General features: G+C 56.7%; 4 protein-coding genes across 8 annotated transcripts; 3 read left to right on the top strand and 1 right to left on the bottom strand.

Annotated features, from left to right (window-relative positions):
* Window positions 1-620: 620 nt before the first annotated feature.
* CKS1B (CDC28 protein kinase regulatory subunit 1B) lies at window positions 621-4690 on the bottom strand. Its single transcript, XM_079761010.1, has 3 exons — window positions 4562-4690; window positions 2178-2305; window positions 621-1126 (listed from the first exon to the last, which is right to left on the bottom strand). The coding sequence occupies exons 1-3, from the start codon at window positions 4618-4620 to the stop codon at window positions 1077-1079; spliced, it is 237 nt and encodes a 78-aa protein (XP_079617136.1). The 5' UTR covers window positions 4621-4690; the 3' UTR covers window positions 621-1076.
* Window positions 4691-4957: 267 nt separating this feature from the next.
* On the top strand, window positions 4958-15593 carry SHC1 (SHC adaptor protein 1). Of its 4 annotated transcripts, none has more exons than XM_079760969.1 (13): window positions 4958-5116; window positions 8768-8935; window positions 9485-9555; window positions 10084-10147; window positions 10307-10426; window positions 10699-10752; window positions 10942-10993; window positions 11148-11274; window positions 12238-12436; window positions 12524-12593; window positions 12665-12799; window positions 12945-13183; window positions 13975-15593. In XM_079760969.1, exons 2-13 carry the CDS (start codon window positions 8771-8773, stop codon window positions 14101-14103), a joined length of 1425 nt encoding a protein of 474 aa, XP_079617095.1. In that variant the 5' UTR covers window positions 4958-5116; window positions 8768-8770; the 3' UTR covers window positions 14104-15593. The 4 variants fall into 4 exon arrangements, with proteins under 4 accessions (XP_079617095.1, XP_079617094.1, XP_079617093.1 ...); XM_079760968.1 differs by lacking the exon at window positions 4958-5116 and adding an exon at window positions 5131-5671; XM_079760967.1 differs by lacking the exon at window positions 4958-5116 and having other exon boundaries at window positions 8060-8935.
* A 229-nt stretch (window positions 15594-15822) lies between these two features.
* Window positions 15823-32226, top strand: PBXIP1 (PBX homeobox interacting protein 1). Of its 2 annotated transcripts, XM_079760946.1 has the most exons (13): window positions 15823-16317; window positions 16726-16775; window positions 17389-17493; window positions 23638-23715; window positions 25463-25589; window positions 25844-25908; window positions 25985-26150; window positions 27373-27609; window positions 27726-27749; window positions 28012-28094; window positions 28179-28310; window positions 28853-30078; window positions 30550-32226. In XM_079760946.1, exons 1-13 carry the CDS (start codon window positions 16215-16217, stop codon window positions 30629-30631), a joined length of 2478 nt encoding a protein of 825 aa, XP_079617072.1. In that variant the 5' UTR covers window positions 15823-16214; the 3' UTR covers window positions 30632-32226. The 2 variants fall into 2 exon arrangements, with proteins under 2 accessions (XP_079617072.1, XP_079617071.1); XM_079760945.1 differs by lacking the exons at window positions 15823-16317; window positions 16726-16775; window positions 17389-17493 and adding an exon at window positions 20959-21031.
* A 10337-nt stretch (window positions 32227-42563) lies between these two features.
* Window positions 42564-49660, top strand: PMVK (phosphomevalonate kinase). The gene is made up of 5 exons (XM_079761006.1): window positions 42564-42913; window positions 44758-44821; window positions 45962-46114; window positions 48057-48186; window positions 49135-49660. Exons 1-5 carry the CDS (start codon window positions 42819-42821, stop codon window positions 49269-49271), a joined length of 579 nt encoding a protein of 192 aa, XP_079617132.1. The 5' UTR covers window positions 42564-42818; the 3' UTR covers window positions 49272-49660.
* The last annotated feature ends 1174 nt before the right edge of the window (window positions 49661-50834 follow it).

Here is a 50834-nt window from a genome sequence, read left to right as displayed (position 1 = left end):
TTAGCACTGTTATTTTTAAAAGTATGATTTAGTGAAATGTTTTCTTGAACAGCTAGTTTCCTGTTTTCTCAAAAGTTAGTGCTGTAACTACCTGCATAGGAATGCTGGAAATTCCCACATCCAGGCCACACTCCAGGCCAATTAAGTCAACACCTTTAGGAATGATTTACAAATCAGTACTTTTAAAGCTACCCAGGGGATTCCAATGCTCAGCCCAAGTGAGAACTACTGAAAACTCCCAACCAATGTGCACTACCAGCCTCTGGCTGATGGTCTCCCCGCTTACCCTTGTGTGCCCTTCAAATACTGGGACTATATTAAAGGCAGCATCCCTGACTGTGGGAAACCGTTCACTTGTTTTGATGAGATGATGTTATCCCTATACAACCTCTACCTTTGGCCAGTAGTTAGATCAAAATATATTTCAGTCCATGTCTGACAGCATGTCTGCTTTTAAGATTAGATTAAAAAAGTTACCTGACTGTTGAAATAAACCTCATTATCAGCAAAGCTGAGCTTCATTATCTAACTGAAGGGCGTATAATTAGAACCATATATTGAATGTGATGCTCACCCTGAGAGGGAGAAAAACCTTGACAAGCAGAGAATTAGATTATAAAAAAAATTCCTCTTTAATCAAGGCTTTTAACATGAAATAGAGTTCTTGAATAAAATGGAAAGTTTCCAATACATTGAAATATAAATCCCCATACATACACCTGGCAGGAAAACAAAACAAAACAGCAAATGTACACAATCCCTGTTACAGCCATGGTCTCATTCTGATGCTTCCTCCATCGGCCACGTGTGTTCTGCTGGGTACAGAACTCATCATGGTTTCAGGGGTCACACGCAGCTGGGGCTGCAGCCCTCAGAGACTCCTCTGGCTGGCCGTGCTGCTGCCGGCTCTGCTTAAGTACCAAAGCAGTCACCAGCACATTTCAAACAGTGTATTTTAAACATCCTTTAAATAGCAAAGTGAGAAACAAGAAGGCAACATAATGTTATCAGAAAGCTGTTAGCAAGTGAGGACAGCTGAGTAGAGCTAGAGGCTGAAAAGTGGCTCGCCAGCTTCATTACTTTGGCTTCTTGGGCAGCGGTCTCCGGAACAGCAAGATGTGAGGTTCTGGAAGAGTGAGTGAAATCTAAGAGACAAACTAACACCAGTCTATGCACCCTCTATAGGGTACCCCACTCCCACTTCCCAGCGATCACCCACTCGGACCCTGATAACTAAATTAAGATTTAAGCATATGGCTTTAGAAGCAGACCCATAAGCCTGGCCTGTCTGCCAAGTATACAATTGTCAATATCAGTTATTCTATGTTTGTGAAGCCCCAGGGTGTCCTTTATTAGTTTTGCTTGACAGCTTGGTGTCTGGTGTCTTATCAGGAAATATATTTTCCGTGGCTTATTTGGAACACATCCAAGAATTCTTTCTGATGGACAATGAAGTAGGGACCATAATCTCTCCCAGAGTATATGTGGCCTTAAAAAGAGAGTACCCGCCGAAACCGGTTTGGCTCAGTGGATAGAGTGTCGGCCTGCGGACTGAAAGGTCCCAGGTTCGATTCCGGTCAAGGGCATGTACCTTGGTTGCGGGCACATCCCCAGTAGGGGGTGTGCAGGAGGCAGCTGATCGATGTTTCTCTCTCATCGATGTTTCTAACTCTCTATCCCTCTCCCTTCCTCTCTGTAAAAAATCAATAAAATATATTAAAAAAAAAAAAAAAAGAGCCGAAACCGGTTTGGCTCAATGGATAGAGCGTCGGTCTGCGGACTGAAAGGTCCCAGGTTCGATTCCGGTCAAGGGCATGTACATTGGCTGCGGGCACATCCCTGGTAGGGGGTGTGCAGGAGGCAGCTCGTCGATGATTCTCTCTCATCGATGTTTCTAGCTCTCTATCCCTCTCCCTTCCTCTCTGTAAAAAATCAATAAAAAAAAAAAAGAGAGTACCCTCTGAGTGAATTAGATACTAAAGGTTTTTCAGGAACAGCTTGTCTCTGAACTTCCTATATATGTCACTCTATTTTTGGTCACTCCAATTTTTCTAGATGACGGGTGGGGTAAGAAACCGGTGAACCACCCCCACCTTCCCCTTATTTCTTTGGGTTATGTGACCTATCATTTCCTCAGTGGAACAGCCCTACATGGTTCTTTCAGCCATTGCACTGACCTGGTTCATGGATCATATAATGGACCCACCCCTGACTCTGCTGAACACCAAGATTCCTCCATTCAGATTCAGACATCAAATGGGTTTTAGGGACCAGCTTGGCTATGTCCTTGGGCAACATGACATGCCTGTAACAGAAACATGGGAAGGTAGGGAATTTGTCAGTACTGGGTACAGTCTGTTAGGCAAGTGCCTGCATACAAAGCCAAGAGACAAAAGAAAAGAGAAACCAGTTTCTGATGGCAGGGAGTTAATCTTATTGTGGGATACAGGCAGCTAGAAATAAAGGCCAACTTATGTAAATCCTCACGAAGGTATATTTAAAAGTACAAATTAATAACTCAAGTGAACAAGCACCTAAATTTCAGGCACTGTTGATACATTGCCTCTGCCTTCCTGGAGCTTAGTCTCCTAGTTGATGATCCTAAAACAATACACAGTACACATGGGATTAATAATAATTAAAAGTGGTTTTGAACAGGATTGGTATGGAAGAGAAGTGATTTTTGTGAAGAAGAAAGGCCTAGTATGTAGTGCTACGTGCAAGAGCCAGCACAAAGGATGAAATAATGTCAATGCCTTAGCCTTTAAAATCTATTCTTCATTTCATTTTCCTAACTCTGAAGGGATGTGCCATGAGACTTCTTTTGGGAAACTTCCTGCTTTCTTAACCAAGGATAAGTCTCTTCACGGCCAAGAAATTATTACTCTTACTCTAATTTGAATTGGGCTAACCCAGATAGACTTTATCATGATAAATGAAAATGTAGCCAAAATTGGTTTGGCTCAGTGGATAGAGTGTCAGCCTGCGGACTGAAAGGTCCCAGGTTCGATTCCGGTCAAGGGCATGTACCTTGGTTGCGGGCACATCCCCAGTAGGGGATGTGCAGGAGGCAGCTGATCGATGTTTCTCTCTCATCGATATTTCTAACTCTCTATCCCTCTCCCTTCCTCTCTGTAAAAAAATCAATAAAATATATTTTAAAAAAAGAAAAAGAAAATGTACTAGCAAGATTTTTTTTTCTAAAGAATCTGTTCTTGTCTAAATGTCTGAAAATAGCTAATAGTCTAACAAGCCCCTGGCACAAAGACTAGCTTCAATAACTAATTAGACAAAAAACAAAACCCCAAACCAAAACCCCCACCAAAACACAAAAGCTTTTCTTAAACCTAAATACCACTGCCAAGATTACATCTTCAAGGGTGAAACTAGTGCCTTCTCCTCCCTGGCCCTGCCAAATGCTACAAGCACATCGTTTTGGTTCGCTCAGTTCAGATGTGGAAGAAAACAGCTGAGGAAAAGGAAGTTAATTGGGTCCAAGCATGGCCTGGGGTCTTTTCCCACGGACCTGGCATAAAGACGATTAACAAATTTGTAAGTACAGGCGGAGCTCTCCAGCCAGAGGGTCCAGAGGCCTGTGCTAGACTGGAGAAGAAACACAAGCAAGTTTTCATGGTCTTCGATTGAGAAGACAAGCTACAAACCAGGAAGTTGTTTTAAGTATCACACTTAATACAGTTAGTGGAAGGCCGACATTTGTAGAAACCCCTTCCGATTTTTTACTCTAGCACTGTGAGTTTAGGATGTATCAAATGCAGACTCTGTAGAAATTCCTTTCTTCACCATCCTTGGCAAGTCGTATGTGCTCCCATTACAAACTGTTCGTATCTATATCATACCAATGATCACCTTCTTTCTGAAGTCTGTCAGTATCTCCACGGATTATTTTAGGTTTGTTGAAAGCCGACACCATGCTTACCCTTGTACTTCAGTAGAATCTATAAACACTCCATTATTGTTTCCTAAGCGAACCCCCTTCAAATATTTGAAGGGTAGCGACTGGGTCCATGTTAAGTCTTTTCTCAATGTTCCTGGCCAGTTTTATTCCATTCCAGTCCCTCGAAGCCCCCCTCCTAATACAAGCCGGACAACCACGCCCCTTTTTTAGGAATTAATGAGGGACACTCGCTGGGTATGGAAGACCCGAGGAAAATTCGAGCCCCGCCTTCACCACTTTTTCCCAGTAGGTTCCGGGTTTTACGGTGTTGCCGTGATACCAGCTGTCTTAAGAAGGCAAGTTCAACGTGCTCAATGAAGTTTAGAATGACCCGGGAACCCCAAGGGGTGAAGGTGGTCTGCGGGCTAACACTCTAACCACGCCCACCTGCACCTCCCCCAAGGGGGCTCACATTCCGTCCTGTTACTTTCACACGCGTCGCCTACCTTCGCGCATGCGCTTTACGCTCTCAACTACCCCCCCACCCCGTCCCGTTAATCTGCTGCGCACGCGCCCATTCTATCTTTTCAGTCCTAGTTACTAACTCCTCGTGCCCTCACTTATCAAAGCTCACCCCCTCGTTATGGCCCCCACGCCGGCACTAACCGGTACTCGAACTCCTCATCGTCGTATTTGTCCGAATAGTAAATTTGTTTGTGCGACATGATCGCTCTGCCTGAGATCGTCAGCCCCGCGCCGCCAACCTCCAAACAACTCCCAGCAGCACGCGCTCCCACCCACTTTGGCCTCACTTTCAAACACGCCGCCTGCACTTTCTATTGGTCCCTTCGATCTAAGGCGGGACAACTCCGTCTCCAAGCCTCCTATTGGCTTATATTTGCTTCTCGTCGAGCCCTTATTGGAGCGCACTTGTTACGTTTCTCAAGGACGAGCTTAAGTAAAAAATAGGCGTCTTATTGGCTAGAACTGCTTCTGTGCGCGTTCCCGCACTGCTATTGGCTGATTCAGGAAAGTGGGACGGGTGAAGGAGGGACGGTGGGGTAGAGGGTCAGGGGTTAGCGAGGCCGGAAGTGAGTGCAATAAAGTTTCTCCAGGGAGGCCTTCCCGGGGAGAAAGTTGGAGCAGCGACCTAAGGAGGCACTGGCGTGATCCAGAACCAAATCATCCCGCGGTGCGGTGCGGAGACTCCATGAGGCCCTGGTGAGTTGGGACTTTTTTTTTCTCCTTAGGTGACCCACTCGTCCACCCCGGAACCCCTCTCCCGGGACCCTACTTCCGGTCTTCATTCATAAGCCCCGCCCCCTAGGACCCCCTCCCCGGAAGTCCCACCTCCCAGCCTCGGGGGGCTTTGTATCCCTGAACCCTGTAACTTGTTTTCTACTTATTGTCCCTGACCCCACCCTGTCGCCCAGCTTCCCTGGAAGTCCCACCCCTAGACATGCTTTCAAGCCCTGCTACACGAAACGGCACGTTAGTGCTTCCAATTCCCCGAAACTCCGTCTCGGCGCGACGATTCTCGGCTAGCTGGCTGCTGCCTACCAAAAAGTCCTATCTCCCGAAAGGGCAGAACCCTGCCCCAAGAGCTACAGTGTTCGAAGTCGCGAAACCACGCCTTTCTAGAGGCTCGGCCCTTCTAGATGTCCCGCCCCTTCCTTAATCCACGTCGGATTGCCCAGAAGCCTGGCCTCCTAGAAGTCTCCAAAACACGGTCGTAGGACTGCCCTCCCTCGGGAGATTTATCCTTGTGGAACCCAGGTCTTCGCCTCAGAAGCTTTGTCTTCAACCCCAGAAACTCCCATCTGCTCATGTCTCCCTGTTCTTGTTCTCTTTGGGGCTTTGGGCTCAGTTTTCCTGCATGCTCCACCAGGTGGGAAGTCACAGTTTCCACCTCTGGGTCTGAGGAGTAAGATTAGAGACAGCCCTTTTCCTTTCCTTCACCCCCTTCCGAGGGTGGCTCCCCGAAGGGGGCTGGACTTGGGGTTTGGCACGAGGGTGGGAGAGAGACTGGCTCATAGATTTCTGGCCCCACTCCCTGAGTTTCCCTCCCCAGGACCCACCCATCCCAGAACCAGCGGTTACGTCTCATACCTGGACCAGGGGCGTTGGGTAGGGCATTTATTTGACTGTGGCAGGAGCGAAAGTTTCCTACCACCAGAAAACGGTGTCTTGGGTGGGGGTAGGGGGCAGTGACCTTTTTGCTGTTTGATTTTTTTTTTTAAGGGTTCTGCTCAGCCTCCACCACTTCTCTGGCTCTTACCCTCCCCCTAACCGGAGTTCTTGTCTGGGCATTCCTTCTGGTCCCGCTTGCTCAGCCTTCCTTTCTGGAAACATTCCTGAGGCTTTCCACATTTCCTGCTACTTCCCGCTCTTGCCTCCTCCTCCCTGCTGGTCTGAGAAGGCGCGTGCAGCTTCTCCCCGCACCCCATCACCAGTAGACAATCTCCTTTCTTTCTGTGCGGAACGAGCCCTACCTCCTTCCTCTCACTTTTTCCCCAAATGCTCACACCTGTCGGTCGTTCGCTGCCTATGGACGCTGCAGGCCCCTACCGAACGCCCATCTCTAGAGATGGAGACATCCTGGCGTGTGTTTGCCTGTGTGAGGTTATGGCAGAACCCTTTCCTCACGCTCTCTGTGCCTGAGCGCTGAGCCTCAGGGAGCAGACGGAGAGAATTCCTTCTCAGGAGTGGTGGATGACATGACAGCTCTCCTCTGCTGAGGACCGAGGGCGGTGAACGAGCTTAGCACCTCATGTGGTTATTTGCATATTTTTACCTTCTGAAGTAATTTAAGGATAGGTAATTCCGAGGTGAGCTTAGGGGGTATGTGTATTTTACTACTTCCTTTTTGGTCACTTTCCAACTTCCTCTATGGCCCCCTCAAGCAGAGCTGAGGCAGGAAGCTGTGGGTGGAGAGAGTGGGTTTGGGATCGTTTCCCTGTGTCCAGCCTCGTCTCTGGGCCCTCCTTTCTCCTGCACCTAGCACAGATTTCACGCTCCCACCTCCTCCAGCCAGACCTTGCCCTTGGACTGAGAGGAACTATGTCCCCTGGTGGACACACGGGCCCTTACCAGTCATCGCTGCAAAAGGCGGGGGAGCTGACCTTGGAGTCAGTGCCCTGCCCCCCCCTTCTACCCTTGACAGCTGGCTTTGCTAACTAGGCCTGTGGGAAAGGGGGCCGAACAGTGCTTGTCTGTGGGCTACTGTTCCTTGGCATAGTAGATGCCACCGGCCTGCCCTCGGCTCCAGCTCCTCTCCCCTTACCTCACCAGCTGTGCCCTTCCTCGTGGCCCTTCTCTTCATCCACTGGGACCACTTTCTAACGTTCCCCATTTCTTTTTTCCTTTTTTGAAGATTTATTGATTTAGAGAGAGAAAGGGAGGGAAGGAGGGGGGAGGAAAGAGAGAGAGAAAAACATCGTGTGTTGTTGTTTTTTTGTCCACTCTTTATGCATTCATTGGTTGCTTCTCGTATGTGCCCTGACCAAAACCTTGGTGTATTGGGACGATGCTCTAACCAACTGAGCTACCCAGCCGGGCTCCTTTCCCCATTTCATCACATTTTTATTGATTTTAGAGAAGAAGGGAGGGAGGGAGAGAAACAGTGATCGGTTGTCTCCTGTATGTGCCTGGCCTGGGTATGCGCCCTGACTGGAAATCAAACCTGCAACCCTTTGGTGTCCTGGACGATGCTCCAACCAGCATAGCTGGGGCTCCTTTCCCCATTTCTTCAGCTCCTGTTCACAGCTGTCTTAGCAGAGGGCGCTCATGGCCCAGGCTCCCTGGGGCTACCACCCCGCTGTGTGATGGGGGTGGGGGTGGGGGTGGGGGTTTGTGTTCAATCTAACAGGAAGGGAAATGCTGAGCTCTGGGATCTCCTCCCTTTTCCACCCCAGCTGCCTCTGTTTCCTCCCTCATTCCCCCCCTACCCTCCCTCAGCTTCCTGCTCCCTCTGGCCTGCCCTTGTCCGGTTTGGATTGAGCCACACCTCCTCTTCTTCCCCTCCTTTCCTGCTCACCCTTCCCTCCCACCCCCACTTTAACTCTTCCCTCCCACCCCCACTTTACTCTTCCCTCCCACCCCCACTTTACGTTCCCCAGATACTAGTTGTTTGTATGGGGGTGGGGTGGGCTGGGGTAGCCTGCCTCTGCACTGTTCTGGATTGGGGCAGTGGTGGGGGCTCAGCCCCTCGGAGCCTGTGAGTCAGCACTGTCTTCGGGATTGGTCTCTCCCCTCCGCTCCCCGCCCTTGGGGAGGAGCCAGGCAGCTCTAGGTCCAGCCTGCTCTGCTCTCAGCCAGAGAAGAGGCTCCACGCTGGGCGGGGATGGGGCTGGAAACTGTTTGTGTCTGACCTGGGGGAGCCAGAGGAATTGGAGCCACTGTCCCGCTTCCTTCCCAGGACCCTTGAGATCCCTGGGCCATAAAGGGCCAATCAGGCTAAGGGCCTGGGGATGCCCCCTGCCTGGCCCCCTTGCCCTGACTGGCAGGGGGGCCAGGCTGGGCTGCAGCCTCCTTCTCACTCCAGCCATGGATCTCCTGCCCCCCAAGCCCAAGTACAACCCACTACGGAATGAGTCTCTGTCATCGCTGGAGGAGGGGGCCTCAGGGTCCAGCCCACCGGAGGAGCTGCCTTCCCCATCAGCCTCTTCCCTGGGGCCCATCCTGCCACCTCTGTCCGGGGAGGATAGTCCCACTACCCTGTGCTCCTTCTTCCCCCGGATGAGCAACCTGAAGCTGGCCAACCCGGCCGGGGGACGCCCGGGGCCAAAGGGGGAGCCAGGCAGGGTGGCTGAGGATGGGGAGGGGGTCGTGGGGGCAGCCGTGCCAGACTCAGGCCCCCTGCCCCTCCTCCAGGACATGAACAAGCTGAGTGGAGGCGGCGGGCGCAGGACTCGGGTGGAAGGGGGCCAGCTGGGGGGCGAGGAGTGGACCCGCCACGGGAGCTTTGTCAATAAGCCCACGCGGGGCTGGCTGCATCCTAACGACAAAGTCATGGGACCCGGGGTTTCCTACTTGGTTCGGGTGAGTGAACGTCCTCCCTCCCCGGCCTCTCCGGTCCTCTGCCCACTCGAGCTTTGCTGGAATCTCTTTTCCTGCTCTTCCCCAGCAACTCCCTTGGTCTCAGTGTCCTTTTTCCTAAACCTGTCTTGCTCCTTCTCTGATTCTGCAGCCCCTTCCAGCTCGGCCTGGGTCCCCCTTCCTTCTTGTGACTCCCCCACCCCACCCCCACCCTGCCATGCCTAGCACAATGCCCAGCCCATGGGAGGCCCGGAGTAAGTGTTGGGATGAGTGACTCTTGATTGTTCCCTCCAGTCTCCTCCCCCTTTCTAGAGATGTCACTTCATCCCACCCAGTGCCTGTCACTCCCAGTTCTCTTCCCAGCTGTACGAGGTCCTCCCAGCTTGCCCTTTCCTTCTCTGCTCGCTCCCTGTTGTCTTGCATGGTGTGGGCTGTGGCAGAACTTGTTCATCTTTACTTCCCTTAGGGACCATGTAGAGAAAAATCCTAGAACCCTCTGGGAAGGGGATGGGGGCGGGGGCTGACGGCTAATCCTCCCGTTCCTCTCCCCAGTACATGGGCTGTGTGGAGGTCCTGCAGTCCATGCGTGCCCTGGACTTCAACACCCGGACTCAGGTCACCAGGTTAGTGGGGAGGGGGGCAGAATGTGGGACTCCTGGGGCTAGTGAGGGGAGGTGGGGAGCGGGTCCCTTGCTGATGGGGTTGGTGATGGTTTATCTTTGGGTGGTAAAGGGGATGGAGAGGAAGTTAGGGGAATGAGTCTTAAGTCTGAATGAAAAGAGGCAACGCTGGCCTGGATCCTTCTTACTCATCCAGCCTTGGGAGCTGTGGGAGGAGGTGGCAGAGGCAGCTGGCAGCTGGGGCTGGAGTAGGAAATGGGGGTAGATGAAAGGTTGCTGCTGCCTTTGGGGAGGGAATGGGACATTTGGTAGCTGGAAGGGGGTGGGGCCCGTCTGTGGAGGCCCTAACCCAATCAGCCAGGAAGCGGCCTCTCAGTGTCATCAAATATTAAAGGCCCTTAATTCAATCCACCACGACAAAGAGCCTGGAGTGCCCCTGGAGCCTGGCCTGGCCTTCCCCTCCCCCCTCCCCAGCCCCATGGCAGCCCCAGCCGAGGGAGAGGCTGGCTCTGAGTACCCCTCTTTCCCCAGGGAGGCCATCAGTCTGGTGTGTGAGGCTGTGCCAGGTGCGAAGGGGGCTTCAAGAAGGAGAAAGGTACCTGGGGTCGATGGGGTTAGGGATGCCTCTGGGAGTTGTGGAGGGCAGGGCAAAGGCAAGTATGGGACCTGTGGGGAGAAAGCCGAAAGGCAGGAGTGTGGGGGTTTCTGGGGATTGGGAACCCCTATCTTCTGAGACCCTTGGGTACTTCCTTAGCCCTGTAGCCGCCCACTCAGTTCCATTCTGGGGAGGAGTAACCTGAAATTTGCTGGAATGCCAATCACTCTCACCGTCTCCACCAGCAGCCTCAACCTCATGGCGGCAGACTGCAAAGAGGTTGGTGGGGCTGGGCAGAGGGACCAGAAACACTGATGGGAGGGCTGAGTGGGGACCTGGCTGTGAGGGTGAGAAAAGTGGAGAGAAGGCTTGGGAGCAGCAGGACAGTAGGGAAGGAGGTGATGAGGAGGACACAGGGTAAGAAGGTAAAAGGATGAGAATGAGTCTCCGAGGTTCTGGGCCAGGGGTGGGGGTGGGGGGCGCTCAGGTGAGCCCCGAGGCTGCCTGACACCTCATTCCCTTCCTTCTCCATCCCCTGCCCTAACCCTCAGATCATCGCCAACCATCACATGCAATCTATCTCATTTGCGTCCGGCGGGGACCCGGTGAGTTGGGGAGCAGAGCAAAAGTGGTGGGAGAAGAGGAAGGGACAGGGATTGGGAAGATACTGGCCAGAGAAATGGGCATGCTAGATGGAGGCGATACCTGAAAAGGACGGGTATTTAGGGGTCAGGAGTGAGGTGGGGCTATCAGATTTGGCTAACTGGCCTCTCCTGACACTCTGTCCACTCCAGGACACAGCTGAGTATGTCGCCTATGTTGCCAAAGACCCGGTGAATCAGAGAGGTGAGGCGTGGTGGGGAGCGCTGGGTGGGGCCGGCTCTCCTGAGGCAGGTGAGCAGGACCAGGGGCTCTTGCTGAGGAGGAGAGGGGCTCTTGTCTGCACCTCCTCCCAGCCACCCCGCCTCAGCGCTCACTGACAGTCTCTGCTGTGCCCCAGCCTGCCACATCCTGGAGTGTCCCGAAGGGCTTGCTCAGGACGTCATCAGCACCATTGGCCAGGCCTTCGAGTTACGATTCAAACAATACCTCAGGAACCCGCCTAAGCTGGTCACCCCCCATGACAGGTGAGCGGGTGAGGAGGGTGTGGGGCGGGCAGCTTTTGGGCCTCAGACCAGAATTGGGAAAGTAGGTCTGCTATTCCCACACTTGAGCTCAGAATGGTTCAGGGAAGGAAGTAACCTGTGTGCCCCCGCTCCCCCTTCCTGCTATTCTTCAGCTTCCTGTGCCTATCAGCAGTCTATCAGCTCTTCCCTCGTTTCCCCGTGTGCAGCTGTGGCCCAGGCCCTCGTGTTGTAGCCCGTCCTGGCTGGAGGGGCTTTTCATCGCCAGCGGCCTCGTGTCTGGCCTGTCCCTCTTTCTTTCCCCATCCTTACTTCTTTGTTTTCCTTCCTCTCGAAGCCTCTGAAAGTTGGAGGGAGGGAGGATGGCTCTTTCCTGAGTTCCTCGCCTTTCCTCCTGCCAGTAGGTATTGGGCAGAGGAGATTAAAATACTCTGGAGCGCCTCCCTGCCTTGCTGCTCAGTGTTTCTCCTCCCTCTTAGGAGACAGTGTAATGACCAAGGGCATGAACTTGAAAGTCAAATCTGAATTTACGTCTCAGGTGAACCACCTTTCATTGGGAGACCTTGAGCAAATCTTTTCACCTCTGACCCTCATTTTCCTCATCTATAAATGAGGCGTGGCTCAGTGGTTGAGCGTCAAACCTATGAACCAAGAGATCACATGCTAGGTTGTGGGCTCTATCCCTGGTGTGGGGCGTGCAGGAGGCAGCCAGTCAATGATTCTCTCTCATCATTGATGTTTCTCTCTCTCTCTCCCTCTCTGAAGTCAATAAAAGAATATGTTTTTTTTAAAAAAACTGGGCAAGGAAATTCTACCTTATAGAGGTACGGTGAGGATGAAATGATCAGGTAAAACTCTCAGCCTAGGGCTAACCCCAAAGGAAGTCCTAACACATGGCCATTGTTTCTTTCCCCTCCTTGCACCCTCCCACCCACATTCCTCCCTCCCTCCTGTTCTTCCTCTCAGGATGGCTGGCTTTGATGGCTCAGCTTGGGATGAGGAGGAGGAAGAGCCACCTGATCATCAATACTATAATGACTTCCCGGGGAAGGAACCCCCTCTTGGGGGGGTGGTGGACATGAGGCTTCGGGAAGGAGCCCCCCAGGGGCCTGCTAGACCCACTCTGCCCAGTGCCCAGAACCCCAGCCACCTGGGAGCTACGCTGGTAAGTTGCTTTGATAGAGGTGGACTGGGCCTGGGATAGGAGTGGCTGCTTAGGGCCTCTGGTTTCACCTTATGTTTGTTCCTTCAGCCTGTGGGGCAACCTGCCGGGGGAGACCCAGAAGTCCACAAGCAGATGCCACCGCTGCCACCCTGCCCAGGTATGGAAGGGGCTGAGAGCCAGGGGTGCAGGAGGCAGGGCTGAGGTCACTGAAAACCTCCCTTTCCTCAGCAGGCAGAGAGCTCTTTGATGACCCCTCCTATGTCAACATCCAGAACCTGGACAAGGCCCGGCACGCAGGGGGCGGGGCTGGGCCCCCCAATCTTGCTGTCAATGGCAGCGCGCCCCGAGACCTCTTTGACATGAGTGAGTGCTTCTCCATTCCGTATCCCCGTCTTTCTACTTGGTTCCTCTTCTGCTCTTTCCTTCCTGGCCTCCCCTCCCCGAAGGTTCTGGTCCTGGACATGTGTTGTGCCAGCTGCCTCTCCTAGTCCTCTCTCTGCACCCCCAGAGCCTTTTGAAGATGCCCTTCGGGTGCCTCCACCTCCCCAGTCAGTGGCCATGGCTGAGCAGCTCCGAGGGGAGCCCTGGTTCCATGGAAAGCTGAACCGCCGGGAGGCTGAGGCCCTGCTGCAGCTCAACGGGGACTTCCTGGTGCGGGAGAGCACGACCACACCTGGCCAGTACGTGCTCACTGGCCTGCAGAGTGGGCAGCCCAAGCACCTGCTGCTGGTGGACCCTGAGGGTGTGGTGAGTGTGGCAGGGGGTGGGTGGTGGTGCCCTCCTGTGCAGCCCTATTCCTTCGCTTATTATTTCTTAGATTTTCCCAGCTGGGCACCTCTCCCTGGTCCTCCCCCGCTCTCACAATGCCTGGCATCCCCCATCCAGTGGCTTAGGGTTCTTTCCCTTCTCACATTCCTGAGCATGAGCTGTGTTCCCTTCAGTCGTGGCCAGTCCTCAGATCTACAAACTATGCCCAGGAGAGTTACAAGGTGCTTATCTCACTTGAGCCCCCCTTTTTTGACAAATGAGGTGACCATCCTGGAGAGGTGGTGCTCAGTGTCAGATGGTTACAGGCTAGACACTCCAAGTCTCTTCTTACCAGTGGAGCCAGGGGTTCCTTCCCTCCTCGACTTGGGGCTCAGACCAGTGTCCTGTCTGTTTTCTGTGCTTCCCCTGTCCCTCATAACGTTGGTCTCTCTTCTGCAGCATTCTCGGCTTCCTTTCCACATCCTTCTTGTCCTGTGTATTCTCCCCCGAGACTTGCTGCCTTCTTCCAGGTCAAGGGAGCAGTAGATATCCCTCCCAATTTCTGATGTCCTCTCGGCTTTTCCCCGTTCACGACCTTCCCATTCATGACCGTCTCTAGCTCTTTTTCTAGAAAAGCCTCAACGATCAGGAGGGACAGCGCTTCTGGAGGGACACCCCTGCCATCTTTTTCTCCTCAACCTTCTTGAATATGGCAGCTTCCTCAGGCTTGGGCGCTGAGGTCTTCATTTGACTTTTCACCTGAACGGACTCTCTTCCTTCCCACTTCCCAGGTCCGGACAAAGGATCACCGCTTTGAGAGTGTCAGTCACCTCATCAGCTACCACATGGACAATCACTTGCCCATCATCTCTGCGGGCAGCGAACTGTGTCTACAGCAACCGGTGGAACGGAAATTGTGATCCGTCCCAGGTGCTTTCCAGAAAACTCCCTTCAACCGGTCCGCTATTCCCTGACTTCGGGACCTCACTTTGGAGTGTTCTGGGAGCTTGGCCTTGTGTAGGAGCTGGGGGCAGCGTGGACACTGGGTTTAGCAGCCAGCTCAGGGAGAGGGTTTGAGTCAGGAGCCTGGGGTAGAATCCTGCTTCTCCCCAAACCTCACCAAAGTATGAACCTAGAGCGGCCCTTCCCAGGCCTTTCCTGTGCCAACCTGATGCCCCCTTCCTCCGGAGGCGGGTGCTCCAGGCCCGGGCAGTGTGCCTCGTAATGGGAAACGTCCTGTGACGACAGGCAGTCACCCTTCCAGGAAACGAGGAACAAATCCCATCTACGGTCTACCCCTGGGCTCAGGGTACTCCAGCCCCTCTCAGCAGCGCTCCCTTCCCAGTGTTTCAACTTTGTGCCTTTGACTATCTCCTAGTTCTGAAGATGCTTTATGCAAAGAGTTCTTGGGCCCCTGAGGCCAAGGAGCGGGGTGCTGATACCCTGGCTTCTGGGACCCTGTCCTCTCCTTGCTCAGCATCCCCCCAGTTTAGGTTGGGGGAACAGAAGCAGGAGCGGCAGCTGTTTCCTCTCCCTGGGCATTTGCCACCTTTACAGATTGCCTCAGAGCTCCCCTCCCGGCCAGCGGGGAGATGGACCCCTTCTTTGCTCAGTGCCTCCTGGCCGGGGCCTTTGTCCCCAGGGGTTTGTATATACATATTGTTCACCCCACCCCTTCCATGTTGCATGCATGTTATATTCTACAGCCAAAGTGTCACCCTTCCGTCCCTCCACGCTGCCTCCCTGTGCTAGGGTGGTGGGGTGATGACTGAATTTGGGCTCCCGAACTGTTAGCTCTCCGAGGTAGATCTTGTGGAGGCAGGAACGGGCATGGAGACTCAAAAGCAGTAGACAATCCCCAAATACCATCTGTAGATTTGGATCTGCATTTATTTTTTATGCACATATTTTAGGCTGTAGATTTACTTTCCTACTTTGTTTTCTATGGCTTATTCTTGAGCACAAAAGGATGGTAATCGATTACATTTATACATCACCTCTTGGACTTCTCAAAGCCCTTTTCCAGCTGTTGGCATTTTCCTCACCCCAGCCTGTGAGGCATTTGGGGTCGGCAGCATTGTCTTTTCTAGGAGACCCAAGTCGGAAGTCAGTTGTGATCTAGGATGAGAAACACTTGGGCCTCTTACCGTGCGGCTGCCGGGGAAGTGTGGCGGAATGAGCCTGTTTCTCGGGGTCGCTGGGGTGGGGGGGCTTAAAACCTGCCGTTATTGAAGACCTTCTTGGGCGACTCTCAGTGAGTCTGGGGAGGCCACGACGCCTCAGAAGCCTCCCAGCCCCGTCCCTAAGGGAGTTGACTGAACCCTCGCCTCCTTTTTGTTGTTTAGATGTTTTCACCGGTCTCACTTATACCAAAGGGAAAGAATCTTCATTAAAGTCCATATTTCTTCTACCTTGGTCTCAGTCACTGTCGCTACCTGTAGTTCGCCGTGGGCTCTCCGTGGCGGAGAGTTGGGGCGGCGAGACCCGCCTGGCCTCGCTCGGCCTGGCGATCGCCCGCGAGCACTGGGGTGCGCCGGGAGGGTGCGCCGGGCGGCACCTTTGGGACCACCGACCGGGGCCGACGTTCGAGTTTGCAGGGGAACCGCGGTCCCTGGCGTGCGCCCTTCGGCGGCGGTCGTGGGAGGGGGGCGGCGGCCCTCTCCCGCCTGCCCCGGGAGCCGGCCCGTGCGGCTGCCTCGCGGTCCACGACCCCCGCCGGGTGGAGCAGTGGTACGGCGCACTCCCCTCCCCGCGGGGCGCTGGGAGGACCTAGCCCAGGCCCCGCCTCCCCAGCCGGCTCATAGGAGGCGGCCGAGCCGACTTCCGGTTCCGGTGGCTGCGGCCGCGGGCGGGCGGGCAGGGAGGCAGGGAAGAACGCGCAGTGGGCGCTCCGGCTCGGCGCCTGCCCCTCGCTGCCCTCGGGGTGGCCGCAGCGCGGGGGCCGGGGCTGCCCCCGACACCCTTTCCGGGCGATGGTGCGACCCGAGGGCGCGTCCGTCTCCCGCCGCCGCTGACCCGGGTCCCCCACTCCATGGCCGCCTCGGCGCCGCCCCCACCGGACAAGCTGGAGGGAGGCGGTGGTCCCGCACCGCCCCCCGCGCCGCCCAGCACCGGGAGGAAGCAGGGCAAGGCCGGTGAGAGCGCGGAAGAGGGCTGGGGGCTGGAGCCGCCGAGGACGTGGGGACCTCGGAGAAAGGCTGGGCGGGTGGGGAGACGGGGGTCCTTAGGCCGAGGGGCCTGAAGAAGATGGGGGTGGGGTGGGGGCGGGGGTCATAGGTTGAGGATCCCAGGGCTTGGGATTCAGGAGCCGCTTGGAAACCTGGGGCTGTCCAGAGATGGGATGTCTCTCACGTAAGGGAAGCAGCAGCCGAGAGGGGTCATGCAGTTTACGTTTCCTATTAGCCTCTGCCAGTATTTACTTGTTAAGTAAATAAGCAAGCGTACGTTGAAGTTGGGAGAGTTCCTCCGAGCGCGGCTGGGAGAGAGGAGGTCGGGGGGCCTCAGGGAAACGTGTTTGTGTTTGCCTTTGGCCGCTCTTCCAGGTTTGCAAATGAAGAGCCCGGAAAAGAAGCGAAGGAAGTCAAACACTCAGGTGAGTGGCGGCCGGTGGGCGGGAGCGTTCCCAGCAGCCCCTCCCTGCACTCTGTGGCTCCAGTGTCTGTGTCTGGGTCAGGTCCAGGGGGAAGAGAAAGTTCTCTCTCTCTCTCGCTCTGTTTCTGGTCCTTTCCTTCCACCAAATAACAGATTTGGCCGGGGAGGAGGATGGGATGATTTGCCCAAAGACCCTGTCAGTCAGGGTTAGAATCTTCTCCCCTTCTTGCTGTCCAGGTTCCCTCATGATCGCGCCTACCACTTACTTTTCCTAAGCGCCAGGGATTGTGCTATAGTGCTCGAACAGTGTTGGGAGGTGGGAAGTTGTCTGTTTTACAGATGGGGAATGTGAGGCTTAAAAAAGTTAGATCGTTGCTCCAGGGTCTTGAGGTTATTCCGTGTCAGAGCTGGGATTCCAGCCTAGTTCTGCCTGTTTTCAAAATAGAGTTAATACCGTGTGCTGCGCCTTCTGCTTTGTTGTATCCAAAGGTCCATCTTGACTTTAGGTCTGAGCTGGTTGGAACCAGCCTCCAAAACGTGTCGCGTGTTTCTGGCGTTCTGGTTTAGCTCTGCGCTTCCTGCCATGACCCTCTTTCCCTCGTCTGCTCCACCAGGGCCCTGCGTACTCACATCTGACGGAGTTTGCACCACCCCCGACTCCTATGGTGGACCACCTGGTTGCATCCAACCCTTTTGAGGATGACTTCGGAGCCCCTAAGGTGGGGGGCACAGCGCCTCCATTCCTTGGCAGTCCTGTCCCCTTTGGAGGCTTCCGTGTGCAAGGGGGCATGGCAGGCCAAGTACCCACAGGCTATGGCACCGGAGGTGGAGGGGGTCCCCAGCCTCTTCGTCGACAGCACCCCCCTTTCCCTCCCAACCCTATGGGCCCTGCTTTCAACATGCCCCCCCAGGGCCCTGGCTACCCACCCCCAGGCAACATGAACTTTTCCAGCCAACCCTTCAGCCAGCCTCTGGGTCAAAACTTTAGCCCTCCTGGTGGGCAGATGATGCCAGGCCCGGTGGGGGGGTTTGGCCCCATGATCTCACCCACCATGGGACAGCCTTCCAGAGGGGAGCTGGGCCCGCCTCTCCCCCAACGCTTTGCCCAGCCAGGGGCGCCATTTGGCCCCTCTCCTCTTCAGAGACCTGGTCAGGGGCTCCCCAGCCTGCCCCCCAACACAAGTCCCTTCCCTGGTCCGGACCCCGGCTTTCCTGGCCCTGGTGTTGAGGATGGGGGCAAGCCCCTGAATCCACCTGCTCCCACTGCTTTCCCCCAGGAGCCCCACTCAGGCTCCCCAGCTGCTGCTGTGAATGGGAGTCAGCCCAGCTTCCCCCCAAACAGCAGTGGGCGGGGCGGGGGCACTCCAGATGCCAACAGCCTGGCACCCGCTGGCAAGGCAGGGGGGGGCTCAGGGCCCCAGCCTCCTCCAGGCCTGGTGTATCCGTGCGGTGCGTGTCGGAGTGAGGTGAATGACGACCAGGATGCCATTCTGTGTGAGGCCTCCTGCCAGAAGTGGTTCCACCGCGAGTGCACGGGCATGACTGAGAGCGCCTACGGGCTGCTGACCACCGAGGCCTCTGCCGTCTGGGCCTGCGATCTCTGCCTCAAGACCAAGGAGATCCAGTCTGTCTACATCCGCGAGGGCCTGGGACAGCTGGTGGCTGCCAACGATGGGTGAGGCTGACGCGGCGACCCAGGGAAGCGCATCTGTTCCTCCCTGCTCTTCCAGGGTGGTGGTTTCCGTGTCTGGCTCTCAGTCCTTGTTTCCACTGGCTTCCTATCCCTCGGAGAAGAAATGCAGTGTCTCCTGAGGGCAGAAGAGGAACTGAGGTGGACAGGCAGGAGCCTGGATCGCTCACTGTTCTGGAAACTTTCCCGCTGAGATCTACAGAGATCCAGGAAACCAAAGCCCTGCCGAGCAGAGCCATTGTTTGGTGGATGTTTCTGGAGGCCGAGGGGTATGGCTGCAAGAGAAAAGGCTGGAGGAAGATCTGGAAGGCAGGGGTATCCCTTCTGTAGATGGTGGGTGCCCCCAACACCTGTGCCTAACGCTCCTATCCAGCCCCGCAGCTGCAGCCTTAGTTTTTGGAGTCAGGTGTTAAAGGTTTCTCGCCAGAGGAGTTTGGGTCTCTTCCCATCCCTGCAGTCGCCCTACCATGGGCTCTGGGAGAGAGCTGTAGGGGATAAAAAGGGATTTTCCTCTTTTCCTACTCTCCCCTGCCTCCTCTAAAACCTGCTTAACTCTTCCCCCTTCAAAGAACCAAATAGCTTGGAGAAACGGGAGAGTCCTTGGCCATGGCAGTTTCTTGGTGATTTGGGGTTTCAAGACAGTAGATGAGAGATGCTGTCGGGACAGTTCTCCCTGGTACCAAAGTTACTGGTCCTTTCCCAGCTTCTCTTGTGCTTTCCTCCTAATGACCATGTTTTTTGCCAAAAATTGGGAGATGTGGTCTGACCAGAATATTGGAAGTTTGGACAGTGCTGGACGCCTGGACTCGGTGTTGCACCCCCTTCCTCCGCCCTGCCCATCTGTTGCACCTTGTTAGCGTTGGTCCTCAACTTCCGGTGCCCTTATTCCCCCGCCTCCCTGGCTTGATTGAAGGAAAGCTTGAAAGGGCACCGAGCCCTTATACCTCATTTCTTCTGATAAAAGGATCCCTGTCCCAGCCTGTGGTTGGGGGAGGCAGCAGGACCCGCATTGCCGAGGTACTGAGATGCAGTTCAGGGCCTGGGTGTTGCTTCTCTTTCCCCTGCTATTCGTGTATCTTCTGGGGCCTGGTGTTCTAGCAGTTGTCATTCCTCTCAGCCACAGTTTTGTACTGGGCTTTATTTTTTATTTTATTTTTAAAGCACTGCCTGCCAGAGATGGGCCTGGGGCCTGATCAGGAGCCCCTCACAGCTGCTCTCTCTGGCAGCGCATGCACACGTGACCCAGTGGGGTGGGGCAGGCAGGCCTGAGGAGCTAGTTGTGCCCTGGACCCCCCAGCATGGGCAGAGAAGACAGGTTGACTGCAGAACTCTCTTGCCTGCCCAGGTGGAGCCAGCGGCCTCTGTGCCCGCCTTTCAGTGTCCCCTGACGCTAAAGCAGCAGAGAGCAGCCCCCCGCCCCTCAGCTTGGTGTGTGTTTGTGGTTCTGTTTGCCCCTCTTTTATCTGTTGCTATTTTTGTGCTGCCTCCCCCCATCTCAGCATTTTGTAAAGTGGCTCCTGGGGGAATATCTGCTTAGTCCCTCATTCCATTGTTTTGGAAGAAAGTAGGGGTGGCAGAAATGTGATGGGGGAGGGGTCTTTTGTACGGTTGGATTAATAAAATGACGTGAAAATCCAGACAAGGACTCCTTGCTGTTTATGTGCACAAAGGTTGGAATGAGCTATCGTCACCCCTGGGAAGGGTACTTGGGCGGGGAGGGGAGGGGGGATGTATGCCTTGAGGGGCCCAGGTGGGAATGGCAGAAAGATCTGGTCCTGGGGAACGAACCCTGGTTCAGCTGCCGAGCCTGAGCGGAGAGAGTCCTGTGTGCCCCACCCTCCCCCTGCGTCCCCGCTAAGAGAAAGTTTCTTTTCTGAGCACATTCCTGGGCCGGGCCTCGAGCCAAGCGAGAGCATCGGCTCCTAGGCCTCAGGGAAACCAGTGCCTTTAGCGTTTCTGGGTTTAGCGCCCACCCTCCAGCCCCCAGTGCTTGGGTGAGGAGTGGAGTGTAGCATCCAGGGTGGGGAGAGGGGCTACACCTGGCTCAGCAGATCCTTTCGGGTGCTTTTCATACCCCTCCCCTTTCAAAGCAGCAGTGGCTTCCTTAAACCGCACTGGAGCCCAGGGGAGAGGGTGGCAGGAGGGCTATTTCCAACCCACGATCTGCCACCCCCCTCCCCCATCCTGCAGCTGCTTGTGTCTGTCCTGGGGCCAATCTGGTTTCCGTCCCTGTCGTCTCCGGAGATGCCACCGTTTGCCTTTCAGTTTTGGGTCTTCCTCCTCATAACTAGGCACTGGGAAAGGAGGGGTGGTTGCCCCAAATTCAGTGTGTTGGGACTCCAGTCTCCCACCGGGAGGTAAGCCCAGCTTTCTGGGCCATACAGGCCCCCTGTTGTCCCCCGCCTCCCGGCCCTCAACTCCAGCTCTTATTGGCCAAAAGTTTCCGCCCCCTCAGGGAAACTGACTCCCCATTGGCCAGTGCCTGATCACATGACTCCTTTCTGGGTCTGGGAACCAGGCGAGGCCGCAACAAGTTCAGCTGAAGGCTGAAGTGAAAGCTGGACCAGGTAATGCCCCAGCAGGGAGAGGGCCCGCAGGTCTGCTGTGGGACGGGGGGGAGCGGAGAGGAAGGGCGGGACTCCCAGGGGTGGGCTCCCCCCGGGATCACAGAGCTGCTTGTCACTGCTGGGCTGGGAGAAGGAAGACCATGGAGACCAAAACAGGAACTTGCTCCGGGTCCCCCAGCAAATACTTGTGGCCCTTGGTCCTTTGCTAGAGGTTTGGGGGAACAACTCTTAGAGGGGTTGAAATGAGCTAGGCCAGACTTCCCAGCTTTGTACAGAGCGGGAGAGCTCCCCCGTTAGCTGTCTTTTAGAAATAGCAGAGGTCTCTGTCAACCCTTAAAGGACCATTTTGTTGACTCCTGCCTGAATGAAAAGGGAGGGGGGAGAGGGGAAGGGGGTGATGGTAAGAGAGATCTGAAAACATCGAGGGGGAGGGTGGAGCTAGACCGCAGAAGGAACTTCCTAATAAGGCAGTGAGATGCTGGCGTGGAAGAACGGGGGAATCTTTTGGAATCTTGGGTGAAGCCAACCGAGAGAGATACCAGGGCTCAGAACCCCGAGTGCAGGGGTCCCAGAAAGGTCTCCTGTTGGAGTCTCAGAAGTGTTGGTCTTGTTGACCCAAATACCGTTGCTGGTTTCCATGAGACAGTGGGTCTGACATCACCCTGGTTGCCATGGTGCTTGGTTCTGGAGGACCTGAGCAGGCTGTACACAGCCAGGGATAAACAGGGACTTCAGCCCAAGCTGCTGCCACTTCCTTCCTGCCACCACCTGTTAGTAGTCACACACAGCAACTGGGGATGGGGCGTGATGGCAACAGGAGGAGGGGCCTGCGGGCAGAAGGCTGCACCGCAGTGGCTCTGTGGGCGCCTGTAGAAGCCGGTCAGGAGTGTCCTTTGGACTTGGTATCGTTGCAGCCATTCTCCTGTCTCCCGGTGGGATGGTTTGTGTGTCTGGGAGGCATCAGCGCTGGGGAGGACATCTGTCCTGGGCTTGGCTCTTGAAGGGCCACGAGGGGTTGTGAGGGCGCCGAGGGGTTGTGAGGGCGCCGTGCACCTTACACCTGCTCAGGTGGCGGGGCAGCGGGTGGTTCCCCAAGGTAAGACTGCCATCCATCTTCCCCAGCCTCCCTCTCCGCCCCGGGGTTCCCTTACAGGGTCCTTTTCCACTTGCCACCCGTCTAGCCCCTCAGTAGGGCGTTGTTTATCCTCCTCTGAAGGGTCACAGGTCAAGACTGGGGAGCGGTCAGTCTTTCTCTTCCTTCACCTTTGTGCCACGTGCCAGTTGCAGCTGCCCAGCCTGTGGGGACAGTCTGGGCGTTGGGTGAAGGGATAGGTCCCTCTCCTTTTACCCTGCTTTGCCTTAGGCTCTGGAAGCTGGGGGGACTTCCTGCTCCCACCCTGCTAAGTCAGAGAGATCAGCAGGGCCCGGCCCACAGCCCTGACTTTTGCAAACTGTAAAGTCTTTATACGTGAGAGTTGCCATGACGCCTTTTTCCCAGTCCCCTTCACGTTCCCTAAGAGGAAAGTGGGGGTTACTAATAAGGGAACAGAATTTGGAATGGAGAGTGAGGATGGCAGAAGATTTACTGAAGGTACATTCAGGTGGATCTAAGCTAGGCCAGTTAGTCTCAACCCTGCCTGCAGGTGAGAATCATCCGGGAGATTTTTAAAAAGGTCCATGTTGCCCTGGCCGGTGTGGCTCAGGTGGTTGAGCATCACTCCATGCACTGAGAGGTCGCTAGTTCGATTCCCTGTCAGGGTACATGCCGGGGTTGCCAGCTTGATCCCACAGTGGGTGTGCAGGAGGCAGCCGATGGATGCTTCTCATTGTTTCTTTCTCTCTCTGCCATCAATAAAATGCCTGAACCTGACTCTATTATCAATGGAATCAGATCAAAATCTTAGGTGATTCCAGTGTGCGGCCAGTGTTTTTTTAATTTATTAATTTAAGAGAGAGAGAGAGAGAAACTTGGCTTGTTGTTCCATTTACTTATATATTCATTGCTTGCTTCTTGTATGTGCCCTGACTGGGGATGGAACCTACAGTCTTGGTGTATCAGGATGATGCTCTAACCAGCCAAGCTACCCGGCCGGCCAGGGGTTCCCAACACTGGCCCGTGGTGGGTGGGTGGGTGAGTGGGAGACTTCGGGCTGAAGGAGGCTCTGGAGCTTTCTCTTTCTGGCCTGGGGAGAAAAGGTAGTGACTGTGGGAGTCTGTCGGGGTGAAGGGAGGGCTGGCCTGCCTTCCTCACGCTTCTTAGCTGTTTGTCTTTGAAGTCAGATCAGCCACTTGCTGGCCTTCACCCGCCCTGACCGCCGCTGAGCGAGTTGGCTGGGCTATTCCCCAAAGTCTTTCCAGTCCTCGGCTTCACTGACCTTTCAAGGTCAGTCCAGTTTCCCAAGACCCTGTTGGTGCCTGGGAGAGGCCGGCTTCTCCGCGGCTGTCCTCAGGTTCTGATTTGCAAGGCAAATCCCGTCCAGAAGAGCTGGAACCAGGCTGGTTCTGGAAGCTGCTGCCCAGTCGTTAAACCTCGGAGCCCAGCCAAGGCTGCCCCCTCCGTCCCGCCTCCCCTGCAGGGAGCAGGCTGCTGAGGCTCTTCTCTGCAGGTGACGGCCTCAAGGACCCCAGCGACTATGGCCTCCTGCCCAGATTCGGACAATAGCTGGGTGCTTGCCGGCTCAGAGGTAGGAAGAGCAGGCCTGGGAACCACATGGCGGCGGGGGGGGGGGGGAGGGGGGGGGCGCTGCGTTCCTGCAGGATCAGGCTGCTTGCTGGGTCTGCTCCTTCCTTGTCCTGATGGTCACCTGTACCACCTCCTGGGGCCTGCGAGAGGAACTGGTGGTCCGGGAAGGAAACCGGGCCCAGGAGTCAGGTGCTGGGACCTGGGCCATGCCCGGGAGGAGGGGTGGCGCCGTGATGAGCTGTGAGAAGTCAGGAAGAGTGCTGGTGGGGAGACCCACATGAGCCATTCTGGGGGAGACTGTGAGGAGGCCCCGTGGATAAGGTTGCGACATAGGCCAGTGTTGGAGGGAGGTTAGGGGCAGAGCTGGGACCCCCCGGAAGAGAACCTGTGAAGGGCCTGGCTCGGGCATTCAGGCCTCGTTCTTACGGGAAGTCACCGAAGGGCTCCGAGTCCGAAGGAATCAGGGCACGCACTGCCCGGGCAGAGGGTGGAGCCACCGTGTGGCTGGGTAGCAATAGCGGGAGAGTGTTTGTAAGATCCTGGGGTCCAGGTAGTTGGTGGGGCAGGGACCCAGGGACTCCTGTGCTCCCCAGCCGCTGAGAAGGATAAAGGGTCCCGCAGGTCGCAGGTCGGAGTGTGTAGAGGGATCCGAACCCCAGGGGCTTGGTATGTTAGAGGCGCCAGGAGGAGAGAGGGCGAGGAGTCCCTGGGGGAGTCCGCTGGGGGTGAGGAAGCCGCGCTCGGGTGGCGCTGGAGCAGGACACATGACCAAGCTCGCCAGTGGAGAGGGCGGACACTGCTGTCATTCAGCCAGACCCCTGGGTGCCTTTGCTGACCGCTGGGCGTTTCACCGCGCTGTCCCCCCTGTAAAAGGGGGTTGTGACTCTTGCCTTGTAGAGGTGGCCATGAGAAGAAAGTGATTTGAAAATTGCAAAGACACTAAGGCCAGGCATTGTAGCGGGAGGGATGGCAGGAGCCATGGATGGGGTACGCGGGCAATGGGCCCGCTGAGGAGGAGCGTGCAGAGAGAAGAGGCTGACAGCTCGGTGGGGGACACACAGGCTGGGGTGGGTGGGGTGGATGGGCTTCTGCAAGCAGCTGCTGGGAGAGGGGTGTGTGGGCGAGGGACCAAGGCCGGCAAAGCTGAGAAGATGGAAGTGAAGGGGGCGGCCTGTTGGGTGGGCAGCTGCAGGGAAGCCGCGGGGGCCGTGGCGGTGACCCGTAGGCACCCAGGGGACTGGGTTCTCTCGCTGTCCTCCTCCCACCTGCCAACCGGGAGCTGGTCCTCTGTGGGGAGGGAGGGCGGTGCTGGTGGCCCCGGCTCTGTTTAGCCAGCTTCCGGGTGGGGGCAGTTTGCACCGTGCCCAGTGCTTGGTCCAGTGGTGCTTCTTCGTGTAACAGACACTGAGCCTCTGAAGGTTCCTCTGGGCACAAGTGAGGCTAAGGAAGGGCCACACACCACGCTGAGCTGTGATGCTGCAGCGCCAGCCGGCCTCTCCCCTCCCCTCCCGTCCCTTCCCCTCCCCCCTCTCTTCACCTCCCCTCCCCCCCCTCCCTTCACCTCCCCTCCCCTTCCCTCCCTTCCCCTCAGACCAGCTCGTCACTCAATGTCTTCCATTCCTGTGACACGTGGGTGGGGTCCCTGCGCAGTGCAGCTCGTCCCAGGGACCCTGGCGAAGGCCCCGTGCTCCGGGGTTTGTCCTGCTGTCCCTCCTCTGCAGCACCTCCTGCTTTCGCTCCTCCCCCAGAGCCTGCCTGTGGAGACCCTGGGCCCAGGGTCCACGGTGGACCCAGACCCTCAGAGAGCTCCCCCGGCCCCTTGGAGCCCCTCCAAGGCAGATGGTGAAGAATTAGCTGGGACCTTGGATGGAGAAGGTACAAGGGCCTTGCTGAGGGTGGGGTGCAGCCGTCTCTCCTCCGTCTTGTAGGGTTCCCGTTTCACCAGGGAAAGGGAGACTGGTTAGTCTTAGTTCCCACGTTAACCTCAGTGGAAGATATGCTTCCCCCCTCCATCCTGGCTCTTCCCCGCCTCTCCCAGCCCGGTTGGGGCCTGCAGGGGCCACGGGGCTGCCGAGGAGGGGTGGTTGAGAGGCTGTGGTGTTTTTCCGGGGCCTTTCCTTCCACCACAGAGACCCTCGCCGAGAGGGAAAGCTCCCAGTCTGGTCCCACGCCGCCAGAGGAAACGGAGGCCCAGGTGAGGCCCTCCACGGGGGAGGGAAGGAAGTGGGAGGGCCAGGGCCGGGAGATGCTCATGGCTGTGTCTCCATCAGGGCGACCTGGAAGGCGATGGTCATGATACGGAGCTCCCTGGCTCCGGAGACACAGTGGTCCCGGGAGACGTGGAGGAGACCCCCGTGGGGGCAGACCTGGGACCCGACGCACAGGACCCGGAGGATCAGAGCTTCCCACAGAGCCTGCCCTCACCCCCCAGTGCAGGTGCGGTCCTCCTTGTCTCCCTTCGGCACTAGAAGGCGTGGTTGTGGGAGTAGCCATCACTCCTGAGCATCACTCTGGTCCAGGCCGTAGGACTCAGTAGCTTGGTGCCTCCTTAAATTATATCAGTGAGTTCGAAGCACCACCCCTGAGGCTCAGAGAGGTTAAGTGACGTGGCCAAGGTCACACAGCTGATAAGTGGCAGGGCTGAGATCTGGTTGACTCTCCGCTCTGCCACTGGGCCTCCTCTTTTCTTGCCTCTGGATTCAACTCATCCCCTGTGTCCCTTCCATGAGTTAGCTCTTTGCTTGTGGGTGGCTCATGGCCTGTGTAAGAGGCAGACTAGACTGAGCCCAGGTGAAGGTCAGACCGATGAGGGGTACAAAAGGAGCTATTATTAAGTTGCTGTCACAGGAGGAGGAAGGCAGTTCAGTCGGGACAGGCTGAGGGGAAAGAGAAGCAGGTATTGTTGGGAAAGGTTGACATAGGAGGTGACAACTGAGTGGAGCCTGGGACAAAAAGTAGGCTTTTTGGTAGGTAGGGTAGGAGGAGGAGAACATTCCAGGCCAAGGCTGCAGCCTCGGCAGAGGGCTGGGGGCCACCCATCCTGTACTGAGGAGGCTGCATCAGGGTGTGAGTCCATCTCTGTTGAAGGTGACAGGGTGGAGGGAGAGGCCAGGGCCTCGGCCATCTAGGAGGTTCCTGAACCAAGGCAGATGCCGGCGTGTGATGTGAAGATGTTGGCGTGTCGAACTGTCTGGGTGGGAGGTGAAGGTGGGCAGGCAGACATACCTGGAGCTCCAGGGTAAGCCCGGGCGGGCACTACAGATTCTTCTCCTCTGGGGGGCCGTCAGCGTGTGGGGGAGACCCTGGGTGACTGTGTGCACAGCGAGGAGAGCCGAGAGCAGAGCGGGTGTCAGGAGAGCCGGAGGGACTGAGCAGACGGGGCCGCTGGGACTGGCCTGGGCGGGTGGGGATGGCTGTGGGCTGAACTGAGGCACATGCGGGAGGACAGTGCTTTTCGGATGAAGCTGCTCGTGTAGTTGGCAGACCGAAGGACCGGTCTCCCACCTCCTGACTGGGCGGGGCTGCCATCGATGCCAGGCAGACGTGGGCGGGTCTCCCCACGTCTGTGTGTCAGGGCTCATGGCCTCCCGTGCCCTCCTTCACGTCCCCTCTCCCTGTGTCCCGCCCCTCCCTGCCTTGTGCCCATCCCTTCCTCCAGCGTGGACCAGGGAGGCGGCCCGCTGCACCAGCAGCGAGGAGGACACCGACGCGGACGTGGAGGGTCTGCGGCGCCGGCGGCGCGGTTGGGAGCCCAGCGCTCCTCAGCCTGTGGGGCCCCTGCGTGTGGAGGCCCCGGCCGAAGGCGAGGGTGTAAGCGGGGAGCCGGGCATCTCCCTCAACATGTGCCTCCTCGGGGCCCTGGTTCTGCTGGGCCTGGGGATCCTCCTCTTCTCAGGTGAGGGGTGCCTCCCCCGTGGCCCTTGAGCCTCTACCCTGGCCCCTGCTGTCCTGCCCTTCCCCTCAGCCACCCCTCCTCTGAGGCCTCACCAGCTGCTCTGTCTCCATTCCCAGGGGGCCTCTCGGAGTCTGAGAATGGTGAGTGGGGAGGGCCTGGCTGGTTCGGTCTGTCACCTCCCAGCCCCGAGGGAGGCCGATGGGGCGGCTCTGGGTCAGAAGTAGGGGTGCTGGGGGCTGGACGTTGATTGCTCAGCTATGCCTCGTCAGCTGTTGAGAGTAAGCCATGGCCCTTGACCTGGCTGGCCCGCAGGCATGGGTGGGTCCAGGGCAGGAGGTGGTTGTGTGTGGGAGGCGTGCCCTCTGCGCCCTGGGGCCAGTCCCAGGACTTGCTGTCCCTCAGGGGCCCTGGAGGAAGTGGAAATGCAGGTCTTTCCAGATGCCACTGTGGACCAGGAGATGGCGGATGCTGTGGGGGATGGGCAGGTACGTGACTGTCCATCCCGTGTGGGCCTGTGGGGGGGTTCCGGGCTGTGGGGCAGGGTGGCTCACCGGCTACTGTGCCCTCAGGATGGGCGAAGGCAGCAGCTGCAGGCCTCAGCGCCCCCTGACAGCGTCCCCAGCCTGCAGAACATGGCCCTCCTGCTGGATAAGCTGGCCAAGGAGAACCAGGACATCCGGCTGCTGCAGGCCCAGCTGCAGGTGGGCACATGGAGGAAGGGGTGGGCGAGGCCAGCCCTCCCAGGCCAGGTGTCTGTCCTGGTGTCCTCCCCCACATGCAGTGTCCTCTGTTTACCCTTACACCCGGACCCGCTCCCTTTGCCACGGCAGCGGGCCACCTGCCCGGTTCTCTGAGGTCCCTCATGCTCAAGTTTAGGCCAGGGGCAGTGAAACTGTGATGCGTCGCCTGCGATGATTGCTATGCTCTGCCTGGAGATTGTGTGGAGAAGGATTTAAGAACAGGCCACGGCAGTGAAAGCCACATGTTGGCTCTCCTGGGGTGACTGGGAGCAGTGTGTGCTTCTATAAGGATGTAGACGCTCAGGCCTGTGCTGGGATTTGGGGGCTCGAAGGTCTAGGGCAGGTGGCGAATGGGGAGGAGGACTAGGACCAAATCCTCGGAGTGTCCCAGGCCATGAAAGGGTCATCCGCCCACTAGACTGGGATAGAATTCGGGTGGAAGCCTCCAGGCCCATCCTGAAAAGACCCTCGTGTGGTGCCCTCCCTCTCTGTACCCATTCCAGGCCCAGAAGGAAGAGCTTCAGAGCCTGATGCAGCGGCCCAAAGTGCTGGAAGCGGAGAACGCCCGGCTCCGAGGGGCCCTGCAGCACGGCGAGGCCTCGCAGAGGGCCCTGGAGTCAGAGCTGCAGCAGCTGCGGGCCCGCCTCCAGGGCCTGGAGGCCGCCTGCCTCCGGGGAACGGACGGGGTGTGCCTCAGCTGGGGCAGAGGCCCACAGGGTGGCCAGGTCCCCGAGGAGCCAGCCCCTCAGGGGCAGGGGCCGGGCACTGGCTTCCTAGAGCAGAAGGAACGGCTAGAGGCCGAGGCCCAGGCATTGAGGCAGGAGCTGGAGAGGCAGCAGCGGCTCCTGGGGTCTGTGCAGCGGGACCTGGAGCAGAGCTTGAGGGAGGCAGGCCAAGGGGACCCGGCTCATGCTGGCCTCGCCGAGCTGGGCCACAGGCTGGCTCAGAAGCTGCAAGGCCTGGGGACCTGGGGCCAGCACCCGAGGGTCCCTGGCAATGCCTCAGAAGCCGGGAGTCAGGAGCCCCACTTCCAGGGTCCCAGAGCGCGGGGTGGAAAGGAAAAGCGGCGGGGGGGCCATGGGGACCGGCAGGCTGAGCACTGGGAGCACAGGAAGGAGGGGTCCGGCTGGGAACGGAAGAAGAGCTGGGGGGGCAAGGAGGACAGGGAGCCGGCCGGGCGGTGGAAGGAGGGCAAGCCAAGAGCGGAGGAGCGGGGCAAGGATGGTAAGCGGCAGGGCCCCAAGGAGCCCCCCAGGAAAAACGGGAGCCCCCACCCCCCTGGAGAAAGGCAGAAGCACCCTCAGTGGAAGGAGAGGGCTAAAGACCAGCATGACCCTCTGCCAGCCTGGGCAGAGCTATCGAGGCACAAGTACCGGGCGCCCCAGGGCTGCTCGGGCGTGCACGAGTGTGCCCGGCAGGAGGGCCTGGCCTCCTTTGGCGTGGAGCTGGCCCCGGTGCGGCAGCAGGAGCTGGCCTCTCTGCTGAGGACCTACCTGGCGCGGCTGCCCTGGGCTGGGCAGCTGACCAAGGAGCTGCCCCTCTCGCCTGCTTACTTTGGTGAGGATGGCTTCTTCCGCCATGACCGCCTGCGCTTTCGGGACTTTGTGGATGCCTTGGAGGACAGCCTGGAGGAGGTGGCAGTGAGACATACCGGTGATGACGACGAGGTGGATGACTTTGAGGACTTCATCTTCAGCCACTTCTTTGGGGACAAAGCACTGAGGAAGAGGTGGGCAGCTGTGGGGGTGTTGGGTGAGGCGGGACAGAGGAGAAGGGGCGAGGGGGTATGTGTGTGAAGGAGTAAGGGTCCTGAGTCCAGGGTGTTCCAGTTTGAGTCCTCATCTCCACTTGTAGTCCCCCACTCCCCCCGGCTTCTTTTACGAAGGCATTCAGAGTCTTCCTTGGCGGGCAGGACGCTGCCCACGCACCAAAGGGGTTCCCCGTTGGGCTGGGGATTCTCATCCCCAGTTGTCCTGTCCTACCTACACTTGCCTGGCTCAGGGGGTGAGGGAGGGAGATTGCTCGCGCCTTCCTGCCTCCCCAGCCGGGGCCTTCATCCTGGAGACCAGGTCTGGCCCCCAGAATGATTGGTGGTGGCTGCCTTAGGCGGAAGGGGGTCCCCCTTCTCCTCAGGGGACCCCTTCTCATCACCTGGCCTTGTCCTCCAACGGCCTCTTCCTGCCCTGCCCCCTCCCCTCAGGTCGGGGAAGAAAGACAAGCACTCCCGGAGCCCCAGGCCCATGGGGCCCAGGGAGGAGCACAGCCACCATCGCAGAGGCTGAGGCTGCTGCTGGCCACGCCCGCCCGCCCGCCCGCCCGCCCAGGACCGAAACCGCCGTCCCTGGCTCCTGGGTATCCTAGGACGTCCTTCCCGGAGGAGAGACGTCACCCAGCCCTGCACTGATGCCACTTTGCTAGGAAAAGGCCTTAGCTGGGCTGCCTTGCTATCTATGCAAATGTACACAAATGCTCAGGGCCCCGGCCACGACCCCTGGCAGTCTGGTTGTGTCCGGCAAATGTGAAGGGGGTGGGGGAGAAGCCTGGTTTGGGGGGTTGGGTGGGGCGGGGTGGTGGGGTGGCATTCTGACTCTGAAGCCGAAGAGCTTTCCTCCTCTCGTACGTGTGCTGCTCCCGAGCGGGCCTGGGAGCCACCCCTGACCGCACCCCCTGGGGTGGGAGGGTGGCCGGCAGCAGGCCCACAATCCGGGCTCTCCCAGGGGTTTTGGTAAATCCGGAAGCAGCCATCCCCAGAGGGTGAAGCCCCCTTTCTACCCAGCTTCCCACACGGCCTCGCCGCCCCACTGGAACTGTAGACTCCGATCACAATAAAGAGCTGTTGGAGCCTGGCGGCATGGCTCCGTGGTTGAGTGCTGACCTATGAACCAGGAAGTCACGGTTCGATTCCGGTCAGGGCACGTGCCAGTAGGGGGCGTGGAGGAGGCAGCCGATCAATGATTCTGTCTCATCACTGATGTTTCTATCTCTCTCCCTTTCCCTTCCTCTCTCTGAAATCAATAATTAAAAAAAAAAAATTGCTGTTGGAGCCCTGGCTGGTGTGGCTCAGTTGTTGGAGCATCGTCCAGTGCACCAAAAGGTGCTGTTTCGATTCTGGGGTTCGATTCCAGTCAAGGCACATGCCCGGGTGTCAGGCTCAATCTCTAGTCTCCCTCTCTAAAAATCAACAAAAAACCCCCCAAAACAAATAAAGAGCTGTTGGAGCCGTGCCATTGGAGGGGGCTCTGTCACTGGGTGGTTTCTAAGTGCAGGGACACATGCTCCCATACACTCCTCCCCTCCCCCCCCAACTTCAGGCCCTCCGGGCTGGAGCACCCCATTGGCTTACCGCCGCCTTGCCCGCACCCTGGGAGATGGGGAAAAATGAGCGTGGGTTCAAATCCAGGCTGAGTGAGCTTGGGCAAGTTAACACGTTAAGCGCCCAGCCTGTTTTGCCTTCGGGACGGGAAGTAGAGTGTCAGTCACCGCTGACTGACAGGGCGCTTATTGTGTTCATCTCCAGGAGCCTGTGTTTCTTATCCCCATTCAAGGGGTTTGGGGGGCTGTGGGGGGAGAGACTAAATAAAGCAATGGAAGCAAAATGCCCAGCATTCGGCACTCAAAAGTTATTTCAAGCCGAGATCGGTTTGGCTCAGTGGATAGAGCTTCGGCCTGCGGACTGAAGGGTCCCGGGTTCGATTCCGGTGGAGGGCATGTACCTTGGTTGCGGGCAGCTGATCGATGTTTCTCTCTCAGGGATGTTTCTGGCTATCTGTCCCTCTCCCTTCCTCTCTGTAAAAAATCAATAAAATAAAAAAAAGTTATTTCAAGCTAACGTACATACAGGTATAACCCATGGACACAAACAACAGTGTGGTGATGGCCAGAGGGAAGGAGGGGGGCTAGGCCAAGGGGGGGGGGGGCTAGGGGGGAGAATGGAGACATCTATTATCTGTAATAGTGTCAACAATAAAAATAAAAAAAGTTTTTCATTCCCCTTTTAAAAAAATGTTTTTACTGCTTTTTTTAGAGAGGAAGGGAGAGGGAGAGATAGAAGCATTGATCCATGTGTCATCCATCAGCTGCCTCCTGCACGCCCCCTACTGGGATCAAGCATCCAACCTGGGCATGTGCCCTGACTGGGAGTCGAACCCAGGACCTCTTGGTCTATGGGACCACACTCAGTCCACTGAGCCACACCAGCTGGGCTCATTCCCTTTGGAGGGAGGAAAGGACCCCTCCCCCCCAAAGCAGGCTTCTGGGTTGGGGAGGTGAGGGAGCCACTAGGTGGCGCCCCGGCTCCACATTTGCCCCAGACCTGGCTCCAGGACTGCTTATGAGAGTACCCCAACTCTGGGATCCACCCCACTGACCCGGGCCTGCTCACTGGCTTTCCTAGGAAGACCCCGTTCCCTTAGGCTGTGCTTTAGGAAGTCCATCCTGAGGGGGTTTCTTGATACCCTGGGAATCCCCTAGGGGGCGGGATGAGGTGTGACTTCAGGCCGGGTGAGGATGTTAGTAAAGGGGAGAGGGCTGCGGCCCCCGAAGGGGCTGCAATGGATCGCCAGCGCTGATGTAACACTGTGTGGCATCGTGATGTGCCACTCACTGTAAGGGGCCGAGTGTCAGCTCCCTGAACTCCGCTGTGGGGTCCGGTGGGGCAGGGCTGGCTGAAGATGGAGCAGGGACCCCACATTCAACACGTGTTTACAAAGCCTGTTGTGCACTTGCTTTCTGCAGCAAGACCGGAGGGAGACTCCCAGGCAGAGCCAGTGAGGGGCTGAGGGGCTCTGGAGAGGGGTGGGGAGGAGCAAGTACAGGGGGTGGAGGGCCAGGGTGTGGGGTTGGCATCCCACCTCCGTGGACCACTGTCCCTCCCGAGGAAGCCACCCGCCCTGTTCACCGTGCTCAGCGTGTACGCGGACGGGGTTTCCAGGAGAGGGGTTCAGCTAGAAGGCAGGTGGGATGCTGTGTCTTGGGGAGGAGGGGGACTGGTTTGGGGAGGGACACACCTGGCCTCCCTGGGTTCCCAGAGGGCGTTGGTTTGGGGCTTCTCAGTTTCATTTCTGGGGCTCATTTCCTTCGTTTGCATAACGGACTCTCGGGGAGGCTAGGAAGTTCCCCCGAGCACCCCTCTTCCTTTCCCACTCAGGAAGTAGCTGTGCTGAGATGGAGGTTTCTGAAAGGGCTGAATCAGAGAGAGGAAGAGCCGGGAAACTTGGGGTCTGGTGGGGAGGGCCAGGACACGGGGGACACGGGCCGCGCTGATGACCCCTCTCGGGGCGCCCTGGCAGGTACCCTCACGCCCAGCGCAGGTCATTTGGCCCCTCTCTCCATCACACCCACTCACCCACCTCAGCACGGGCCCAGGCCCCAGACCACAGGGTGCCCGTGATGACGGGCGCTGGGTAGAGATGCGCCAGGGGAGGCTGGGACTGGGCGGCGGGCTTCTACTCCCCCCCCCCCCCCCCCCACACACACACAGGGCGTGGGGACAGCTGTTGGCTGGGCTGGGGGCAGGAAGCCTGTGGGGAGGCCTGCTCTGGGCCTGTCCAGCGTCAGCTCTCCGTATGTTGAGCACGTGGCTTTTCGGCCCTTTCCTCTGGGGAATCCCCCAGCAAAGAGCAAAGCTCCTGGTGCCTCTGGGGAACCCCTGGAGTAGGGGTGGCCCTCTCGTGCCTTCACCTCTCAAATGGAAAACTCTGCTTCCTTCGGCCAGTCCCCAACACTCCTTTTCCCTGCCGTCGCCCACGCTGCCCTCCCTCCCTCATTCTTTAGCTGTACCCCCTTTTCTCAGCTCCTCTAGCCGTCCTTCCCATTGCCCTCAGCTCAGCCTCCTCACCGCCCCGCTCCAGCCCTTAGCTCCCCAGGCTCCCCGTCTCCCCGTCTCCCAGTCCTCCAGGCCCCAGCCTTTGCCCACTGCTTCCATTCCCACCCACCCCGGGGTGACAAGGGTTGGGGTGGTGGGTCACCTTCAGGCTCGTTCCACTCCCGTACGTTCCTTCAGGGTCAGAGACGTGTTCCTTTGAGAACTGCTCCCCAGTGCCACTCGCCCTCCCCGGCCAAGGCCAAGGACAGACGCCGGGCTGTCTGGCTGTTGCCAGGGGGACCTCCCAAGGCCACCCTGAGGCAAGGACACCTCCTCATTCTGTCTTGTTCTGGGACAGATGTTCCCGATCCCTTCACACTTCGCATGCTCACAGCGGGTCTAGCGGGGGCACCGCAGGGTGGCGGTGGGGGTGTTACTGTCCTAAATCCCCGCCCATGAGCCACAGAAGCCCCTTGTCAGGGATTCTTGTTGCGTTGTCTGAGCTCCCGATCCCGCCCCTGTGGGCGCTCTGCCTTCAGGTGGCTGCCCATCTCTTGGGTGGTCCTTGGCTTCTAGAATAGGCCCTGCCCATTCGGACAAAAATGGGCGGGCCCCTTTCACACTCACCTGCTCTTCAATCTTTTTTTTTTTTTTTAAATATATTTTATTGATTTTTTACAGAGAGGAAGGGAGAGGGATAGAGAGTTAGAAACATCAATGAGAGAGAAACATCAATCAGCTGCCTCCTGCACACTCCCTACTGGGGATGTGCCTGCAACCAAGGTACATGCCCTTGACGGGAATCGAACCCAGGACCCTTGAGTCCGCAGGCCGATGCTCTATCCACTGAGCCAAACCGGTTAGGGCTGCTCTTCAATCTTAACCTGGGCCTGAGGGAGGCCCAGCCCAGCTCTCTTTTAACTAGACCCGTGGTCAGCAAACTGCGGCTCGCAAGCCACAGGCGGCTCTTTGGCCCCCTGAGTGTGGCTCTTCCACAAAATACCATGGCCTGGGCAAGTCTATTTCGAAGAAGTGGCGTTAGAAGAAGTTTAAGTTTAAAAAATTGGGCTCTAAAAAGACATTTCAATCGTTGTCCTGTTGGTATTTGGCTCTGTTGACTAATGAGTTTGCCGACCACGGACTAGATCTTTGGCCCTGGCAGGCGTTGAGATCAGAAAACCCAGCCTCGGGGCCTCCACCAGTGCCTGCCTAGGGCGTCGGGCAAGCGGCCCCTCCTCGCCGTCTCGTCATTGAGGTGGAGACTGAGGATGGCCCCTCCGAGGCGGCTGTGAGGATGAAGGAAGTCACTAGAAGATACAGGGAAAGGTGCCCCCCACTGTGGAGTGCTGTGAGAAACAGCAGCTGTTTTCACGTGATGAAGCTCCGAGGGGAAGCCGGGCCTCTGGAGCTACTGACATGGGAGGAGAGTGTTGGTTTCCAAACCTGTGGCAGGCGTTGGCAGGGAAAAGGTAGGGACCAGCATGCAAGTCCCCACACGAGGTGCTGTGGGGACCCCAACCCCCGAGGCTGACCGGAGTAGTTGAACACAAAGCGGCGTTTTAAAAGCGCTCTCTGAACGGTGCCAGGGAGGAGTCAGCGGAGGAAGCCAGGAGATCGGCAGAGATGGCCTTTGAGTTGGGCCTTAAAGGATGACAGGGTTTGTGATGGAGGAGGGCGTTTCAGACTGGGCAGAGGTGTGGCCAGAGGGTTAAGTTCTTGCTCCGGAGGGAGCAGATTCTCCCACGGGACTGCCTGCATTTCTAAGGGGGAGTTTTATTGCAGGAAACGGGGAGGGCGCCACGGAAGGCGTTGGAGGGCCGTGGGGACAGTGTGTGAAGGAAGGTCCACGCGGTGCCGTGCGGATGGTGGTCGGAAGGATGGACTGGACAGATGAGAACTGCCGGTGGTTAGGGAGGTGTCAGCCAGCAGCCCAGGAGGGAGGTCACAGGCCCGTTCATCTATTTACTTACTTTGAATGGAGAGCTCGGGTATGGAAGCTGGAACCGTGAAACAGGACGTGCTTCGGTAGCTTAAGAGGCCAAAGGAGGGCGCCTGGGCGGGCTGCTCTGGCTCACCGGGAAGGCGGAGAGAAGGGGGCCTGGGAGGCGGGTTCAGGGGGTGAGCCCACGACGAGCTGTCTCTGGCCCTTGCTCCCCTGGTTGCAAGTCTCCTGGGGACCTTCGGGTTTAGGAGGTGCACGCCCGAGAGGGAAGAAAGGTGTGGTCGGTGTGGCTCAGTGGTTGAGCGTCGACCTATGACCCAGGAGGTCACGGTTCAATTCCCGGTCAGGGCACACACCCGGGTTGCAGCTCGGTCCCCAGTGTGGGGCGTGCAGGAGGCAGCCAATCAAGGATTCTCTCTCATCATTGATGTTTTTATCTCTCTCCCCCTTTCCCTTCCTCTGTGAAGTCAGTAGAAATATATTTAAAAAAATTATATAAAAGAGAAAGAAAGGCGTGGGCAGGGCCTGATTTGGATTAGGGAAGTAGAACGGACGGGCCTTGGGTGGGACCAGGACCCGGACAGGGAGGGGTCAAGGACACCTGGGCTCCCAGCCTCTGGCCGGGATGACTACCTCCTCCTGCAATGCTGGGAAAGGAGGAAAAGGCCGGCTGGCCGCGTAGGGGGTGGGTCAGGGAAGCGGCTGGGCTTGATTTTCAGGATCTGAGAGGAGATAGAGCAACCCTCCCAGCAGATCGCCGCTCTGCTCCACCAAGCTGCGTGTCCCATCACGCCCCCAATTCCTCTCCAGGGCAGGGTCCCCCTGGAGAAATTCTTACCGGCACCAGACACTTCCCTTGACTAAGCCCGAGGGGAGGCACCCAGCAAAGGGGAGTGCCCCTTTCCATGTCAAGGGGACAGGTCATGGGACTGTGGCAGGACAGGCAGAAACCCGAAGCTGAGAGCTGCGGAGAGGAAAATGTTACAACAGCCCCCCCCCCGCCCCCCCCCCCCCCCCCACACACACACACAAGGTCAACTACCCATAGGCCACGCGGAGCAGCCACAGTGCCTGCTGTCTGGGACGCGGCCTTGGGCCCCTGCTGAGGCAGTTGGGGAGGGAGGCATCAGTGCAGAAACCACGAGGCTCCAAGAAGCAGGCCGCCCACTCATCTGCGCAGGCCGTGAACTTTCCAGAACAATTCCATACCTCAAAGGTATGACCATGAATGCCTCTATTCTACAGATGAGGAACCTGAGATAGAAAGAGGAGGCGACTTGCCTAAGGTCCCGTCATAGCTGAAGAGTGACAGTGTAGGAAGACTGGCCCCCGGCAGCCCTGAGGACGCCAGCGGGCATTGGAAGTGTCCGGTACTGCTGCTCCCACCCCCCACCCCTGCCCGCCCTGCTGGCTGGCTCGGAGGCTGGAAGCAATCTCTACATTCCCATCCGTGTGTCTCTGGAGCCGGCGCCTCCTCCCCGGGCCTGTGTGCCCCCCACTTCAGCCACCTGGGCCACTGGCCCTGAGCGTTTTCCTCTCCGGTCACCAGCTGCCACCGGATGGGCCCCAGTGTGTGGGTAGGAAAAGGCCACCCTGGAAATCCCTTCATGAGCATCACATCCACCTCTTTTGTTGTCCAGCGGTGGAAACCGAGGCCCAGATAGGGAAGTGACTTGTCCAAGGTCACAAAGCTCACTAGGGACAGCGTGGAGACCAGAGCCCATGGCTGCTGACCCCTGACGAAGAATCCCTGTTGCTCCTCCTTCCCCTCCCCTCCCCTCCCCTCCCCTCCCCTCCCCTCCCCTCCCCTCTCCTCTCCGGCTCTTCAGGTTGGGCATCTCGGCTCTGAGATTGCTCCCTACAAGCAGGTTCCTTCTCTTGCTGTCCCTGACGGCTAACTGCGCTCCTGGCTCCTTCTGCAGAGACGGCTGGCGGTGGCCGCAGTGAGGCAGCCGCTCAGTGATTCTCTCTCATCATTGATGTTTCTCTCCCTCTCCCTTCCTCTCTGAAATTAATAAAAATACATTTAAAGAAATAAACATCAACCTTCATCACTAAGATTGTTTAAAAAACAGTCAAATGAAATCAGTAAATGACTCTTTTTAAAATATATATTTATTTATTGATTTCAGAGAGGAAGGGAGAGGGAGAGATAGAAACATCAACGATGAGAAGAATCACTGATGGCTGCCTCCTGCACGCCCCACACTGGGGATCGAGCCCGCAACCTGGGTATGTGCCCTTGACCGGAATTGAACCCGGGATCCTTCAGTCTGTAGGCCGACGCTCTATCCACTGAGCAAAACTGGCTAGGGCAGTAAATGACTCTTTCATAGTATTTGAAGTGGGTTTAGTTCCTCAACTCCAAGGTTTACATTCACTACAAAATAATATTACAGAAAAACAAAAATATTTATCTAAATCACCAATCTTTGTTTAAAAAAACCCACACATCTGCCCTGGCCAGCGTGGCTCCGTTGGTTGGGCGCCATCCTGTGCACTGAAAGGTCACTGGTTCGATTCCCTTCAGGGCACATGCCTGGCTTGTGGGCTCCATCCCCAGTCGGGGTGCAGAGGCGGCTCCAGCCTGCCCTTGGTCTGCGGGAGGGGCACACTCACCGGAAGGGACATCTGCTGGTGGCATTTCTTTTTTTATTTTATTTTTATTGATTTCAGAGAGGAAGGGAGAGGCAGAGAGAGAGAGAAACATCAATGACGAGAGAGATCATTGGCTGCTCCTACACATCCCACACTGGGGATCGAGCCCGCACGCAACCTGGGCATGTTCCCTGACTGGGAATTGAACCATGACCTCCCGGTTCATAGGTCGATGCTCAACCGCGGAGCCAAGCCAGCCAGGCACATGTACAATAGTTTTTGGTAAATACTTGGGCACATCTCTTAACTAGAATGAGCCTCAGCTGTCTCATTTTTAAGTAGGGGTAGTAGTGTTTATGTCCCATGATTGAGAAAAGGCCTGGCACATAGTAACTGCTCGATAAATACTACCTATTAGCCATCTGGAGGGAGAGACATGAATAAATGGATAATTATAGTGGAGGGTGCGATGCTGTGATATCGTGGGTACAGGGTGTATCAGGAGCAGAGAAAACAGAGATCTAAGTCAGACGGGGTGGGGAGTCCCGGCAGGCTCTCGGGAGGAGACTGGACAGGCGAGGTGTTACAGTACAAGCTGGAGCTTGTTTCGCGGCAAAAGCTGGGTCGGGTGTCTCCGGCAGCGGAACAACAGGTGGATCCATCGTTAGAGCCGGTGACAGCGCATACCCGAGCATCCTGCAAGAGTTCATGTATTTCATGTTCTCTCCAGATTGGGGATGAAGTCGCTTGTGCTTGACTTTTTAGCTGTCTGGTCTCATTGCCTGTCTCCCCGGAGAATGATTGCTCTTTGAGAGCAGGCTCCGTTTTGTTTACCGTGGCATCCCTAGCGGTACCTGGCACATTTTGGACATTTAAATACGTATTGAATGAATGCATGCATGCATGAATGAATGAATGAATGAATGAATAGGCTTCATTCCCATTAGCTTCCCAAAGACTCAGATTCCCCCTCTTCTCTTTCCCGGTTGTGCTACTTCCTTACCACCCCCATTCCCTTCTGTCCCTTATCTGCCAGGCTCCATTGCCCCAGAAGCAATGGCCATCACACACACGAGGACCGATTCACGAGTCACATTTGTACTTGCAAGCACTAGCAGAGGGCCTGCTTGGGTCAGCTGGACAATGACCAGGGGAAGATGGACTGGACCCAGGAGCCTGGAGTTGAAGCAAGGGCAACTGGTGGTGTCAGGAGCCAGGAGGACACCTGGTTCCACCATGGGACAGGCCTGTGTTGGAAGGGCAGACCTTGGGACCCTCCGCGCGGGGCTGCCTCGCTTGGGCTGGGTGGGAGGGGCACTGACACAGCCCCGCTTCGCTGGGCTCCGCAGAGCTGCAGGAACTGGTCCCCTGCAGGCTCAGACTGTCCAGGGAGTGTTAATACCAGGCGTACCGGTTAATAATGCGGACTTTTCTCACTAGATGGAGTGACACCTATGTTGATATAGATGCGATTTGATATGTATGCTGTTTTGTTGTATTAACAGCAAGCTTCAAAACTTCGTATGTCCAATTTTCTGAAGGTGTTAACATCATAGATATCTTTACGCTTAAAAATGTCGAATTTCGCCGAAACCGGTTTGGCTCAGTGGATAGAGCGTCGGCCCGTGGACTCAAGGGTCCCAGGTTCGATTCCGGTCAAGGGCATGTACCTTGGTTGCAGGCACATCCCCAGTAGGGGGTGTGCAAGAGGCAGCTGATCGATGTTTCTAACTCTCCCTCTCTCTTCCTCTCTGTAAAAAATCAATAAAATATATATATATATAAAAATGTCGAATTTCGTGCCAAAAAAGCATTTGCGGGAAGTTTTAATTCATTACTTTATTTTGAAGAAAAGTGCTGCTGAAAGTTATCGTATACTTCGGGAAGCTTATGGTGAACATGCTCCATCTCAAGATATGTGTGAACACTGGTTTAAATGCTTTAAAAGTGATGATTTCGATGTGAAAGACAAAGAACGTCCAGGTCAACCAAAAAAGTTTGAAGACCAACAATAACAAGCATTATTGGATGGAGATATGTGTCAAACTCAAAAACAACTTGCAGAAAGATTAAACGTCGCTCAGCAAACAATGGGAAAGATTTTAAAGGAAGGAAAATGGGTACCACATCAACTGAATGAAAGACAAATGGAAAACTGAAAAGTCATCAGTAAAATGTTGCTTCAACGGCATGAAAGAAAGTCTTTTTTGCATCCAATTGTGACTGGTGATGAAAAGTGGATTTATTTTGAGAATCCCAAACGCACAAAATCATGGGTTGATCTGGTTCAACCATCAACATTGACTGCAAGGCCAAATCACTTTGGAAAGAAGACAGTTCTCTGCGTTTGGTGGGATCAGGAAGGTGTGGTGTATTATGAGCTTCTAAAACCAGGTGAAACCAGGTTAATACTGATCGCTACCGACAACAAATCAATTTGAACCACGCTTTGATGGTAAAACCACCAGAATTAGCCAGAAGACACGGCAAAGTAATTTTGCTTCATGATGACGCACCATCACACACTTCAAAACCAGTTAAAGACACGTTAAAAGATCTTGCCTGGGCCCTAGCTGGTTTGGCTCAGTGGATAGAGCGTCAGCCTGCGGACTGAAGGGTCCCAGGTTTGATTCCGGTCAAGGGCACATGCCTGTGTTGCAGGCTTGATCCCCAGTGGGGAATGTGCAGGAGGAAGCCAATCAATGATTCTCTCTCATCATTGATGTTTCTATCTCTCCTTCCCTCTCCCTTCCTCTCTGAAATCAATAAAGATCTATTTAAAAAGAAAAAAAAAAAAAGATCTTGCCTGGGAAGTATGAACCCACCCGCGGTATTCACCAGACCTTGCTCCTTCAGATGACCACTTGTTGATGGCACTCGCACTTTCTGAGCAGCACTTCAAAACGTAGAAGTGGAAAATTGTGTCTCTGAATGGTCTGCCTCAAAACAAGAAAAGGCTCTAACTGGTTTGGCTCAGTGGACAGAGCGTCGGCCTGTGGACTCAAGGGTCCCAGGTTCGATTCCGCTCAAGGGCATGTACCTTGGTTGCGGGCACATCCCCATAGGGAGTGTGCAGGAGGCAGCTGATCGATGTTTCTCTCTCATCGATGTTTCTAACTATCCCTCTCCCTTCCTCTCTGTAAAAAATAAATAAATAAAAAAATATATATATATTAAAACAACAACAACAAAAACCCGAGAAAAGTTCTATTGGGACGGTATCCACAAATTACCTGAAATGTGGGGGGAATGTGTAGCTAGCGATGGACATTACTTTGAGTAAAGCACTTTTGATGTTTCTCTTGAAATTATCGTGTTTGCTTTGACTACAAAATCCGCATTATGAACCGGTAAAGGTCAACCCGCTTTTGTAACTGGTACCCACACCTTTGGGGAGGAGGCTGCGGCTGGACCAGCGACGTGAGCTTCTCCCGGGGCTGAAAGGCCGCCCTGCAGCAGCCCCTCCAGGTACCAACACCTGTTCACTAGTAACAATACCGGAGCGTGTGTGCGGTTAAGCTCCTCCCCCAGGATGACGCCGTCGGGCCACCCTCTGATGTCATCGCTGGTTTCAGAGAAAGACCCAGTTTCGCCGTGGGGACCATATGGATGTGCTTTCGCACAGGCAACGTCACACACAGACACCAAGGCAGTTCGGAGAGCTCCTCCCACGCGACCATGCGTGCTCTTTGTCAGCCATATTCGCCGGGTCGGGAGGAAGGGAGTGGGAGGCTCGCGTCGGGAAAGCTGAAGACGTCGCCTCCCTCCGAGGAGAATGGTCGCACCCAGTGCCCGCCCTCGCCTGTCGGCTCAGGGGCGGGGCCGCGGCGTCCGGTGTGGGCGGGGCCGGACTGTGCTAAGTGAGCGGGGAGGGGGCGTGTGCAGCGGGCCGGCCGCCCTGGGCTCGGCCTTCTTTGCCTCCACGTTGAACTTCTGTGGACGTTAATTCAAACGCACGGACGTGCAGGGGCGGGCGGGCGGACCCCTCTACGGCGGTGCGGGGGACGCGCGCGAGGCCCTCCCTGTGGCCGCTCCCCCTGGCGGCCGCACCCGTTCCGCGCCGGTGGCCCAGTTTCAGGGTTGGGAGCCGTGTCATCTTTAGGGATCGCCGACGTGTGGGGGCCCCATGGCCCCGCTGGGAGGAGCCCCCCGGCTGGTGCTGCTGTTCAGCGGGAAGAGGAAATCCGGGAAGGACTTCGTGACCGAGGCGCTGCAGAGCAGGTGGGGGTAGGGGTGGGGAGGGGGGAACCCCGCGCCACGTGACGCGGGGGTGTGCTGGAGGGGGCGTGAGCTTTGGCGTAAGGGTCCTGGGGTCCAGGTGGGAGGAAGTGGGGGGATTGTCACCAGCACATAAAACAGCAGTCTACACACATCCACCTGGAAGAACCAAGCGACCACCTCTCCCAAGACTGTAGGCGGCAGGTCTCCCTCGTCCAGAAGCAGTAATAAGTTACCACTAAGGCACTTAAAAAAAATATTTTATTGATTTTAGAGAGGAAGGGAGAGGGAGAGAGAGATGGAAACATCAGTGATGAGAGAGAATCATTGATTGGCTGCTTCCTGCACGCCCCCTACTGGGGATCAAGCCTGCAACCCAGGCATGTGTCCTTAGCCGAAATCCAACCTGGGACCTTTCAGTTCGCTGGCTGATGCTCTGACCATTGAGCCAAACCAGCTAGGGCACTAAGGCACTTTTTAGGCTCCATGCCTAACCCAGCGACGGGGCTGGGGCTAACCTTACAGGTACGGAAACTGAGTCGCAGGGAAAGGATTTGCCCAAGGCCACACTCCGATTGTGTCTGACTCCAAAGACATATAAATCCTGGCCCAGCACACCCACCTACTAGTTGGGGTTTCACTGAGCCTTTATTATGAGCCAGGCACTGTGTGTTTATATTAATATATTATCTCATTTAATCCTCCAAATCCTCTTTGTTAGGTACTGTGTAGTATTATTAGTGTCTCCATTTCACAGATGAAGAGACCGAGTCTCTGAAAAGTAAAAAAAACCAAACCAAACCAGAAAAAACAAAACCCAAACTTGCCAGGTTACAAAGTCTTAGTCAGATCTAGGACTGAAATTAAACGTTAAACTCGCTCCAAGGAATGGGTTCTTTCTGCTTCACCTCACTGTCTCTCCAATAGTAGCTTTCTCTCCAGGAGAGATGTTACGTGTGGGAGCGTTTTTGTTGGGGCGGCATGGGAGGGGGGGGGGGGAGGGGGAGAGGGGGGACAGAGGAGCAGGGAGAAGCAGGGCGGGCTCCTCTCCTCTGACCACTGTGGGCTGAGGGGTACCTAGAGGTTGCTTTGGGGCACAACAGGGGTTGGTTCTAAGCGTTCATGGGGGAGCCCAGGGCAGAGATCACTACCTGCATTCCCCCATCAAGTCTCCACCACCTTTTCCCAAGTTGCATTTCTCCGTCGCTGCAGACACAGGAGTCAGACAGTGGTGACAGGTTCTGGGGTTAGACTGCTGAGATGCAAATCCTGACCTACCACCTCTGAGTTGGCGATCTTGTATGAGTTTCGCAGCCATTCTGTGCCTCGGTGTTGTTATTTGTGGGACGGGGGTGGTAATCGGGGGGTTGTAAGGATTAAAGGAAATAATGCGCGTGAAGGCCTTGGGAGAACAATTTCTGACACCGCATCGAGGCGCAGGAGCGAGACGTTGGCTCTTAGTTTTCTCGGACCAACGCTGGCTTCGTTACTTGGGACGTTGCGTTGGGTGAGTCGGTTCTCTCACTCAGCCTTAGTTTTCTCATCCGGAACTCGGAAATCAGAGCGCCTGTGTCACGATGCCAGTGTTTAAGAGAATCTGTGAGCATACAGTTCAGTACAGTAAATGGCTGGCTGGGTACATTGGACTGAATGAATGAATTACTCATGTTGTGGTGACCAAGTCAGTTGAGGCTGCGATACACCGGCTGGGAGACTGGTTCAGGGGTCCAGCAGTAAATGCATCTAGCCAGAATATCACACTATCATCGTAGTTTTATCTGTTTTACCTGTGACTCTCTGGGGCCTGGAAGACCCAGGCTAACTGGGCGTGGGTCTCTGTCCCACAGACTCGGAGCGGACGTCTGCGCTGTCCTGCGGCTCTCCGGTCCTCTCAAGGAGCAGTATGCTCAGGTAGGAGGTGGCTCTCGGTGACACGTGACATCTCGGGGGCGGGAAGGAGCCAGCCCCCTGGCACGGTGGCTGTGGCTGTCGTCTGAGGCACTGGGAGGGTCCCTGTGACCACTGTTGGCAGGGTGGTGGCCAGCTCTCCGTTTTCTGCGGGTGGACTTTTTGGGGGCATTTTCAACTTGCACTTCCTTCCCATTGGCCTCACTCACTTCAGGCCCCTCCCCAGGGCAGGTTCAGGAAAGCGCGTCCAGCCCTGCCAGCCCTGGCTGGTTTGGCTCAGCGGATAGAGCGTCAGCCTGCGGGCTGAAGGGTCCCAGGTTCGATTCCGGCCAAGGGCACATGCCCGGGTTGTGGGCTCGATCCCCAGGGTGGGGCATGCAAGAGGCAGTCAATCGATAATTTTCTCTCATCATTGATGTTTCTCTCTCTTCCTCTCTGAAATCAATAAAAAAGGAAAAAGAAAAAAGCGCATCCAGGAAAGGCTGGAGCGGGGCGGTGGCCGCGCTGATGCTGTGGATTAGTGGGCGCCTGCGCACACACTCTTCCTCTGAGAGTGTGACACCACCTTCGCGGCCTCAGCTGGTGCCACGCCCCGGGGTGCTCCCCTCAGACATTTAGTTGCATGAATTGCCAGGCTGTATTATTAAGTGAAACAAACAAACAAGATTTGGAACAGTGTATAGAGGATGCTGTATAATAATAGGGACAGATTGTAAATATACCTGCTCACATTGCCAACCATGCAGCAAATACTTATGGGTGCCCGCGTTGTGTTAAACACGGTTCAGAGGTGTTAAAAGCTGGGACGGACACACGAGAGACGTGCCATCGGTGGCCTTCAGGGAGGGCGCTGTGGGCTGGGCACAGTGGCGGGAGGGAGAGTTTTCACTGTAAATGCAGGTATATCTTTTGAATTTTGAACCATGGGGGATTTTATAAAAAGGAATAGGATTGTGCCTGGCCGGCCTGGCTTCTGTCCGTCTTCGGGATTTCTCCATTTCCGGAGCCCGCTCCCATGCAGGCCGCTGTCCTAGCGGACACCTCGCTGGGCCTTGCCTTGTCCTGGGGGAGGTGGGCGAGGGGAGGGAGGGCGAGGCCACGGCGGTGGCGAGGCTGGGCACGGACATCGTGTGCTTTGGGCAGGAACACGGCCTGAACTTCCAGAGACTCCTGGATGCCAGCGGCTACAAGGAGGCCTATCGGCGGGACATGATCCTCTGGGGAGAGGCGCGGCGCCAGGCTGACCCAGGCTTCTTCTGCAGGAAGGTCGTGGAGGGCGTCTCCCAGCCCGTCTGGGTAAGGGTGCCGAGGGGCAGCATGAAGAAAACTCCGTTTCTCCAGTCCTCGCTGTTCCCCAAATGTGACTCAGATGTGTCCATTTCTCCCTCCTCACTGCCACCTCCCATGGCCCAAGCCCTCACCATGGACAACCTCGTAGCCGCACACTGGTCTCGGCATCAGCTCTTGTCCCCTGTGAGTCACAGCCAGAGTGACCATCTATTTATTTAACCCTCACCCGAGGATATTTTTCCATGGATTTTTAGGGAGAGGAGATAAATATGAAGGGGCCAAATAAAGCCAGCCAGGGCTGTGCGGAAGGCTGGGTTGCTGCTTTATTAAGGATGTAAGAAGGCCTCTCTGAAATGACAGTTGAGCAGACCTGAAGGAGGTGAGGGGTAAGCCAGAGACGTATTTGTGGGTGAGGGGTGAGTGGAGGAGGTGCAGTCAGGTTGTGCAGGGTCTTTGGAAGAGCCTCGGTATTTCTCTGGGCGGTGGTGACTCCGTGGAGGGTTTGGAACAGAGTAGGGACATGATGTGATCTGAGGTCGGAAGGTTCACCCTGGCTGCGAGGGGACGGGCAGGTGTAGAAGCGGAGAGCCAGGGAGAGGCTCTCTGTCAGAGAGGCAGAGTGGCCATGGCCCGGCTCAGAACGGGGTGGAGAGGAGAGAAGGGTTGATTCTGCACGGATTTCGAAGATGGAACCGATGGTGTGTTGGCTGTGGTGTGTGAGGACAGAAGACAGTGCCAAGGATTTTGTTCTGAGCGGCTGGACGAATAGAGTTGTCGTTTTCTGAGACGGGAAAGGTGTGGGAGGAACAGGTTTGGGGAGCAAATCAGGAGTCCAGTTTTGGCAGGGGTGAGGTCGAGACGCTTGCTGATAGGCACTGTGATTGCGGTTATTAGTGAAGCTGCTTGCTCAGTGTCTGTCTCACATGCGACCACAAGCTCTGAGAGGGCAAGCACTCGGGCCCCAGCGCCTGGCACACAGTAGGCACTTGCTGTGGTACCTGTTGATTCATTCATTCATGGAACATATGCCACCGAGTGTTCATGTGTCAGCCCGCGCACTAGGGGCAGGGATAGTGACGGATCAGCGTCCTTTCCCTCCCGGAGCTGACTCTGGGTAGGGCAGACAGACAGCAAACATGCAAACAAACACACCGTGATGGTTTTCAGAGCTCTAGTGCTCAGAGGAAAGTAAGTATTGGAACCGAGAGGGGCAGGAAGGACAGCAGGGTGCAGGGACAGCCTCCCCGAGGAGGTGACATTGGAGCAGGGACGTCCATGAAGCGAGAGAGCCTACCAGGCAGAGGGGGTAGGACGTGCAAAGGCCCTGAGAAGCAGCAAGGAGGCCGCAGGGGGACGACTGGGGGGAGGATGATGCGAAACAGGTGCCAGATGTCGTAGGGCCTCGTACGTTGGGGTGAGAACCTTGGATTCTGTTGGAATGACGGGAAGCCTTGGGGAGGTTTAGAGCAGGGAACTGACAAAAACCACATTTATGTTTTTAAAAGGCGCTGGGGGGTGGGGGTGGGTAGGGACTTGTTACAAGTATCTCTTTCCGGCCCAGTTTGCTCATCTGTAAAAGGAGTGCGTTGAACTAGCGGAACTGATTTCAAAGCCTGAGGCTTCTTCCTTAGCACAGCAATGACCAGCACGACCCCCGGACACAAGTGTAACAATGACAGAGTGTGGGCAGCGTGGGCTGCAGGCTGCAGCAATCAGGGAGGGCTGCCTGGAGGAGGAGGCGGCGGTGTCTGTCCCAGCTGGTTGGGTGAGAAGGGGAGTGGGGGTACACTTGTCTGGGCTCTTTAGTCCCCCCACTGACCTCATTGCGCTCCTGCTTATTCCAAGGAGGGCTGGGCCTGCCCCTCTCCCTCCCCTCCCCGCAGTGCCCTTCCCTGCCGCTCCCTGCACCATGTCCTGTTGGTCACCTGTCTGTGTCCCTTTCCTGCAGCTGGTGAGTGACACGCGGAGGGTGTCTGACATCCAGTGGTTCCGGGAGGCCCACGGGGCTGTGACGCAGACAGTCCGCGTGGTGGCCTCGGAGCAGAGCCGACAGCAGCGGGGCTGGGTGTTCACACCAGGTGAGCTGCTCACAACCTTTGCCCCCAAGGCTCGGTACACAGCTCACCACCCCACCTGCAGTCCAGGCCGCCTTTTCCCATGTTCTGGGACACCTGCTCTCTTCCTGGAACGGGGTGGGAGAGTGAGCGAGGGCTTGGAAAAGGGAATCTGAGACTCAGGAGTGCCCCAGGTTAGAGAGTGGAGTGTGGTGGGGGCAGGCGTCCTGGGGGCGTAGAGGTTCCCTGTGATTTTGGCGGGGTGCTCTTACCTGGGCCGTCCTTTCTAGGCCAGTGGGCTTCTGGAGGAGTGGCGAGGGCCCACCCCCAACCCAGGCGGGCTGACAGTGGGCCCGAGGCAGGCCTGTTTGATTGACAGAGTGGGGGCGGGAGCAAGAGGAAGCTGTGCTAGGCAGCCTCAGCGGTGCGAGCCGAGCCGAGGACCTGCTCTGTGGCAATTCAGAGGCGCAGGTCAGGCCTCCTCCTGCCCTAGTTCACGGTGACCCGGGGAAGTTCAAATCCAGTGGGTACAACCCCTCCCGATGGCCGTGCGTCTCTTTGGCGCCCACCACAGGCCGGGCCTGCGCTAAATCACTTTACAGACACAATAAACCTGCCAGGAGAGGCCGATATTACCCTTCTCGTGTCCAACAAGGATGGCACACAGAGACTTAGGGATAGACAGCAAGCAGCGCTCCGAGCGTCACATCGAGTGAAACCCCTTTTGGGTGGTCTGTGGTTTCGATGACCCAGTTCACCCTCTGTAGGAAGTGGCAAGTGAAGAGTTTAGTCAGCGGCACCCTCCGAGGGCTCAGGTGGCTGCGGGCTCAGGGTGTTCCAGGGGGTTGGGGAGTACCCTCCGCGGGGTCGGGGTGGGGGAGGGAGCTTGGCGCTCCGCCTGGGGCCAGCAGCCCTCCGCGCCCGTGCTTGTCTGGAAGGAGCGGGCTTGACCTCGCCATGCCCCCTCTGCAGGAGTGGACGATGGGGAGTCCGAATGTGGCCTGGACAACTTTGGGGACTTCGATTGGGTCATCGAGAACGACGGAGACGGGCAGCGCCTGGAGGAGCAGTTGGAGAACCTGCTAGAATTTGTCCGCTCCAGGCTTTAGTGATGTTCTAGGGGCCCCGAAGCTGCGGCGGGGCGGGTGGGGCTGACTCTGCCCGACGGGGTGGCTGATGCTGGCCAAGCGGGGCGCACCCGGAGGGTCTGGGCCCAGCACGTGTCAGACAAGACAAGGAGCCTCCAGGAACTATAACTCTGCTTTAATACATTTTTACTGATTTCAGAGAGGAAGGGAGAGGGAGAGAGAGACAGAAACACCAGTGTTGAGAGAGAATCATTGATCGGCTGCCTCCTGCATGCCCCACACCAGGGATCCTGCAACCCTAGGCATGTGGCCTGACCTGAACCGTGACCTCCTGGTTCAGAGGTCGATGCTCAACCACTGAGCCACACCAGTGGGGCCAGGACCTCATTTCTTTCTTTCTTTCTTTCTTTCTTTCTTTCTTTCTTTCTTTCTTTCTTTCTTTCTTTCTTTCTTTCTTTCTTTCTTTTAAATATATTTTTATTGATTACAGAGAGGAAGGGAGAGAGGAAGAGGGAGAGAGAAAGAGAGAAACATCAATGATGAGAATCATTGATCGGCTGCCTCCTGCACGCCCCCTACCCGGGATGGAGCCCACAACCCAGGCATGTGCCCATGACCGGAATCGAACCAGGGATCTTTCAGTCTGCAGGCTGATGCTCTACCCACTGAGCCACACCAGTGGGGCCAGGACCTCATTTCGTTATGGACTGGGCTGCCCGGCCTCTCAGGAGGAGACTTTAAGGGCAAAGGGCGGTGCTGGAAGCAGGAACATCCGCGTCTCCAGGGGCGCCTGGCCGGGCAGCCGGTGGTTGCCCTGCTTCCCCATCAGGATGCTTTCGGCCCCTTGTTCTGGGCAAGAGTGTGGACACGAATAAACCTCCTTGGAGCACGTGCTGCGCACTGGACGTCTCTCCCTCCCAGGTGCCAGCCCAGCCTGTGTGGGCTCGCAGGGCTCGGCTTGTCCAGGTGCCGGTGGGTTCCTGCTCTGCCTGCACCTGGGCTGGGACTTGTCCTCAGAGGCTGACCTTGGCCCGGGCCAGGCGGGCAAGAGGGCTGTTTGTGTCACAGACAGCGTTGGGGTCTTGGGGTCTCCTCTTCGGGGATGGCCCCAAAGAGGCTCCTGCAGCAGGGACCCTGAGGGGCAGGGTGTCACCGAGGGGCACCGAGAGCCATGGCTCCTGTGAGCCTGGGCGGCTCTGGGCGGGAGCATCACTGCGAGCCCCCGCTGTTCCGCGAGGCCGTGGACGGCCCCCTGGGAGTTAGACCGCCTCGTGCGGTTCGTAAGCGCCGTTTCGATTCTTCAAAGCCGGCCCGTGACGTGGGCAGGGAGAGCCTTTTCAGCTGCAGGCGGCAGATGCCGGTAACTCAGAGAAGGGAACCAGGTGCCTCGGGTCAGAGGGTAGTAAGTGGCAGTGCTCAGATAGCCCACGGCGGCTGCCCGGCTCCCGGGCAGGTCCCCTCGGTCACAAAGGGGTACAGCCCCGGGCCTAGCCAGCACCCCACTCTCTGGCCCTGGCTTTGTTTTCCTCCCACACATTCTGTTGGTTCTCACCGAGAAGGGGCCACCTAAAGAAATGACACCCG

This window comes from Cnephaeus nilssonii, assembly GCF_951640355.1.
Source record: "Cnephaeus nilssonii genome assembly, chromosome: 21".
Taxonomy (NCBI): Eukaryota; Metazoa; Chordata; class Mammalia; order Chiroptera; family Vespertilionidae; genus Cnephaeus; species Cnephaeus nilssonii.
This window is presented reverse-complemented; position numbering and strand designations above follow the sequence as displayed.

Excerpts from the sequence above, each read along its gene's own strand:
- CKS1B (XM_079761010.1), bottom strand. The coding sequence starts at position 4,620 with ATGTCGCACAAACAAATTTACTATTCGGACAAATACGACGATGAGGAG. Across the intron at positions 2,306-4,561 it reads GATGAGGAGTTCGAGTACCG|GCATGTCATGTTGCCCAAGG; the intron begins GTTAGTGCCGGC and ends TTTCTGTTACAG. Across the intron at positions 1,127-2,177 it reads TTATATGATCCATGAACCAG|AACCTCACATCTTGCTGTTC; the intron begins GTCAGTGCAATG and ends TCACTCTTCCAG.
- SHC1 (XM_079760967.1), top strand. The coding sequence starts at position 8,441 with ATGGATCTCCTGCCCCCCAAGCCCAAGTACAACCCACTACGGAATGAG. Across the intron at positions 9,556-10,083 it reads ACCCGGACTCAGGTCACCAG|GGAGGCCATCAGTCTGGTGT; the intron begins GTTAGTGGGGAG and ends CTCTTTCCCCAG. Across the intron at positions 10,148-10,306 it reads GGGCTTCAAGAAGGAGAAAG|CCCTGTAGCCGCCCACTCAG; the intron begins GTACCTGGGGTC and ends GTACTTCCTTAG.
- PBXIP1 (XM_079760946.1), top strand. The coding sequence starts at position 16,215 with ATGGCCGCCTCGGCGCCGCCCCCACCGGACAAGCTGGAGGGAGGCGGT. Across the intron at positions 17,494-23,637 it reads ATGACTTCGGAGCCCCTAAG|GTGACGGCCTCAAGGACCCC; the intron begins GTGGGGGGCACA and ends TCTTCTCTGCAG. Across the intron at positions 27,750-28,011 it reads CCTCTCGGAGTCTGAGAATG|GGGCCCTGGAGGAAGTGGAA; the intron begins GTGAGTGGGGAG and ends GCTGTCCCTCAG.
- PMVK (XM_079761006.1), top strand. The coding sequence starts at position 42,819 with ATGGCCCCGCTGGGAGGAGCCCCCCGGCTGGTGCTGCTGTTCAGCGGG. Across the intron at positions 44,822-45,961 it reads TCAAGGAGCAGTATGCTCAG|GAACACGGCCTGAACTTCCA; the intron begins GTAGGAGGTGGC and ends TGCTTTGGGCAG. Across the intron at positions 46,115-48,056 it reads GCGTCTCCCAGCCCGTCTGG|CTGGTGAGTGACACGCGGAG; the intron begins GTAAGGGTGCCG and ends CCTTTCCTGCAG.